General features: G+C 54.0%; 2 protein-coding genes across 11 annotated transcripts in view; one reads left to right on the forward strand and one right to left on the reverse strand.

Moving 5' to 3' along the window:
* The window catches only part of JPH3 (junctophilin 3), a 162,759-nt gene extending 159,998 nt beyond the window's left edge, over positions 1 to 2,761 (forward strand). For all 9 annotated transcript variants that reach the window (XM_040443289.1, XM_040443286.1, XM_040443284.1 and 6 more), the window contains one exon: positions 1,301 to 2,761. In XM_040443289.1, coding sequence (XP_040299223.1) covers positions 1,301 to 1,381 — 81 coding nt within the window. In that variant the 3' untranslated portion in view covers positions 1,382 to 2,761. The remainder of the gene's footprint in view (positions 1 to 1,300) is intronic.
* Positions 2,762 to 10,703: 7,942 nt separating this feature from the next.
* On the reverse strand, positions 10,704 to 59,946 carry KLHDC4 (kelch domain containing 4). Of its 2 annotated transcripts, XM_040443293.1 has the most exons (11): positions 59,779 to 59,945; positions 55,984 to 56,075; positions 52,202 to 52,280; positions 51,366 to 51,464; positions 39,531 to 39,667; positions 20,733 to 20,825; positions 17,838 to 17,997; positions 14,722 to 14,797; positions 13,015 to 13,223; positions 12,105 to 12,507; positions 10,704 to 11,015 (listed from the first exon to the last, which is right to left on the reverse strand). In XM_040443293.1, the coding sequence occupies exons 1-11, from the start codon at positions 59,875 to 59,877 to the stop codon at positions 10,822 to 10,824; spliced, it is 1,641 nt and encodes a 546-aa protein (XP_040299227.1). In that variant the 5' UTR covers positions 59,878 to 59,945; the 3' UTR covers positions 10,704 to 10,821. The 2 variants fall into 2 exon arrangements, with proteins under 2 accessions (XP_040299227.1, XP_040299228.1); XM_040443294.1 differs by lacking the exon at positions 39,531 to 39,667 and having other exon boundaries at positions 52,197 to 52,280; positions 59,779 to 59,946.
* Between the last annotated feature and the right edge of the window lie 7,124 nt (positions 59,947 to 67,070).

Genomic DNA, 67,070 nt, shown 5'->3' on the forward strand with positions numbered 1-67,070 from the left:
AGGCCGGGGCTCGCGCCTGCCTCCTCTCACGGCAGGCAGCGTGAAGGCCCATGGAATGCGTGGTGCTGGGGTGGGCCCACCCCCAGGAGGGACTCTCTGGGACCCTCTACCTGTGAGCAGACATGTCCTGCCCCTCCCCCAGCTTCTCAGACCCACCCTGGGACTGATGCCCCCGTGTGCTCTGTGCCAGGACCTATGGCCCCAGTCCCTCAGGGCCTGATCACCTGGCCGAGTGCCACGTACCTGCCCCACGGGGACACTTCTGGGACCCCGCCGCGAGGCAGGCCGCCGGCCGCTGGAGGAGCTACACCACTGGCGTGTCAGGGCCCCGTGCTCCTTGAGAGAGACCCTTTCTGTGGACAGGTGCCCCCCGAGACCACCGTGAGCATCTCGAGAGCAGGCTGGTTCCTTAGTGCTCCTGCCTTCCCGCACCCAGGTCCCCCCAGACAGCAGCCCTGTGGTCGGCACTGGGAGCACCCGTGGGCTCGCTGCTCTGTTCCCTGTCCCAGCAGCCAGAACCATCTGCACGCATCTGTACATGGAGCGTGTGCAGCGTGCGTGTGGTTACTTTTGGAAGCCAGATGACGGCCGGGGAAGGGATGTGGGAGGAGGTTCCAGATTTGGCCTCCTTCACCACGTTGGTGCTTCCCAATGAAGCTCCCTTGGGGTGAGGTGCCAGCCAGCGGCTGGCCTCCAGCCGGGCACCTATATTAATTCTGTTGGGATGGCCGGTGTCCTGTGTCCTCTGAGGTCCTCTTGGGGTCAGCGCGGTGCCCCGTCCGATACGGTGGTCTCTGCACCCATCACCGCGGAGGCTCCAAGGAGAGCCGGGCCCAGGAAGGGGAGGCTGAGACCTGGATGCCCAGCTCACCCGAACCTCTGCTCCAGGGGCAGGAAAGGCCTGGAGGCGGCCGGGCAGGGACAACACTTAGCACAGAGCTTGAGCGGCGACGGGGAAGGAGGCGCTTGCTGAGGAGCGTGTGCTTAAAGGCTCACTCGAGGGCTCGGACGTTGCCGGGTGGTGTGGGGTCTCGGGCTGAATGCTGGGGCCGTCCCGGGTGGGCCCCATCTGAAATCCTGGGCCGGTGTCCTCTCGTCCCAGTTGCGGGGCTGGGGACGCTGACTTAAAGCGACCTGGCGTGCTGGGAGGGAGGTCGGCACCGGGCATCCCGCGCCCAGTGGCTGCAGCCCCGGGGAGCAGGAGGACCCTCTCCCGGGCTTCGGTCATCCTCTGGGAGCTCCTGGTTTGGGGGGGCAGGGGCAGGCTGGGCGCGGGCTCACCTCTCCTGTCCTGTTGCAGGGCTCGGCCCCCATCCTGGTGGCCATGGTGATCTTGCTCAACATCGGAGTCGCCATCTTGTTTATTAACTTTTTCATCTGAGGAGACGTCGCGTGAGCAAAAACAGTGGTCGATGTACAAAAGGGGGACGTTAATAAAAAAAAAAGACGACAGAAAGGAAAGGATGGTAACTCAGACGGCCGGACCACCACTTCTGAGACTTTTCACAGAACAATGTGATTGGGTATTACTCACAGTTTGCCTTTTTTTCTGGGTAATGTTTTTTGGATTTTAGCCAAAATTCTTTGCTTGTATAACACGATGCTGTGTGGCATGGCAGAAGGAGGCCAGCACGCCGACCCTCCAGCTTGGTGTGGAAAGGAAAGGGACCCCGGCAAATCAATGGCCAAAAAACAAAACGGTCACCGTCCTCGCCGCCATGACACTCCATCTGGGACTGGAAAAGGAGGCGGCCGGAGGAAGACCCCAGCGTGTCCAGCTGTGCTGTGAGGCTGAATGCAGAAAGTCTGTTACCTGTGCCGCTCCCCTGGGTCCTGGAATAGCGGGTGACAAGTAGGGGCGGGGGGGGGGGGGGGGAGTGGGCGCGCCTTCCCAGCAGGCAGTGGTCGAGGCCGCTTCCTGTTTTGAGTCTGTGCCGTGTACCTGAGGAAGCAGGGATCTGCCGCCTCTCCCCATGGAGTCTGAAAGCAAGGTCCTCCTTCCCCACGGTCTGCCCCCTCCCCCACCACTCCCCCCTTCGTCCCACACCCCCAGCAGCAGTGGTGCGGACGGGACAGAGGGCAGGGAGTGCCGTGGGGCCACCTAGCTGCCACGCCCGGCTCCAAGTGTGTGGCCTTTCTCCACTTGGCATGCAGGATGTGTATCCCGGCTCCCCGGTCCCTGTCAGACGTCCGTGGCAGTGACCTGGCCCGCGGCGACATCATTCCCTCTCGCGGTCCCCGGCCACATGGGTTTTCACGTCTTTGTCCTGTGCCGGCCTCCACTTCCCCCACAGATATGCACACTCTTTCCAGATGCCTCGTTCATACTCCGGAGCTGGTCTGGGCCCAGGACAGGAATGTGGGTGAAACCCAGTGGCTTCAAAACACCTGAGCACTCGCTGCTGCCCCCTCCCCCAAAAGCCACAACTCTGCCTTCTCGACCAATGTTGCACCATCATCCAAACGAGAGAACAAGAATGTGCGGGCGCCCCGTGGTCCTAGCGCTGGAGCCAGCCCCGGCCAGGGCGTATGGACGTGTCTGTGGGGCATGGCCACGTCCATACCCCGGTCCCTGCGCTCACGCCCGGGACGGCCCTGACCGTGAGCTTCCACAGCCGTCCTGGGCACAGCCCGGCTATGGACTCTGCCTTGCTTTGCTTATGTTTAGCTGTTTCTCTGCTACCTTTCAAGCAGATTTCTTTACTACACTGCACTGGATTGCTATATTTTTAACCAGAAATAAACTAAAGATTAGAGCATGTTCCAGTAAAATCCAGTTTTATTTTTTCCGTTCTACATTCTCTCCCCATTTCTTCTCACAGTTTGGCTTAGTTTGGGGTCTTTTTGGGGAGTGGGGCACAGGAGAGGGAGGGTCCGTAAGAAATGCGTTTCTGGTAACGTTACTTTCTAAGGGGATATTACATCTTTTGTACATCTTACTCTCCGTTCTTTTTTAATATCGAGTGGTTGCTGCAGACCTGAAGTGAACCAAATAAAGATTCCTGCTCCTTGCAGCTCAGAACCCTCCATGTGGGACATGTGTTTTCTAACTGTTTGCACCTCTTCGTAAAGACCACAGCCTTTTGTACGTTCCGGTAACTGCACGACACCAAACGGTACCTCGGACCGCAGGTTACACACGCACGTGCCGCCCCGGGAGGGGATTAGGGAAGTGTGTGTGGCCCAGTGAAAGCAACAGTGGTTTCGTGCCCAGGGGCTCCCGCACAGGTGACTGGCTCGTGTGCCTTCCTCACACGTCCGGCCCCTGCTACCACAGGTGTGAAAACCAGACTGCACACCCCGGGGTATCCCAGCGGATCCCACCGAGACCACCGCTGCGGGTCTGAGAGAGTCTAGAAGCCGATTAAGGAGCGGGCCGCCCAGCGGGACAACTCGGCACGGGGCAGTGCTCCTGCTCACCTGGGGGGCTGGGCTCGTCCTACCGGCCCAGAGGCCCAGCTTTTCCCAGTGGCCGTGCCAGTCCCGGGCCGGGGCCAGAGCAGCCGACCTCCTCCCGTGCGCTCCCGGTGGACGTGCACGCACAGCAACACCAGGCCACGAGGGACGTGTGGGTCAGGGCTGGCCCCCAGGGGGGTACAAAGTGACAAGTTTTAATTAGTCCCAGAGCCACCTCGCAAGAGTCCTTTCCTCCCCTGACAGCTGCTTCCACGCTCTGGACGTGAAAGCCAGAGGCAGAGAGATGGAGTTGCCAGGGATGCTGAGCCAGGGCCTGTGGGTAGGTGGGGCCGAGAGGCACCGCTCCACACCCCCCTCGCGCTGCCCTCCCGAGGCTGGGAAACCTGCACTCACACCCTCCACCCCACCCCCCACCCCAGGGTCCTCAGGCGACGCGTCTGTGCCCACAGTCCGCCTTCACCAACGTGAGGAAACTCGCACACTGGGTTACTTGTGCTTCTGGGCACGTGCTCGATGCCCGAAGCGCTCGGGTGACTTCGGGCACGTGAAGAACAATCCATTCTTCCAAGCTCCCTGATCAACAGCACCCAGGATTCCTAAAGACACAGAGCAGGGATGTGACACACGAGCCTGCGAACTTGCAAAGAGGAAGTCGACGTGGAAAACCTGCGGGTAGCCACGGCAGTGCGACGCCTGCTGCCAAAACCACTCTCCCGAGAAGTCCACAACCACGTTTACCAGACCACGAACTCCCGTGTTGCAACTGCCACACAGGCGCTGAGCAAACACGTACACTGTAGGATGACGGGCTCCCCAGCGGGGCAGGAAGAACACGGGCCGGGCTCCCCCGTCCCCGGAGGCCCCTCGGTGCCAGGCTGGGGGCCCAGGGCACCCAACCCCTGACGTCCCAACCTGGCCCTAGAAATGCTCCCTCTTGTACCGTCCACAAGTCCTGGTCTGGACGGTAGATTCCACAGCCGCTCCACTTAAAGCCAGATGACGTGACCGAGGGCCCCGAGCAGACGCATCACGGGCTTGACCTAGATGAACGTCTGGGGGACTAACGGAAATAAAGTGGTGTTCACGTTTTTCAGTCTGGGATCTCGGCCACCTTGCTCTCATCTCCCCCCGGCTCCGCACCAGTGCTGCCGCTGCGGGCAGGGGTCCCCTCCGAGGTGAATCTCACACCTGTAGGTGGACGACGGGTGCCCAAAGCGGCCTCCTCCGGGAGAGGTGCTCGCGTCGCCCCCACATGCACAGGACGACACCTCTCAAGACGGAGGGGAGGGGAGGGGAGGGCCGGCCTCCACTCGGCATCAGTAATCCCGCTTTCTCCGACTCAAAGAGGTCTCGTCTTCCGGGTTTTCTTGCCTTCGGTCTCAGAAACTTAAAGGTGCCTACTAGATTTTAAGGTCTCTGTGTCCGTAGCTGCACATGCTGCCGACCCTACAATTAACGGACGGCACTGAGGACCGCCGACGATGTCTCGCGTTTCCACTGGGTCTTGCCTGGACAGGACCTGCTCGTGGCAGTAAAGCGTAAAAGTGATTCCAGACAAGAAACGGGAAGAAGGGTGACGTGCTCTTGTCGGAAAACCAAGGTGTCTCTCAGTTTTGTTCCCTGCCCGGGGAACCGTGTGTCACGCGATACCGTCCGTAAGCAAAGACTAGAAAAACGACCCGTCCTCAAGTGTCCTCAAGATCTGTCCCTGAGAAGTGTCGCTAATTCAGCCTTAAAAGCGAGAAAAAGGGCAGTTGCCTTTGTTGAAAAACAAAACAGCGAAGCTGTATTTTTACCATGTTCCCATACGCCGGGACGGTCTGAGAGCTGTGGGAAGCACAGGTGGCCGTCACCGGAAGGCTGCGGAAGAGGGCGGGGGGCGCGCGGGCACCTGGAGGCGCTGCACGCGGGAGACGACGGCACTCGGGTGGCGCTCAGACCGTGAAAGCCCCCAAGGGCGCAGAAGCACCTCGCTGCGGCATGGCCACGTGCTCTCCGCCAGCGGAGGCTGCGAGCCAGGAACCGAGGGCGCCTCTGCCCGAGAACCCACGTGGAGGGGGCCTGACGCACACGTGGGCAGACACGTTCCAGCCTGTTCCTCGGCCTCAGAGGGGCAGGCAGCCCTGCCAGGCGGGGCAGATCCACGTGTGGCCGCGAGCAGTCCAGGGCGCGTCTGGGTGCGGCGGCCCGCGCCTGGGGCTTCGGGGACGGCAGGGAGCGGCACACCTCACACCTACCTCATCTCCGTCCGCCCCTAACACTCCCCCCCGCCGCCGTGTGTGCGCACGCCCTCCCCGCCGCCCCCACAGACGCGCATGCGGGCTTCTGGCCGTGCGGCCTCCAGCTGGTGCCACGAGGACTGCGGCAGCCCCAACCCAGAGAGGCAGGAGACCCCAGGGGATGGCGAGACGGGTCCCGGCCGGGCCCTCACTCCCCTCCACCTTGCCGGTAGCACCTGCCGCGGCCACTCACCCCACGCCTGCATCGAAGGTCGGACAGAGATGGGCACCCGAGCTGCTCGAGCACGCGTGAGGACTGCTGGTCCCTTAAGATCGGAGTTCCCGTCTCCCACTGCTTCCCGCGTGAGGACACACGTCACAGACGAAGGGCCTTCCACCAGACACTCCTCAACCGCGTCTCCCTCCCCAACCACGATCGGCTCCCCGCGGGGCGCACCACGCAGCCGAGCGCGGCTCAGGGACAGGCACGCCCGCCAGCGGCCTGTGGAAGGCGGGAAAGGGCAGGAAGGGGGCTGCTCTCCAGTCCACCCGGCCCGGGCTGCCCCGCGGGGGGCAGGTTCAGGGAGGAGACCGGTCTGCGGGCGCGCCCCACGACCCCTGAGCGGGCCCTGCGCTGGCCAGCACGGTCACTGCCACCACCAGCGCGGCGTGGCCTGCTTCTCCCGCCCCTGCACCGGCTGCTGGTGGCCAGCCCTCGGCGCTCGCCCGTGAGCGCTGAGCCGCTGGTGCGTCCCGTGCACTCAGCTGAACCCCCACCGTCCTCTCCGGCCGACCCTGCCTATGTGCCCCATTCGCCACATCCAAAGAAAGCCCACCCGGTGTAATGTAGCCTGACAGAAATACCGCCCTCACCGCCCCGGTGAGCAGCGTGTGAAACCCAGCCCTCACGCCAGACAGCAGGCCGCTGACCCTGACACAGATGCCTTTTCGCGAGTTCTAACCGAAACCGGTCTCGGTCTGCATTTTCTTTTTTCCACCTTCTCCCCTGGTGCATGTAAACTGTTTGTTAACACAGTGCAATCACTTGTGCATTGACGAAAAGGGAATGTCGACTATGTTCTGATTCTTCTTACTGACGAAGCAGCTAAAAATGTTACCTCGCCATTTTATCTTTTAGCTGGAAAAAATAGCTTGGTTACTTACAAAATGAAAATTCGATACTTTAATGAATGTAACAGTTTGAGTCCTACCACTATTCTGTATTTCGCTCTCTGAAAGCAAGGGCCGCTGTCCAGGTTTGAAAACATTTTGCTCCTTTTAGTAATAAACATCATCGTTTGACAACTGTGGGTTCTCTGCATCGTCTCCTCACAAGCCAGGGTCTTTATCACGGGGTCCTTCTCCTGCCCAAACTCTGAGATGGATAAACGCAAATCCCGCTCGGGGCAGAGCTCTGGCGGGAGAGCGCGGTGGGCAGGGGCGGAGCGCAGCCCCACCTCCCCGAGCCCGCCCCGCCCCCAGCGCCCCCCCTCTCCCCTGTGCTAGTCCCCAGGGGCCTCACGGCATAGTTTTGTCCCACCTGTTTTGATTTTCTTAACCTTCAACATCCACGCTTCTTGTGGGGAGCTTCCCCGGCCTTTCTTTCCGACTGGAGTTTCCCCCACCCCCGGATCCCCCCCCACACACACACACCTGGGCCTTCCCAGGCCCGCCCCCACACTCAGGCACAGGGCTCCTGAGCTCCACACCCCAGCTCAGGTCCGGTCCAGAGGACGACGACAGGCCCCGGCCCCACACCCGCTCGACACCAGCAAACCAGGCCCAGCACCGGATGCGCCCGCGGCGCTCCCCACGCGCCGATGGCTTACATCCTTGGCCCCTGGCTGTGCTGGTTGGTGCCTCGGCTGCCCACGGGACACCGTGGTCACACTGCGGTCACACCGCCAGTGGGTGACCAGACCCAGCTGGAACCCGGCACTGCTAAAGCTCTCTCCCAAGACGACAACGAAGGTGCCTGTGGCCTACGACTCAGGAGCTCCCTGGGCCAAGACAACACTGGTCTCTGGTGACCAAAGGCCTGCACACAGCTTGCTTTCCGCTTTCAAACATCCAGGACAAGCGCAGTTACTAGAAAGCCCCTTCAGTGCTCATGCAACTTAGCAGTGGACAGACGAATCTCACACTCCCTTGAGCCGAAGCCAACCACCCCCCCCCCCGTGCTAGGGAGCGGCTGCCCCCTCTGCAGCCCCCACTCAACACCGTGTCACCACCTCCTCACCCCAGCACACTTGGGGGGGCTGCTTCCCAAGTGTGACCTCACTTGTGTCACCTGCTCTGAACCTGAGCTCGAGCCTCACCTCCCCCGGGGGGGCTGCCTGAGGGTCCCTCTAGCCCCAAGGGACGGCCCTGCAGAGATCATCTGTCACCGGCAGGGCCTGGCCAGCCTCTGGCCCTTCAATGAACCTGTCGGCCGGCCACTGACTCCTCGCTTGTACGACTTGGTTTACAAACAAACAAAAAGCAAAACAGAACAAAAAACCCACAACATGTTAAACGGCAATAAATACCACTACTGCGCCTTTTCGAAACAAACAGCGCTTTGAATGATGAGGATTTCCGGGCTTAATTGGCGGTTTCCTTGGTTTTTGTTCAATTCAACCCAAGGCCAGAAACCTCCCACCTCTGACCAACTACCCTCTGGCAGCAGGCAGGACCCAGAGCGCCGCCACCACTCCTGGGACTTGGGGACATGGAGAACTACTCACACTCAAACCCCCACTGACCCCGCTCACGCAGCTCTGCCAAGTCGGGGCGGCTGGGGGGGGGGGGGGGGCGTGGCCCGCTGACCCACCCAAAGAGAAGGGGGTGGGTGGTGCGGGGCTTACCAACAGCTCAGCCCACCGAGGAGCAGACGATACAGGTGTATGATCGCGGGGCCCTCGCTGACCCGAATACAGCCGTTTCCAGCTGTTCCGGCTCCAGCACCACCGGCAATGGAGGCCCCCGGCTTCAGACGGGCCACTCGTGCCCGTGGTGGCCCTCAGGGGTCCAGAACAATCAGCTGGGCACACCAGTCACCAACAGAGAACTGGGGTGTGCTGGTCCCACTCCTGGGGGGCTCTCGCGGCCCTAGAACGCATTCTTTGCCTCTCCTGCTGCTCAACATCTAAGGTGCACCGTACCTGGTGTCTCCATCACAGCAGGGAAGCAGCAGAGGCGAGAGCAGCTGTTCACCCGTGTGAACTCAAACCGAGCTTCTAGCAACGACCCTACGGACACGACAGCAAAACAGACTTGTCTGTATAAGGAGCTCCTTCTTCGGGAAATCTGCTGGATTCAAAAACATCCTCTTCCCTCAAACCTGCCGTGTCACCTCAACCAGGAGGATGAGACACCGGCCTCTGAAAGAGAAACCTGAGGTGGAGCCGGCAAGCCCTTCCGACGACCTCCTCCTAACGCAGCGGCCAGGAGAGCAGCAGCTGCACGGTGGGGGCCGGAGGGCACGTCGCAGGAGCGGGCAGCGTGGGCCCCGGGGGGCCCCGGGAGGTCCGCGCACCAGCCATGGCGTTCCGCCAGCCCCGCCTGAGAGTCTTGCGGCTAGATTCCACCCAGAGTGACCAAGGAAGGCCCAGACTGCCCCGGCAACCAAGAGGGGTGCCAGCGATACGCCCCCCGAGCCAGAGTGCCAGCTTTTCTAGCAAACCCAGCCCCCGTTGGCCAAGGGGTGCCGTGCTGCCCGACAGCCACACACACTGGCCTCCCTCCGATGGCCGGGGCTCCGGCGGGCACCCCCCAGAGGCAGGCTTCCCATTTCTGAGCTGCCGGTGAGAGAGCACCCTGGCGGGTCCTGCTACAGAGCAGCGTGCAAGTCCGACGAGAGCGGTCGCACCGGGCACCGTGAGGAGGCGAGGTGGGGCGAGGGGCTGCTGCTGGGGCACGTCAGCCCTCCTCCTTCCACGAAAGCCTTGCTAGGACGGGCTCTGCTCCACCACCCGGGGAATTCCCCCACTGGTCTGTGAGCGTCCCAGCAATGAACAGGATGGCCTGGTCCAGGACACAAAGGGGATGCTGATCCTGTTACTACACACTAAAATACTACCTTCTCATTACTGCAACTATTGAAGATAAAAAATGCACCAAGTGTGAATTCAAAGCCTAACATCTGACCCCAATTATACCAATGAAACCTGGTCTCTGGCCATCAACCCTGGAGCAGGCCCCAGACGGCGTGCGAGCAGTCCACAGGCCTCCCCCGCGACAGACTCCCGCTCCAGAGGCGCTGGATGGCGACACCGCGTGCAGACAGCGGGGTCCCTCCCTCTGGCTTCCCCTCCTCCGGTCACTTTGCCGAGGACAACCTGGGGGCTGACCGGGAAAGGAGCAGGGGTGGCCCCACCGTCTCTTCCCAGGAAACGCTAAGGGAGCGGCTCTGAGTCGGGTCCGTGGGCTCACAGACCCCCGAGCAAAACCGGTGGCACGACAGCCACAGAGCCGATAGGAGCTTTACTTCAGAGTTGGGCAGAGACACGAAGCGTGGAAAGGTGGCCGGTGGGCTGCGACCGAGAACTTCCGGAAATCACAGCGGGGGCCTCCGGCCTGACGACGCACCGCCACACGGGAAACCCCCGGCTCCTTGTCCGGTGGAAGGGAGATCACCCGCAAAGCATAAGGCACCTCTCTGCCTCGTATTCACGGCACCGCCGGCAGCGCGGGGACCTCGCCCTCCACGACACCGCCCCTGCCGCAGCTTTGCTCTACGTCGTCACGGCCCACGCCAACGCCGCGGAAGGAGCCACACCACGCAGGATGCCCTGCAGCGCAGGGGGTACTCCCCGTCTTCAGATGGCAATGGCCTGGGCGTGGGGCCCAGCGTCATCCAGGGCGAGCCGGGCAGGTGCCACCGAGGGTCATGGGCTCTTCCGTGGGGAAGGGGGGAGGCAGGCGGGGCGGGCAGGCAGCCGCAGAGGCCACAGCTCACTGGCTGACGGGGTGAGCACCGGAGTCACAGAAACCATGTCACGAGTGCGCTCTTCACTCAATCAAAAAAAGCGACCCGGCACGGCCCAAACGTACTCGAAATACAAATGTTCTCGCAAAAACTTAGGCTCGCCTTGAGAGGGCGTCTACGAAGTAAAGCCACGTTTTAATAGAACTTTACTGAAGCATGAAAGTCTCTCATTACCAGCAAAAATCGGGGCTTTGGGAGCAAAGCGACCCCTGAGCTCTAGGTCCGGCAGGGGGTGCTTGGCTCCGGAGCTGCTCTGCCGTGGGTCTCCTGCCGCCCGGCGCCGGCATGCGCACCACACTCACCCCCAGCCTCCCCGCCGCTGTCGCCACTGTCCTCGTCGTCACTTCCGCCCTCGGCGTCCTCGTCACTGTCTTCTTCTGACTCCGTCTCCTCCAGCCACTCCTGAGCTCCTTTAAATCAAAAGCGAACGTTCAAAACGTCAGTGCAGGGAGTTTCCAGCCTCTCATCAAGAAGCGCACGCACCCTGGGGCGCCTGGGGGGCTCAGTCGGTTGAGCATCCGACTTTGGCTCAGGTCATGATCTCACGCTCGTGAGTTTAAGCCCCGCATCAGGCTCTGTGCTGACAGCTAGTAGCCTGGAGCCTGCTTCGGATTCTGTGTCTCTTTGCCCCTCCCCTGCTCACGCTATTTCTGTCTCAAAAACAAAATAAACATTAAAAAAAAATTTTTTTTTTTTTAAATAATCATGCTGTCAAAGTGAGCCTATGCCCCAGTACCTCTGGACACCGGAAGGAAACACGTTGTTTTCCCCAGTTCTGAGCAGAGGCGAGGGGAGGGGACGCAGAGCAGAGGCGAGGGAAGACGACGGAGAGGGGAGAGGAGGGGACGGAGAGCAGAGGCAAAGGTACGAGACCCACCCCCCGGTCTCACCCTGCAGCCCCTGCTCTAACCTAGCCTCTCCGGAAAACTAAGGAACCTGGCAGGGCCACGCAGCGCCTTTCTCTGAAAGCGTGGACTCAAGCTCTGTTCAGTGTCCAGTGGCCAAGAAAGGAGTGGTGGCTGGCATCCAGCAGCCACCTGTGTACAACGTGGACGCGAGGGACTGAGCAGGGCGGGTCAGAGCAGAGGCGGCCTGGAGGTTCCCCCGGAAGGTGTCCCCCGGACGCCTGGTCTGCCCTCGCGTGTTCACGGAGGCTGCGGACATTGGACGAGGAGGCTCTGTGAGATCGGTTTTGCTACGACGCACCCCCGAGAAGCACCGGGACGGGCCTGAGCCCCGCCCCCTGCCCCCGCGCAAAGCAAGCAGCCACCCCCTCAGCTCCCAGAGCAGGGGCGGACGTACGCAGGAGGGGGCGCCTCGCCGTGACCAGGGCCCACCCTCCGGGAGTGGCCACGGGTGAGGACACGTGGGTCTGGCTCACTGCAGGCTCCGTGGCACAGGGCAGATCTGAGTGGGCCCTCGTGGACAGATGGGACAGAGCGGCTTTCATGGGGCTCCCGCCCCAACGTGCAGAGCATCTTCTCTCCACCCCAGCTCACCTGGGTCCGCCTCCACCAAGGCCGTCCACTCCTGCATCTTGTGGAGATCCAGGCAGTACAGGTCACTAAGGGTGACCTGGCGGTCACCTGCCTCAAACATGCCCCCGTACAGGTAGAGCCGCCCGTGCTTCACGGCCAGCATGGCGTTGGAGCGGGGACTGGGCTCCACCACGGGGCCACCGGCTTCGTCGGGGCTGTCCTCCTCCTCGGACTGTGGCTGTCCCGCCGGGACTGGGGCGGCAAGAACCTGTTTAATGGTGACCACGGTCCCGTCCTCTGCGACCACCTCTCTGACCACCTCCAGGGGCTCCTGGGCACCGGCCCCCCCGCGCTCCTGCTTGTCGGCACCTTCGGGCTCTGCTTTTCTGCCCCTCCTCCGTTTCCTCTTCTCTGACTTAGGTCCCTGTCGGAAAAAGCAAGGCCGTGCACTTCAGGGGCGGCCGGTGGTCAGCGGGCAGCGTCCTCGAGCGACCTGGGGTGCGAGGGTGACTGGGCCACGTGGCGGAAGCCCCCTGCCCTAATCTGCCCGTTCAGGCTGCGGGCACAGAGTCTCTACCTGGTGGGACCCCTCAGGGCAAAGGGCAGGGGGGCCACGAGTCCAGACCCCAGCCGCACGTCTGCCTGATCCCCAGCAGAGGCGCCAAAGCCCTCCAACCAGGGAGGGGTCTCTGGCCGAGTGGGCCACCTCCTGAGGCCTCAAGGCCTCTGGCGCCAACAACTCCTCTAGACCTGAAGTCCCAGGGGGACCCCAGTGCCGGACGGCCTGCCCCTGCCCACAATGCCGGCAAAGACACTGAGAGCTCCCGGGGAGCCCCACAGAGGGACGGGGAGGTGGGGCGGTGGGGAGCACAACAGGGCTGCGTGTCTGACGTACGACCGCCCCGGCACGTGCTCGGGAGCACGGCTCTACCTTCAGCTGCCCCGCAAACCAGCGGTTCCTGGTGGCGTCATAGAAGTGCAGGTCATTGAGGAAGTCCCCCTCCAGGCTCTCCTCCTCTTCCTCGTCACACACGCCCCCAAACAGCAGCGTCTGATGATTCGGGGTCACAGCCACCGAAAAGCCAGACCTCGGGGTGGGCTTGGCTCCCGCAGGGTTAATACGCGTCCATCCCCACTTGCCTGTCGGAGAGGGGACATGGGGTAAGCGAGCTCTGGCCACGGGCACCCCCAGTGTCCCCCGGCCTCCGGTGACCGGCACACGAGTGGAAACACAGGACTGCAGGCAAAAGCGCACCGAGTTTACGGATTTTGATCCCTCTGCAGAAACCTGACACGGTTCAACGCGCCCCAGAGGTTGACCCTTCCCCTGAAGGTCCTGCGCGGTGTCCCCAGGGCCCCGCTGACACCACCTCCGCCGAGCGCTTCCCAGCTTGGCGCACGGGGCGCGTGCCAGGAGACCCTCACGCCCTGCCCTCCCCGCAGGGAGGACCGCTGTCCCAGGGCCGCTGCTCAGAGGCGCAGATGCCCCAGCTCTCCCCAGGAGACCTCCACACCGCGCTCCTCTCGGCACCTGCCAGATTCACATGGTATAAAACCCTCAAGACGTGACCTAGTGTGAAGCGTGGGGGAACGTCCTCCCGCCGGGTCTAGAGAAAGGAATGGCAATTTTTCCTACACTGAACGTTTAAGAAAAGCTTAACGGAAGCGACAAATGGCCATGGTGGGCCACCGGTTGTTCCTCAGCACACAGCCCGGGGGTCGGGGGGCACCCACTGCTGGGCCACAAGACCAACCCGTCACAGCCAGCATTTTACTGCTTGAAGGAACTGCACACAGTCAGGGAAGACACGTTCCTGGGTTGCGGGACACAGGCTCAAGCGTGTGCCAGCCCACCGGGCCCATCCGGGCCCAACGCCGGATGCAGGGGCTGAGCAGCGGGGTCCCACCGCCGGGAACACAGTAGGTTCCGGCTCCAGTTCACTCATGTAAACCGGGCAAGTTACTTCTCAGCACCAGACCTCGGTTCCCGCTGGGGAAGAGGCAGGCGCCCTCCTCGGTCACCGCAGGGTGGTGTGGCTGGCTTCCTGAGAAGTGCCCGGCTTAGCAGAGGCTAGGGTCACGCGGAGCGGTCCCGTCCTTCCACAGTGGACGGCGGCCTCACAGGGAGGGGAGGCCCCGCTGCAGGGCCCGGAGCAGACCGGGCACCAGACCCGATCTTCTGGGTCTAGCCCAGCCCGCTCGTCCCAAGACTCACAAACAGGCCACCGCCTCACTTTCTCACTTTCCCGGACCCGTGAACCCCTTCCCAAAGCCCACACCCTAGCAGCCGCGTGCTCTTGGGCGAGCACAAGGGAACGAGTGGCTCCCGCCCTCTCAAGCAGGGGGGCTCCTGGCTCGACACCAGCTCCTGGCTTGTGCTTTTAGGTCAGGCCGTCCCAACCACCCCAGAGGGTGAGTATTCCGGCTCTCCCTGCTGTGCAGACGGTCACCGAGGGGTATTCACAGAACGCCTGGTCTGCTCGCTCAGGCGAGGACACACCCACACCCCAGCCCAGTGTGCAGGGGCCTGTCGCCACCCTCTCTTCCCCATCCCCCAGCCACGGGGCGGGCAAGGCTTTTGGGCAGGACCCCGCAGACCACTGGCCGCCGCGACCCACCCTCCACCCAGCGTACGCACCTTCCCTTCCATCCACAGGCTGCAGCAGGAACATGTCGGAATGCTGCGTGCCTCTGTCCACGTCCTTCTTGACTCTCTGCAGAAGGAACCGGGAGTCTCGTAAGAACTGGCCAGGCGCCACCCACAATGTCCCACACGGTCCCCTCAGGCTTGCGGTCTCGCTTCTCGCTGGGAGGCCGGGTGGGGCAGGGGAGGGCTCGGGAGCCTTCCTTTGCAGCAGCTTCAAAGAAAGTATGAACCACGACCAGGTCAATTCTGACCTCACCGAGCAGACAGAATAAAAAATGTTGGTATCAGTTATTAACTGTTCAGAATAGATTTTAAATTAAAAAACCCACCGTCCTAAAGACTGCCATCGTGCCAGGAACATTCCAGCACTCTGTTGCCGGCAAGTCCATGGCCTCTGCAGCCAGCCTGGTCTAGGTGGGGGGGTTGTACCGGAGCCCATGGGGACTTCTCCCGAGGCCGTAACAAAGCCATCTTCCATCAGCAACCCCCACATCCCCGACCCCCTCATCTTCCAATTTGTGTGCTTAGGCTTCACTGCAAGAACCGAATTAACGCTCTAAGCAGAAGCCAGCCGGCCCCGGACTCTCTGCGGCAGTGCCCTGCGGGGCTCACGCGGCACCTGCGCCTACCTACAGGTTACAGTGTCTGGAAAACTGTGCAGCAAAATGGCTTTCCTGGGGGGAGGGCTTGGTAATGTTCATTTCATCTTTGTATCTACCCTTTAACTCCCTATTTCTAACAAATTTGAATTTCAGGGGAGGTTTACATTTACAGACAAATTGAGCGCCCAGTTTCCCTACTAATAACGCCCTCCATGTGTTACACCTGCCGCTAACTAAGGATGAAATGCTGATTAAGCCCTATTAGTGGAAGTCCACGGTGTATTAAGATCTCCTCGGTTTCCCCCAGTGTCCCTTCTCTGTTCCAAGGCCCCGCCCTCTGATGACCTTCAGTGGCTGTGAGGTGCAGGTCAGCTGTCCCTCTACGGACACTTGTCTGACCTTCTCTCACGACTGGACATGGGCTTCTGGGTTGTGGCCCCTTCTCACCCATCACACCGGGGTTGCGTGTTGTCACTGTGACTTATCACTGCTGCTGACCTTGGCCACAGGGCTGTCAGGTCACCGCCCCCCACCCCCGCCCAGCTCTCCAGAGTCCTCCCTGGAAGGACATCACTCTGCACAGCCCCACGTACGGTGGGGAGTCATACTCCAGAGCTCAAGGGCAGAGTGGCTACGCAATTTATGTGGAACTCTGCACAGGGACTTGTCTGTGCTTTCAATCATTTGCATCTAAACGTACAGACTCACGGACTCTGACGTCACACTGTGAGCTACAATCCAATGCACTTTACTCACTTGGTTGCTGGAACCCGGTTCCAGCCTTGGCCATCGGAAACCCTTCCAGTGGCTCCTCTGTCCCTCTGACGCACCCCATCGGTGAGGGTTTCCCATAAGCGCTGCCTCCGGTTGGACAAAATGCCCCAGCCTCGCCCTGTACACCCCCAGCCCCAGACTCAGCCATTTCCCCAAGGAGCCCCGGGTCCTGTCCCCAGAGGTGGGGTCAGAAGCCAAGATCTGGGCACCGGGAGTGCTCGCGGCCGCCGGGCGCCTTTACCTCCGGGCCCTCCCGGCAGACAGAACCAGGAGACACACACACACACACACACACACACACACGCTTCTCTTCCTCTCAGCCACGGGCATGTGTTCACTGGAGACAGACAGCTAGTTTCCTTCTGGAAAACAAAGCCCACGATCCCGCTGTCCCGGGACTGGACATGTGCCCTGGATGTCCTCAGGCCAGGGAGGCTCCGTATGGGCCACATTGTGGGGAGCAGCCTGAATCTCAGGAAATGAAAACTAGGGGATAGCTCAGGTCGTGATCTCACAGTTTGTGGGATCGAGCCCTGCGTCAGGTTCTATGCTGACAGCACGGAGCCTGCCTGGGATGCTCTCTCCCCCTGTCCCTGCCCCTCCCCCACTCGTGCTCAGTCTCAAAAATAAATAAAGATGATTATTTTTTTAAATCACAATGAGACCCCACACATCCACCAGCAAGGCCAAGAATAAAAAACTCTGGTGGGATCAAGGGCTAGCAAGGGTGTGGGGCAACCACTGCGGGACGGGGTGTGACGCTGCACCCTGGGACCCAAGCAGAACCACTCCTGGGTCCCTGCCTGGGAAATGAGAACGTGGAGCCATACGGCGACCTGCACGAGAATGCGCATCGCAGCTTGGTTCCTAACGGTCAGAAACTAGAAACAGCCCTGGGTCTGCAAACAGAAATTAGACAAACCCCCCGGGGTGTCCTAGTGGAAAACTGCTGGGGGCCAAGAAGCGAAAGCAGCTAAAACACGCAATGGGGACGGATCTCGAAAGCGGGCCGAAGCGATGCCTGTGCTTTTCTCTAAAACACGCCCAGAAATATGGGTGGAGAGCAGCGCAGACGTGAACGACCACAGAAGCAGGGACGGCAGGGCATGGACTACAGAAGAATCCAGGTGGGGGTACAGTAAGTGCTCGCTGAGTCTTAAGTCACATCGCAGAAATTTTCAAAATACGAAGGCTAAGAAAGAGCCTGCAGTGAGACACGACCTTATCCCTCTCGGGCTCGCTGACGCGTGCAAGCTGGAGCGGAGCCGCCTGGAGGCTGCAGCCGCTGCGAGTGGCCCCGGCGTGGACTACACACCCCAGAGCCAGCAGGAGCCACCCTGGTGTAGGGCACCCAGACAGGTGTGCAAGAACATTTACTTCTGCGTGTCTGCACGGCTGGAAGAAGTGGCCTGTTCTACACATGAGCCCTCCCCATAGCACTTGGGATCTGTGGTTAGGAATCAAGACCCTCCCCCCTCCCCCCCACGCGGCTCATCCCAATACGGAATTATTCACAGTCCCGCATTTTCAGAGCATATGGGTTAGAACATAATACGGCTGCAAAAATCTTGATATGTTCACGGGGGAGATTGATACACATCCGTTTCTACTCTAATAAAAAGTGTTTCTATTGAGCCAACATGCAATCCTGTTTGGAAGTTTTCATTCTTGGTGACAGTGGAAAGGGCAATACAACAGAGTATGTCTATTTCCATCCACGCTGCATCTTACCTGCTTCGAGTAGCCCCCGTAGATGACAATGCTGCCCTGGGGAGTGACAGACATCTGGCAGCCCGATCTGGGGGTGGGCCCAGTCCCCGAAGGGCACAGTCTACTCCACGTGAACATGTCCAGGTCAAAGGCGTACACGTCATTGTAGTAGATGTAATCTCTGGTTATAACATGGTGACACAGAAAGGCAGTAACATTAAAATGTGAACCTGATTAACTTCGAGGTAAACTTTGTACCACCTGAAACAAGTTCCCAGTTGAAAGTTGAAATCCACATGAAAGGGCTGGAGGCAGATGTGAGTTTGTATCTGGAAACTAGAGATAAGGCTAGCTTACAGAAATTCATTAATTTGCCTGGATCTGAAAGCCTTCCTAATCTAGAAGTGATGCTTCCTTACACAGTTTACAAAACCACAGTCTCACAAATACTTGCATCAGGTTACCATGCGTATAAGCTTAAGTTCATGAATTAGAGATTCAAGTGAATCCTCAGAACGGAGATTCCTGCAGCTGGGTCAGGGCCGTGAAGAGACCCCGAGCCGGGCAGGGAGCCGAGCCGGGCTGAGCTGAGCGTTGCGGAGACTGACAAGCCAGAGGCATGGCCCTGGCGCCCCGCAGCGGGACAGTGGCAAGGGGGCACGTGGCCCTGGGACCTAAGTTGCAAAGGACTCAAATGCAGAGGGCCTCGAGAAGGGGCCCCGTGCGTGGGGCGGCGGCAGCCCGGCCCAAGTCGAGGGGGGAGTGCCGCCTCCTGGTACCATTTCACGGACAGCCGGGGCAAAGCCAAGGGGCCTCGGGTCAGAAGTACACGGGAAGAGGAAGAGGTGCTCCCCAGGTACTCAAAACAGACAGCCAGGCTTCAGGTGGGAAATTCTACCACAGTCTGAGCAGTTTTGTCTCTCCTACTAGAGCTAACCCAAGTCCGGCCCCCTGCAGCCAGCACACGGAAGGGCCAGCACAAGGCCGGTTTGCTGCGCCGCTCACTTGAACGCTGCGCACAGCGTGGGACACGGGACCAGTCGCCTGCAGGGTGGCCTCCCTGACTGGCACCCAGAGATGCGCCTTCTGTAGGATGGCTTTTCGTACATGAACTGAGGCGCTTGGAGGTGTTCAGTTCTAAGAAGACTTTGTTACATTCTCCCATCTCCTCGGATTTCACACTGCAGGTGTGCAGTAAAAAAATTCTATCCCGCACATAAATATCAACCGTTATTTGGTTTTAAAAAGCCCAACTAACTTGTTTAATATGGAAGGTTTCTTTACTTCTATCTCCTGGTGTCCTGTGTGTTTGAGACCTTCATAATTTTAAGCAAGATTAACAGGTAATACTTTGAGAACAGTTCTGATTTTGGAAAAGCTGCAAATCACAACCATCGTACAACTTGATCCACTTTATAACCCGTGCCTGCTTCAGCGGCACATACACCGTAACCTATGAGTTCCAAGGAGCAAGGCCTGTGTTGGTCTCCCCAACCGTTTTGGGGCTGTTTAAAAAAAAAAAAAAAAAAAAGTGTGAAGTCTAAATAATAGGTAACAATCCCTTAGGAATAAACTTTTAAAAACAGCCGGGGCTTCCTCATCCAAAATGGCTATAATCAACCGAACACCTGCAGGGCGGGAAGGGGCCCCCTGGAAATGAGTGATCTTTCGTGGAGGCCACAATCCACTGGGCATTCGTTCACCTGGCTTCCTCATCCGGGACGTGGGACCACGACCTGCCTGCCAACAGTATGGTCTTTGAGACATACTATTAAAGCGCAACTACACCCGAGTTACACCTTTAACAACACAGAATCATCCCTGTTTAACTTCAACTGTGCTTTCAAAATCCTGTCCTAAAGCATGTAAGAATTGATGTCCCCTTGTCAATTAATAAAATACCTTTCTTCACAAAGAAAAACTGCAACTTTAATTGAGCCAAATCTACACCACCACGCCTCAACTGAGACCAGGGTGAGAGGGGTATGAAAAACAACAAGACTCGGCCTAACTCACCTCCCCCTTTGTATCCACGTACAACGACTTCTTTAGGAGCCAGGAATTATCAGAAAAAAATTGTGCAAATGGTCCCACAATGTGACAAAACTGTTAGCGGTGCCATGACAACTAACAAAGTGATTATTTCTTGAAGGATTAGGAGAGGGAAGCATAAAACACGGCCAGAGAGACACCCCTATCCACCCTCCTCCACGTGGGGTGCACTCAGAGGAATGGCCTTCACCAGGCATGACAACAGCCCGGACGGATGTCGCACAACACGGTACCATATTAGGATGGTGACAGGCACACTAACCTGTCACCACGCGTCTTGTTTCTCAGGACCGAACTAAGGACGCTCCAGAGGCTGCCATGTGGACGACAGGCTCTCAACCATCAGGGAACCTGCTGGCCCGACCTGGAGTGCATACACGTGGGATACACGAACGTGGCAGCTCGTAGCAATGCAGCCACAACACAGGGGCACACCGCAGGCCCCTTTTTAGACACCACGGCAGAACGCAGGCTCTCACTGCGGGCCCCCCTGGCCAGCCACATCACCATCACCTGCGAATTTGCAGACCCTGTCCCAGGCCTACTGAGTCAGCCACCAGAGGGTGGGGCTCGGAAATCAGAGTTTTAACAAGCCCCCCAGGGGATTCTGTGCCAGGCTGAGAATCCTGTGGTAGATAGGTCTGGCCATACCACTTGCAGGGCACGGCGTAAAATAAAAACACAGAGCCCCTGGTTCAGTAACTATTGAGAATTTCAAGGCTGCCTGGGCTGCATATCCGTGAAGCTGGCTCTGGTTTTGGGGGATGGGCAGCATTTTCCAGGAGCATTCACAATGGCTCTTCCCACAAAAAACCCACTCCTTTCTGCTTCAGGAAACAGAGAGGTCCCCCTATCAGTACCAACCTCGTAGTCTCATGGAAGCCACCGAAAAGTATTAACTGTCTCTTCCAGGCTACCATCCGATGTCCACTCCGACCTGAAGGGCCTCCTGTTGCCCTAAAATGGAAAAAAAAAAAAAAAAGAGAGAGAGAGCACTTTTTACACCAACTTGTGTTTCACAAGCACTTACTGAGTACAATTTAATTGGACCACAGGCTACCAAGGCCATCCCGAGTCCAGCTAGCTGCTGTAAATGTGGACAGCCAGGCCCCACGACCTTGGAGTGAGGATTTCTCAGAGGCAGCAGGGACTTGGACACAGAAACCGGACTCTATTAAGACAGCAAACCTCAGCTCTTCAAAATAAACCACTGTACAATCAAACAGCAAGTGACAAAGGGGAGGCAGATTTCTGCAAACACGCACCTGACCAATGACTTGCGTCCAGAAAACAAAGAATTCTCACTATCTCATGAGTAAAATAAATCCAATAAAATTATAGGCAAAAGACTGGGACAGAATATTGAAATAAAAATGGGAAAGAAAAGACACACGGATGGCCAATAAAAACAGAAAGAGACGGTGAGTACATCGCTCATCGGTCTTCGGTCAACAAGCCCAAGCTCAGCGCATCCCGTGCCGAACACCGCCAGCGGCCCAAGCAAACGGCGGGACCGAAGCCGAGCAGGTGTAAGACAGCACGACCAAGGGACTGCTCCTCACACCGTGGGACGCTCCTGGCACACAGCCCAGCAACGGGACACCAGATACTGACTCAGATGTGACAACACAAGGGCACAGAAAGACACGCACACACACGTTTAGAGAAGTTTTATTCATCACTGTCAAAAAACCGGAAGCAGCGAAGAGATGCTTCAACGGGGGAAAAGAGTAAAAGTGCGGTACGTTCTCATGATGAAGGACTGTCGGCAACAAGCAGGATACACACGGTACGCACAGGTCTCGTAAACGTCACGCTCGACAGAAGCGGCATCAGAAGGGCACGTACCGTATGATTCTGCTTCTACGTAGGAGATTCTCAAACAGACAAAATCAATCTATGGTGATGACAGTAGCTGCCTGGGGCCAAAGATTACAAGGGGAATGACGGCAAGCGGGCAGGAGAGAACTTTCTGGAGTGAGGATCACCTTGTCTGTCCCGGGTGTGGTAGTGGTTACACGGGCGTGCGTATTAGCTGAAACTCCTCTAACCGTCCACCTAAAAGGCAGGCATTTTATTGAACATGATTCTATCTCATTAAAACTGATATAAAAAAATACGCATCAATAAATAACCAACAGAAGGGACTTCTGAGTTCTGGCTTGGCATGCAAGGGACTTGGAAGTCACCAGTGTGTCCCAACAAGTAACCGGGAAGGTCAACAACTCCTCTTAGACCCCCACGAAGGGAGGGACGCAGGTCAAACTGGTGGCCCCCAAATTAGGGACAGACAGGTGCGTACAGGAAGTCACACTTCCAGAAGCAGAAGCTCATGAGCAGAAACTGCAGGAACCAGAGCTTGACGGCAAAGCCTGGACAAACTGCCAGAGGCTCAGGGCAGCGGCTCAGAGAGTGAAACCCCCAGCGCGACCCAGTGACGGGGCCCCCACGGTACTGTGAGACATACTCCTAGGAGTTCGAGCGGGTTCCCGCAGGAAACGTCCCAGACACACGCCCTCGTGCTCCTGGCAAGGAAGGGGAGGAGGGACCGCTGTGAAGTGTGCCTGAACGAGGCCTGCCTTCAGGGAAACCCAGCTAAGGGGAGCCCACCCCGTACCCTGCGGGAGTACAATCAGAGCCAAGTCGACCTGGAGGAGACCCAACTCCCAAACTCCAAACTCCCTCTGGGCATGCCGGCCCGCCCAAGAAGCGGCGGGCCTGTGCAGTGAGCAGCAGCCCGGGCTCCACAAAGGACACAGACCTCATCACAGGGCTGCAGAGGGCCCCTTCCAGCGCCTCACTGCCACAGGCCTGACCTATGGACAGCAGTTTCTTCTAACTGGCCCATCACGTCCTGCTAGTGAGAAACACAAAGCACCCCAAAAGGCAAAAAGCACAGTCTGAAGGTTCCCAGCAAGCACCAGAAGCAGACAGGGGTGCCAGAATTATGAGACCAGGACTTTACCAACTGTGATTAATGCGCTAAGGGCTGTAACAGCTGAAGAAGACAGCAAGCAGGATAGGTGGGCAAGGTCAGGAGCGAGACGGAAATCCTGAGAAAGAACCACAAAGAGAGATCAAACCAGCAACAGAAACAAAGGCCACCGAGCATGCCTCCAAGGGGCTCGCGAGCAGGCTGGACATGTTTAAGAGCCTGGAGCCACAGGACACGGCAACACAGAGCTCAAAAACCAAAGACCAAGGAGAAGTAAGCCTGGGGGAAAAAAAAACAACAAAAAACAGAACAGGATATCCGAGGACCGTGGGCCACTTACGCTATAAGGTGTAACAGAAGCACAGCGGCACTGCCAGAAAGAGAAGACAGAGGAATGGAAGAAAAACAGGAAACAATGAGAATTTCCCCAAACTAAACTCTGACATCAAACTACAAATGCAGGAAGGTCAGAGAACACTGAGCAGGACGGGTGCCAGCAAACGATACCTAGACGTGTCGTTTTCAAGTTACAGAAAACCAAAGACAAAGGAAAAATCCTGGAGGAAGCCGCAGGACAGTACGCCCTACCTATCGAGAAACAAAGAATTACATCCAACTCCTGCTCAGAAACCGAGCCAGCAAGAAGAGTGGAGAGAAATATTCAAAGCAGGGAGAGAACTCTGTGCTCCGCAAAATCAGCCTTCAAAAGTAAAGGAGAAAGAAAATTTTCTCCAACGAACCAAACTTAAGGGACCTGGCCCAGCAGACCTGCCTCGCAAGAAACGTTAAAAAATTTTTTTGGAAAAAAAAAAAAATATATATATATATATGGGTCAAAAACTCGAATCTACATGAAGGAAGGAAGACAAATGAAGAAATTCGTGAGGTCAATTTAAAAACATTTCATTTTTCTTATTCTTCACTGATCTAACGAGTAACAATTTGTTCACAACAGGAGCACTAATGTATTTGACTGTGTGTCCCTCACCACACACACACACACGCGCGCGCGCGCACACACACGTTCTCACGCATCAGTAGGTGTCAGTGAAATGAAAGACAGCAGTCATACAGGGAGGGGCCGACAGAAGGAATTAGGACTATTTTGCTATTTCAAGGTAGCCACACTACTCACGAAGTGGTACAATGTTATCTGAAATTGGACTCAGATTAGCCAGCTGTCAATGCAAGCCACTAAAAGTAGCAAAAAAATAACTGATGCTAAGAAAGGAGAAAAACTGGGATCTTATAACATGCTCCATTAAAACTACAAAAAAACAACAAAAAAAGTCAAAGACAAACAAAAGAACAAGGAATAAGGGCAACAAATAGAAAACAGTAACAAATACAGTAGATATTAATCTAACATACCAATAATCATTTTCAACGTTAATGTTCTAAATACACCAATTAAATGACAGAGGTTGTCAGAGTAGATCAAAACACAAGACCCAGCTATGTGCTGTCCACAAGTAACCCACTTTAAACATAAAGACACCTGCAGATGAAAAGTAAACACAAGGAGAACTAATTAGCTTCGATTAGCTGACAACTAATCAAAGAAAAGTAGGAGTAACTACATTTCAGACAGAGCAGACTTCAAAACAAGGAAAGTCACCCGGGACTTAAATTGCCATTACTTAAGCATAAAGGGGTCAGTTCTCTAACGAGGCATAACAGTTCTTAACATGGACACACCCGACAACAGAACATCAAACTACGTGAGGCAAAAATTAACAGAATTGCAAGGAGAAAAGAGACATCTGCTATCACAGTCAGAAAATTCAACGCCCCTGTCTCAAAACTGGACACAGCAGCAAAAATCCACAAGGACAGAGCCAAACTCAACAACGCCATCAATCAACTGGATATAACGGCCATCTACAGACTACTTCATCCAACAAGGGTCAGAATACACATTCTTCTCAAGCTCACACAGAACACTCACCATGACAGACCATATTCTGGGCCAGAAAACACACCATTAACAAATTGAAAAGAACAGAAATCATACAATTTCTGCTTTTAGAGCACAGTGAGAATAAACTAGAAACCAGTAACAGAAAGAGAGCCAGGAGGGGCGCCCTGGGGGCTTAGTAGGTTAAGCGTCTGACTCTTGATTTCGCCTCAGGTCATGGTCTCACAGTCTCGTGAGTTCGAGCCCCACATCAGGCTCCACGCTGACCGTGCAAAGCCTGCTTAAGATTCTCCCTCTCTCTCTGCCTCTGCACCTCCCCGCCTTGTACTCTCGCTCAAAGTAAATAACTACACTTAAAAAAAAAAAAAAAGATAGATGGGAAATACAAAATACACAGATCAAACAACATATTTATAAACAACATGTGGGTCAAAGAAGAAATAAAGAGAAAATTTTAAATATTTTGAACCAAATGAAAATTAAATATACAATTTATCAAAATTTGTGGGATACAGTGAAATGTATAGGATTGAATGCACACATTAGAAAAGAAGAAGGATTTAAAGCCAATAATCTAATTTTCCACCATAGGAAACTGGAAAAAAGAAGAGGAAACTAAACCCAAAACAGAAAAGAAGACATAATAAGAGAGCACAGCGGTACCTGGGTGGCTCAGTCAAACGTCCAACTTTTTTTTTTTTTTTACCTTTAAAAAAAAAATTTTTATTTTTGAGGGAGCACAAGCGAGCATGCAGGAGGGAGGGAGGGACAGAGAGAGAGAGGGAGACAGAGGATCCAAAGCAGGCTCCACGCTGATAGCAGCGAGCCCAATGTGGGGCTCAAACTCACAACCGGCGAGGCTATGACCTGAGCCAAAGTCAGACGGACACTCAACCAACTGAACACCCTGGTACCCCAAACATCCAACCCTTGATTTCAGCTCAGGTCATGATCTCACGATTCGTGGGAATGAGCTCCATCCACATCCCAGGGTCCATGCTGACAGCAAGGAGCCTGCTTCAGACTCTCTCCCTCTCCCTGCTCGCTCGCTTTCTCTCTCTCTCAAAATAAATACATACTTAAAAAAGGGAATTAGAGCAGAAATTGATATTTTTGAAAATAGAGGAAAATCAACAAAACCAAAAGCTAGGTCTTTGAAAAGACTGACAAAATTGATAAGCCTCTAGCCAAGCTAAGAAAAAAGGGAGAGAACACAAATTACTAATATCAGAAATGAAAGAGGGGACATCACTACAGATCCCACAGAAATTAAAAACATGAATAAAAACAAAAAAAGCAATACCACGAACAACTCCATGCCCACAGATTTGATAACCTGGAAAAGGTGGACTAATTCCTTAAAAGGCAGAATTTACCAAACTCCACATTAAAAAGTGGACAATCTGAACAGGGCTGCATCTATTAAAGATATTAATAATCTTCCAAAACAGAAAGCACCAGGCCCAGAGGCATTCATTGGTGAATTCTACCAAATATTTAAGATAAAAAATTGTACCAATCCTCTACAATCTCTTTCAAAACATAGCTTCTGTCCTCTATCCAGCACTACCCTACACCCAAACCAAAGACATCACGAAGAAAAAGTCTACAGACCAATATCTTTCAGGAACAGAGATGTAAAAACCCTCAATATTAACAAATCGAGTCAAAAAAAGTATGAAAGGAATTATATACCATGACCAAGTGGGATTTATCCTGGGTTTACAACAAGGCAAGTTCCACATTCTAAAATCAGTTAACATAAGCTTACATCATATCAAGAGACTAAGAAAGAAAAATCACAGGATCATACTGATAGAAGCAGAAAAACTATTTGTCAAAATCTAACAACCATTCATGATAAACTCTCTCAGTAAACTAGGAACAGAGGGGAACTTTCTGAACTTGATAAAGGTCTACAAAAAACCTACGGCTAATATCCTACACAATAATGAGAAACTGAAAGCTTTTCTGCTAAGATCAGGTATAGAGCAAGATGTCCCCTCTCACCATCCCTTTCAACATTGTCGTAGAAGTCCTTGGTAACGCAACAAGGCAAGAAAAGGCAATAAAAGGTATAAATATTGGGAAGGAAGACAGAAAACTGTCTTTGTTTGCAATTGACATGATCTATGTAGAAAATCTGAAAGAACTGACAAGAAACTTCCTGGAACTAATAAGTGATTATAGCAAGGCTGTAGGCAGCAAGGTTAATACATAAAAGTCAACTGGTCTCCTAGATACCAGCAATGAACAAATGAAATTTGCAATTAAAGACAATACTACTTACATTAACATCCCAGAAATGAAATACTTAGTGTAAATATAACAATATATACAAGATCTATTTGGGGAAAACCACAAAACTATGAGGGACAAAAATCAAACAACTAAACAGAGGAACGTCCTGTGTTCACGGATAGAAAGACTCAGTATTTCAAGACGTCAGTTCTTGCCAACTTCATCAATGGTTTCAATGCAATCACAATCACAATGCCAGCAGCAAGGACAAACTAATTGCAAAGTTTATATGCAGAGAGATAAAAAGATGCAGAACAACCAACACGATATTTAAGAACAAAGTGGGAAAACAGACCTATCTGACCTCAAGACTTACTGCAAAGCCATAGTAGACAAGACAGTGTGATGCTGGAAAAAGATTAAACAAAGAGATCGATGGGACAAAACAGAAAGCCCAGGATTAGATCCCCATGAATACGGTCAACTGGTCTCTGGCAAAAGAGCAAAGGCAATCCAATGGCGCAAAGACGGCCCCTCCAACACATGGTGCTAGTTACTCGACACCCACGTGCCAAAAAATTAATCTAGACACAGACCTTACATCCTTCACAAAAACGGATCACAGACCTAACTGTAAAGCAACAGATTTGCTGGACTTTACTGAAATTTAAGCCTTCCGCTCTGCAAAAGACAGTATCAAGAGAATCAGAAGCCACAGCCTGGGAAAAAGTATTTTCAGAAGATACATCCAAAAAAGGACCAAAATCTACAAACAAGTCTTAAAACTCAACAGCAAGAAAACAAGCAACCTGCTCTAAAAGGAGCCGATGCATCTGGGCACGACTCCTAGACTCCTATGGATTACAAGCCTTGACTCCTACATGGGAGCCAAGTACTCCAGGTGCCTCTGCTCCCCGCATGCTGCCTCGGCAGCTCGCAGGGCCCGGCTCTCCGTCGAGTCCACCTTCCACAAAGACGCCAACGAGTCCCGGCTGCAGGGGAGGGCCACAACCCGAACCACGCTGCGCGGCACTCTTTCTATAACGCGTTAGTTTCATTTCCTCTTGTGCACTCTACAGAGCTACCCCCAAAACCAGGTGCCCTAAAAAAAATACATCAACACACAGACTCTCAGAAGAAAATGGAGCTCGAACTACCCAACCAAATGCCTCCTCCTTGGCAAATTCCTGGAGAACAGCTCGTCACACATGGCTGTGAGGACCCCCCAGGGTCTTCCCTCTTCCAACCCAGATCCAATTCCATTCTCCTCACCTTTCCTCAAATGCCTCATCACCTGGTTTCTCTCCCCTAAGGCCCTCAGTTTCTGAACGTCCACTCAAAATGTGTCACTCAAAAGGACCACCTCCTCAGTGGCAGCAAGTCCACCGAAGGTGTGCGACACCCGTTCTCGGACGCCACGTCCTGTCACCCAACCTTCAAGCACTGGCCTCTGGGCAGCCTAGCACATGCTGATGCCACCCAGGATTACAAGTTACTAAATCCTTCCTCTTCTACTAGCAAGGACAGCTGTTTTCAGTCAGCTCTCTTAATCCTATATTTGCATGCAACCTACGAGGGACGCTTCTCCCACTTCAATTACATCTTGCTGGATTTGGTCCACGAAGGTAATTTTGGATGCTGGATTCGTCAACCAATTTATTTGCTCTCCCTCCCGGCTTTGTATCACCCACAAATTTAGTAAGCGCATTTTCTTATCCAAATTCATGATAAAAGTACCAAACGAGCAAGGCTCAGAAGGAGCGTCTGGGCCCGCCACAGGTTCATGCAGTTGCTGGGCGCTGACCTCAACTGGCACTCTGCTCCGCACGGCGGCAGCGGTGCCCTGGGGGCTGGCCACACTCCACACTCCGTCCCTCCGTGCCAGCTGCCGAGGAGACCACGCCGCAAAACTGCACATTAGAGAGGCCAAGTAAGAAGAAAAACACCATGCATGCTGGCAACAAGCCAATTCCCTTTTGAGGAATCTTCTGATATAATTCTTTCAAAGTACAATCTGGGGAACAGGTTCAACAACTAAACTAGCATGGTCGCTTCTGACCCCACTTCAAGAAAAGTTACGCGGGAGAGCCCGAATGCTCCGGGAGCCTAAAAGCTGTCGTTACACGCCTCCCCGTGGCCAAGATGCTCCCTCCAGGTTAAGGGCCTCCTGTGCTTCCTGTCCATGAATCTGAAGGGTGTTCTGTTCTCTGGTGAGCCGGGCACGAAAGACTCAATTCCCTGTTTCTGGCAGCAGCCAAGTATCACTGTTTGGTAACCAAAACGGGAAAAATTTTCTATAAAAAGACTCCATATACCCCTTTAGAAAAACAAAGCCAACCAAAAAAGCCTGTTTATATCTGAATCCCCAACAGGCTCTTTTCAATTGCCGTCACTCCTAAATACGGAGTCTTAGAAAATTAACAAGTCCTACTCAGCCAGATCTGTATATGGCACAAAAATACATGTGTAACGTTGTGGGAGTGAGTGCTTTTAAGTGCACTGGAGCTACGTGCAGAATGGCATTCCAACAGAGCAAGGTGCCACTCGGCATCACCCGGGCCCCTCTGTGGGGACATTTACAGAAGATGTGGAAGCGTCAGCTAGCTCCACGGCTCAGCGCGCAGTGTTGAGCGCTTGGTACGCAAATGCTTCCGTGAGCGCTCTGAAAGCTGACACCTGACGAAACTATACACTACGGTCCCGTGCCGGCCGGCCCGGAGACATTTAGTGAGCAAAGGAACCACTTCTCTCTTAATCCCTGAGATTCAAGGTCACACAGGAGGACCCAACAGGGAGCTCAGTCCAGTGGTGCATCCTCAGAACAGAAAAGGTCCCCTCTCCAAGAATGGCTGCAACACGGCCTGGGCAGGAAGCGTGTGCAAGAGCATCTCCCTTTTCCTTTCAAACAACATATTCGGCCCCACTGCTCCACGGATCAACTCAACCGATCAACAAATTTTGGGCTTGGTAAGTCTAAGGGTCTTGAATCGCACTGTATGGAAAAATTAGTGGCAGTCTCTAGAACCCGGGCCGCCTATCAGGCTGCATCCCTGTTTTACTTCACTACAGTTGATAATAAAACCACCATCTGTGGGCGTCCATCCTCCACTAGGTGCGCTCCTCTTACAGGTTTTCGTTCCTCACATCGACCGGATGAGCAGATGTTACCTTTTCTTAATTTTTTAAATGTTTGTTTATATTTGAGAGAGAGCGCGCGCGTGCACGCGCACGAGCACGTCCGGGGGAGGGGCAGAGAGAGACGGAGACACACAACCCGAAGCAGGCTCCAGGCTCCGCGCTGTCAGCACAGAGACCGACACGGGGCTCGAACCCACAAACCGTGAGATCATGACCTGAGCCGAGGTCAGACGCTTAACCGACCGAGCCACCCAGGAGACCCTGGCAGATACTATCTTTAATCCCATTTTACAGATGAGAACATCAAGACCTGGAAGTCAGGAAACACACTAGGCTAGTCAGTGGCAGAGCCAGAACGAAAATGAGACAGTCGGGCCCCAGAACTCACACTTGCAACCATGGATTCAGACGCTGAACTATCCTGAATGAAGCTGGAAGTCTGAGAACTACAGGAATCTTTGCACCAAAGCCTGACCACTTACCCTAATGACAGTTTTAAAGTCTCCCACCCTGTGTGTGTGTGTGTGTCAGACTCCCTTCCTCCCCAAGCACGGTGAGAGTAGAGTGATGGTGAGTCAGCAGGAAAGGAGCAGGGGGTCTACCCACACTCTTGCTCCCACTTCTCCAGGTACTGGCTCCACTCACAGCTGTGGGGGAGGCCAGGGAGCTCCCAGACCACGAGCCCCACGGCTCACCACAGAACCTGGAGGGCAGGACGCGCGTGTCCGCTTTCAACTGCGTTTCACATCCCCAAATTCACACTTTAAAGTTATGAGGCGTGGTCTAATTTCAGCTAACTCGTCACTGTCCTTCCAACAGGATCAGACAAATAACTCTGACCCCTCTGCCAACGATTCTTCTTCCCCGGGATGCTTGTTTTTGTTAGACACCGCGTGAACACATACACACGGAGTGTGTGGGTTTCGCTGAGGGCCAAATGCTGGCTCCTTTCTCAAATCAAGAGAAAACAGTGTGCGCACATGTGCACATACACATTCTCTTACACGCTTCTGTGTATTTTTTCATTCAACCAATTTTTACTGCCTCTCCTAACTGCTCTGATGCCTATAAAAATCTATTAGTTGTACACAAACGTTCCTGGCAGCATTGCTCAGAGATGGAAAAGTGGAAACAACCCAAATATCCATCAGCGAATGGATGGATGAACCAAATGTGACCCATCCGCAGTACGGAGTATCTACTGATACAGAATGACCTTAAAGACTGTGTGAAGTGAAGAGTCGGTGACAAGGGCGCAAAGGGTGCAAAGGCCGTGGGCCTGTGGCTCTGACAGGGCAGACTGGAGGCGGCCAGGGATGGAGGGAACGAAGCATCTTCTGGAGGGAGGTGGCAGGGCTCTAAACCGAGACAGCAGTGATGGCCGCACCGGTCTGTGAACACGCGGAAGGCCGGGGAACTTCACACTGTGAGAGGGTGACTTCACGGTAGGTGAGTGGCACCCGGAAAGGCAGAGTCTGTGAGCAGCCTGGCCTCCCTGTGCGTGGTCTTTGAGTCACAGGTAACTGGCTATGGCGGCACCAGATCCAGAAACAGACGGAGAAGGCGCCAAAATCTTTGTCCCCATGCCCAACCGCGCCTCCTGGTGGTACGGAGGAAGGCAGCGGTGGCCTCCAGAAATGCTGCCTCTTGAGTGTGGCAGGCGGGCCCGACCCGGTGTGGCAGGGGAAGCACCCGAGGGCTCTGTGCAGTGGCCCCGGCAGTTCCTCTCCCCCCAGCCCCTGCTCTGCTCGCTCCCGCGGAGAAGCCCCTCAGCGCAGGGAGTGCCCACGGGAAACGGGGTGCGGGGAGGAGAGGCAGGCTCAGGGCGCACCCCTCCCCCATGGCAGCCCCCGAGCCCCAGAACCTCCCCCGTCTCTCGGCCTGGCCGTGTGAGGTGTCCTCTGGCCATCCCCGAATGCCCTGCCTGCCGACCCCCGCCGGTCTGGCGTCTCCACCACAGGGGTGGCCAATTTCCATCACGCTGACCTGAGGAGACCCTCATACACACTGATCTCGGCAAACACCACGCACCAGCCGTGATGGGCTGTCTGCGCCCCTGCCCCCCATTCCTGTGTTGAACCCTGACCCCTGATGCGACAGATGGGAGCAGAGGCCTCTGGGAGGTGATGGGGGTTCGAGGAGGTCATGAGCGTGGGGCCCCACGATGGGAACCGCGTCCTTTGGAGAGGAGGAAGAGAACTCTCTCCACGAGCAAAGGCCACAGGAAGACACCACACGCAGGTGGCTGTCTGCGACCCAGGAAGCAGGCCGTCACCCGTCAGCGAACCTGCGGACTTCCAGCCTCCAGTGTGGTGAGGTCGGCCTCTGCAGGGAAAAACCCCGGTCCGTCGCCACTCGCGCCCGCCGCCTGAGCGGACCAGGGCGCTAACCGTCCGGTGGGTCGCGGTCTCTGGAGAGTCTGCTCCGGCCAGTAACCCGACAAGCCTTCCACGATCCGGGGGGTGGAGGCGACTGCTCGATCGCGGCCCCTCCGCCTCTCCTCTGCCATTAAAATCTGCTCTCAATTTCACACAGGTGCACCCGCATGTGAACACACACCAGCCCCCGTCCCTACCCCTGGAGGAGATGCGGCTGGGAAGGGGGAAAGACTGCGTTTTCTAGAAAAAACAAACCCAACGCTGTCAGAATCTATCGACAGAACCAGCAGCCCCCATCAAGGGAGAAAAACCCAGGGCAGCTGTGCTGGGGCCTCCCGGCGAAGACAGGGACCGAAGGAAATCTCAGCACGCGCACACGCAGCGTCACAGAGGCAGCCGGCCAGTGCCGGCTCTGCACTTCAGCCTTCCTGACGCAGTAACCCCGTGACCTCTCCTCTCGCTCTCAAACCGCGGTGATGTCAAGCCAGCATCGGTCGCTGCAACCCAGAACGTAAGTGGAGACGACAGAAGACCGCTGAGGGTCCGTCTGGCGTCACAGGAGCCCCAGAGGCCCCAGCGGAGACGGAGAACGCCCGGCCCCGGCGTGACAGCTGGAGCTCACCTGGGGGGCCACGGGCTGGGCCAGTCGGTACCAGCAGCATGCAGGACGGCTTGCCAGGGCATGCCAGGGCTGAACGCACACACGCCTCACGGCCCCGTGGCCTCACTCCACTTGGACGCACACTCGACAGGAGTGCGCACGCTCACCGGGAATGCTGACAGTGGCACCCCTGCCCTCGCGATAACCGTGGAACCGGTGACTCTGCGATGCCCGCCGCCGACCGGACGCAGTGTCCCATTTCCAGAACAGATTAAACAGCCCCAAGACAAATACACCATGACCACAGGCAACACAGACAAATCTCACAAAAACAGTGCTCAGTGGGAAGGCTGAGGCAAGAGTCCGTTACGGGACGTTCAAAACAAACCTCATCTGCGCTCAGGGCGGGCACAGGGGAGTGACCGCAAGGGGTACACGGGGGCTGGAGGGACGGGGAGAACTCTCTTCTGCATCTGAGCGCACAGGTGCGTTTGCTTTTGTAAAATTCACTGAGCTGCCCAGGACCACGTACATCCATCAGAGTTTACTTTTTAATAAAGCGCTTTCACAGAAACCAAACTGGCATCTGGTCCCTCTTCGGCCATCAGCACCACGTGGAGAGGCCACCCTGCAGTAACTCTGGTGGCTGCAGAGGTGCTCCCCACCAGGCACGGCACCGGACAGGGCACAGGCACTGGGGACTGCATTCGGTACCTGTCACACCCACCCAGGCACTGCGACACGACTCGGGGCAGTGGCTGGACCCGGTCAGGTCACACAGCTCCGGGTGGCAGAACGAGGCATGCGGTGTGATGCGACTCAGGGCCCGTGCTCTTCTTTCCACGCTAAGCATCCAGGGCTGTGAAACAGGGACACACGCAGGCACAGGTGGATCAAGGCCCCCCTTCCGGTGACCTGACTTCAGATCTCAGAAGAGCGGCTCTTCCCTGGCTCCCCTCTGCAGGCCCTGACCTTTCCCGCTGGACAGCTGAAGTTGTTTTCCCCTGACGGGCCCATGCACGCCAGGGTGGGTGGGACACGCTTGCTGTGTTAAGAAATGAGAAGCGACCAGGCAGCAAGAGGGAATCCGTCCCGCCCTTCCACCGGAGAAATCTGTTTGGCAGCCAAGAGAGGGGCTAAATCTACATGTCGATTTAGTACAGCTGATGCTGGCCTTTACCAACGCGCAACCCTTCTCTCGAGGCCTCCCCGACTGTAAAACTACCCGCACGGCAGTGGGACACGTTTACTGAAAGATGAACGCACGGTGCCGGGCCAGTCCTGGAAGAGTCAAGCTCACGGCGGGCTCTGCCTGTTCCTCCTGAGCGATACGAACCCACAGCCCCGTGGGTTCTCCTGAGCTCGGAGACCTTCCCCAGAAACAGTACGCTCAGTCTGCGTTTTGAATGCCTCTCCCTACTTTTCTTATAGATCAGCAAGACAAGACCACGGAGGACCAGCAAGACAAGACCACGGAGGACAGCGGCCCTCTTCCAACGGCAGCCACTGCGCCAGGGCGTGGACCACACCCCGTCACAAGGAGGAGCAAGGAGCAGCGGCCGCAGCCTAAGCCCACGGATGGCAGGCTTGAGCCAGCGGTGCAGGTGCCCTCTGGCACAGTCCTACTGGGCCCAGCCCCTCAGGCCAGCACAGCCCCACCAGGAAACAGGGTGGTGCTTTCATTTTGCCACAATCAGTGCAATTACAAAAGCACTATCTACACGACCTTACTGGTTAAGGATCTAAGGAATCTAAAGGAGCTCTCTTGCTCACGAAAGGGCAGCAGGCGTTCTCACATCTGTGAACAAGGCTCAAAACTGGCACAAGACCGAGACCAGTGGACAAGTAAGCGGGGCTCCCGCTGCCGTCAGGGTCACTGAGTGGGGTGGGTAGAGGTTAAATACAATGCAGATTCCTGAGCCCGTTTTAAACCTGCTCTGAACCAGACTCGATGTCTGGGGTGAGGGCAGGGAGGCGTGTTTGTGAAGCTCCCGGGGTACTCGCGGGTGCAGGAAAGCCCAAGAATCAAGAACAGAGGCATTAGCTCTGGGCCGCGTCCCCAGGCTGCCAGGGCTCCCAGCCACGACGCCACCGACGCTTGCTGGGACCGCCTCAACCATTCTCTGAGGAACCTCCCCGAGTGCCAGTAAGGACAGGAAACCGCCCCGTGGCAGCGGGAACTGCCGCCCCCGAGGGGGAGGACCGCGAGCAAGTGGTCGGGGACGGGAAGGAGGGCCGGGTGGAGTCTCTGTGGGGCGACAGACGCCAGGGGAGGGGCTCAGAGACACAAGTGCCCTCTGACTCCGCAACCCTCCTTCCAGGCACCTCAATGTTACCGAAGGGTGAGAATTAAGCCTACCTGGAGAGAAGGACGACCTCCTGATCAGAAAGACAAGACCAGAGAGATGGCGACTCTCCCGGAGCGCAGTCTACAAACGCAAGCAATCCAACCAAAGTCCCACTGGGATGTTTAAAAACACAACCTGAAAATTGGATTCTGGAACTCACGTGAGGAAAACGCACAAGAAATGCGTGAGGGGAGAAGACCCGGGCCGCAGGAGCGCAACGGAGGGGTGCTGAACAGGTGTGAGGGGCGGCGAGCCAGCACAGCACCCGGACCCACCGGACCTCCGGCCGCGTGCGCACAGGTTCTCCGGAGCCCTTGGCGGGCATGGGCACACGCACACACCCCGGGCTTTCCTCTCAGGCACGTGCTATTCTGCTTCGTGGGCTTTTCATGGAGGTTTCCGTGTTAAAACGAGAGGGAGCGTTTCTCCGGGGCACGCTCCCATCAGTGCACTCGGGGCCGAAGCGTGCGCACGTGTCCCGTGACAGCAGAGTGACGGTGCAGGCGACACCAGCGGCGGCTCACCTTCTCCCGTCCTGGGCGCGGTTTCCCATCATGCCGCTCGCCACTTTACAGGAAGCCTGGGCTGCCCTCGGGGCACCGCCTCCCACACAAAAAACTTCCCGGGGTCACACGTGTCATGTCTCGCGGCTCCCGGTGCAGTGGGACACCCATCTGCAGGCGCGCCGGGCCGTGGAAAGCTGCACCGGCGCGAGAAAGGGCCGCGCCTGCTCACTTTCCTCAATGGTCTCAGGACAACCCCGGGGGCAGGCGGGGTGGGTGGCGGGGCCGCACCCCGAGGGCCGAGGCACCAAGAGTTTCGGGAAGGCTGGGGCTCAGCGCCTGAGATGATTAAGGGTGGGAGACGACACGCCAGAGGCAGGGCAAACATGAGCAAAAACGTACTGGGACCTCATCAAGATAAAGAGCTCCTGCACGATGAAGGAAACAACCAATAAAACTAAGGGGCAACCGTCGGAATGGGAGAGGATGTTTGATACCTGATAAAGAGTTAGTGTCAAAAATTGATAAAGAACTTACCAAACCCAACACCCCAAAAGCATAATCCACGAGGAAATGGGCAGAAGACCTGAACAGACACTTCTCCAAAGAAGACATCCAGGTGGCTCACAGACACATGAAAAGATGCTCAGCATCACTCATCATGAGGGAAATACAAATCAAAACACACTGAGATACCACCTCACACCTGTCAGAATCGTGAAAACCAACCACTCAGGAAACAACAGATGTTGGTGCAGATGTGGAGAAAGGGGAACCCTCTTGCCTCGCTGGTGGGAACGCAAACTGGTGCGGCCACTCTGGGCAACGGTATGGAAATTTCTCAAAAATTTAAAACTAGAACTACCCCACAACCCAGCAACTGCCCTACGAGGTATTTACCCAAAGGATACAAAAATGCAAATTCAAGGGGGTACATGCACCTTGATGTTTATAGCAGCATTATCTACAATAGCCAAGATACGGAAAGAGCCCAAATGCCCACTGACTGACAAACGGATAAAGAAGATGTATAGACAACGGAACATTATTCACAGACCAAAAAGAAGGAAATGTCGCCATTTGCAGCAACACGGATGGAGCCGGAGGATGTTATGCTAAGCGAAGTCATGTCAGCGAGAGAAAGATACCATACGTGTTTCACTCCTGTGTGGAATTTAACAAAACACATGAACATACGGGACCGCGAGTATCAAGGGAAGCAAACCACGAGAGACTCTGAAGGATCAAGAACAAGCTGAGGGCTGATGGAGGGGGTGGGTGGGGGTGGAGGGCATGTGTTGCAGTGAGCACTGGGTGGCGTATGTGAGTGGCGAATTCTACTCCCGGAACCAATACTACACTATGTGTTAACTAAAACTTAAATAAAAATCTGAAAAAGAGAAAATTAAAACAAGTACCTGTCTCTGGCGCTCTGCCATCTAATCAGAAAAAAGAGTAGGACACAACAAAGACGAGGAAATGGACGTCTGTCACCAGGTACTGTCTTGTGACACCACTTGGGACTTTCTGCTCCACCAGCAGGCTCAAGACAGAAGACACCTCCTAACGATCAACGCGCGAAGCAACAGAGCCCAGAAGCCCGCTGGTCATTTAAGTCTCCTCGCAAACAGAATCGGGGGCAGAGCTGGCGACAACCCTCCACCTCGTGACTCCCAGGTCTGTGCCCACGGGCTGCACCTTCTAGTCAGAGGATGCTTGCACGTGGCCCAAGGACCACTCGCAGCAGCGCTCTGTCCCTCGCCCACCGGAGCTGAGGTCCTCACCCAGAAGGAAGGCCGGAAAAGGGACAACTTAGATGCAAAGGGAAGTAAAGCCCACGCTCTTTTCCCGCCCCATCACTCCATCCAGACTAAAGCCCGGAAGCCTCACCTCCGCGGTTTCCCGCTAGTTCTGAACAGCTCTACGACACACCGCGTACTTCGGCAAGCGTTCAAGCACCGAGGGACCGCTTTCTCAGGGACCACTTCCAACACGGGACAGAGGCCGTGAATGCCGTGCATGCGTGCTGGGGTGACAGCGGGCCCCGGGCCGCATCAAGGCAACGGCGGCCACGGCAAGCCCCTCCGAGGGCGCATCCCCTAGCAGCCCTACGTCCACAGTGCCCCCCTGCTTCCGTGTGACAGACACCCGTGGCACGTGCCACACAACCGGGAGAGTCTGAGGGCCACGGGGAAGTGTGCGCACCAGCGAGCGGCTCGGGGCGGCACCGCCGGCAGCACGGGCCCCGCTGAGCCGCGGCCAGAGAGCCGTGGGTGCTCGCGGAGCCCGTCGCTGTCCCTCGGCCGGCCGTTATTATGGACAAAAAGCTACTCAGACGGACAAAAATGCTAAGAAGCTGTCTTGAATCAATTCACCAGACACGGACAGGCAACAAATAACGAGTGGGTTCTCAAAAGTACACAAGCAAAGCGAGAGAGACGACAAAGAGCGCGTGCTCTGGGCCTAAATACTTGGAAATGGAGGCTAAAAGACGAAGTTTCAACAAATACGTAACAAAATCCATTTTTCATATGAAAACCACTGGACTGCTGTGCCCACCAAGACCAGGATCCTTTCCCAAAGCAAGTAAGAGAAAGGGAAACAAAGTTGGTGGCGGGTGAAGTGCGCAGAGGCGCTCCAGTGATCACGTGTCCTGCAGCAGGGTTAGCGGGGCTTGCGGTCTACACTTGAACCGGCACGGCGGCCTCCGCGGGGTCAGCGCCCAGGCCCCACGCTGGTCGGAGCTGGTGGGAGCCGGCCCCGACAACCCGGCCCCGGCAGTCTCCTAGGAGGCTCATCATCACATGAGTGACAGAGTGACAGACCCTCCCTTGGGCCTAGGACCCGAGAAGGGTGCGGCCCCACGCCCGAACCCTGCAATCCGGCGCCTGCCCCGGCCGCTGAGGAAGCTCCGGTCTGCTGCTCTGACAGCGGAGACAGAACCCCGCACCTGGGCTGTGCGCGACCCCGGCAACTGGGCACGTGCACCCCCGAAGGATAAAGCCAACTAACGCTACTTTCCACGTCGTTCCGCTGTCATTCTGGTGACGAGCAGCTCCAGCTCTGACCGGCGGAGAACGTGCAGTACGACGTGACACTCACGTCGTCATCGTCACCGACGGGGGCAGAAATCAAGCACCGACGACGGCAGAGCCTGGTTTATTGAGAACATCAGGAAGGCTCTGCCCGCTTTCCTCTCCTCTTTCCAGCTCTGCTATGTCAACCTGACCCAGACAGAGCACGCCCTTGGGGGAAACAGCAGCAAGCTGAAACCCAGAGCTGCCTCCGACAGCCGAGGACGAGAGCTGCACCCCAAATGACACATGCAGGCGCAGCCGAGGGCGGACGGGACGGCAAGCAGGGACGCGGCGCTGGCCCCCGCAACACCCTCAACGGAGTCCGGCCCCAGGCAGCTGTTGAGAAGGAGCGAGAGGAAAGACAAGCTCTGCCTTCGCTTCGGTGACCGCAGGGCTGGTCTCCCGGGGCTCTGACATCGTGCTCTGCGGAGCCCAGGGATCTGACCGCGTCACTGCGCACGCGGAACGCCGGCACAGGACAGCGGCCAAGGCCAGAAGTCGGGCCCATCACCCGGCACCTTACCTTACTTGCTCCCAAGTCTTGGTGGCCAAATGCAGGACCCAGAGATCCTTGTAGTGGTAGAACTGCTCTCCGTCGGGAGAGGCAAACTCCCCTCCGAAGATCCACAGCTGACCCCCACCTTGGGGCACCACCACAGCCTGCGGGAAGAAGGCAGAGGTCAGGGCCGGCTCCGTGTCCGCGAGGTCCACCAGAGCAGTGCACCCGGCAGTTGCGGCCGGCGCGCGCACTCAGCCACCACCTTCCCCTGCGTCTGAGGGGGAAATTCCTCAAACCTCCTGCATCCGGCAAATAAGCTTCCACGGACTCCTAGGTTGCAAAATATATCTAGATGACCTCGCATCTCGTTAAAATGGACAAAATTATGTCAGAAGCTTACGTCAGATCTAACACAAACTGACAGAGGGCTTCCTTTTTATTAAATATTAACATATTTGTACGTATAAACGCCTGTCCTTGCTAATCCCTTCCCTGGCTATCTGGCACGCACGCCTGACACTGCACTAACACACATGTGGTATGTAACGTTTACACGCTCATCTTTAAAAGACCTAGGGGCGCCTGGGTGGCGCAGTCGGTTAAGCGTCCGACCTCAGCCAGGTCACAATCTCGCGGTCCGTGAGTTCGAGCCCCATGTCAGGCTCTGGGCTGACGGCTCAGAGCCTGGAGCCTGTTTCCGATTCTGTGTCTCCCTCTCTCTCTGCCCCTCCCCCATTCATGCTCTGTCTCTCTCTGTCCCAAAAATAAATAAACGTTGAAAAAAAAAATTTTAAAAGACCTAAGCACAGGGGCGCCTGGGTGGCTCAGTCGGTTAAGCGTCCGACTTCGGCTCAGGTCACGATCTTGTGGTTCACGAGTTCGAGCCCCGCGTCGGGCTCTGGGCTGACAGCTCGGAGCCTGGAGCCTGCTTCCGATTCTGTGTCTCCCTCTCTCTCTGACCCTCCCCCCATTCATGCTCTCTGTCGGTCTCAAAAATAAATAAACGTTAAAAAAAAAAAAGAAAGTGTTAAAAATAAAAGACGTAAGCACAACGGTAACGGCAAGCAAAAGCAGGGAAGTGCCCTTGGGCCGCACGCCCAGGAGCCCTGGCAAGCTCACGCCAGTGGGCGCGGGAAAGGAGGGGGTGTGCCGACCAGGCTCCTCGCAACGCGAAGCTTCTCAGGCCGACGTGAGCACACTTCGGAGTATCGTGGGGCCTAGCAGGGTATCCGAGCTCTCAGAACAACGGTCCACGGGGACATCTCGTGAACCAACGTGCCCACGTGAGGCGGAGGCCAGTGAGGACGGGAGCTCCGGGGCTCACATCACTACCCAAGGTTACTCGCTCACTGAATGAAAATGAAGCAAGAGGGGCGCCTGGGGGGCTCGGTCGGTTAAGTGTCCGCCTCTTGGTTTCGGCTCAGGTCACGATCTCAACGGTCCACGGGTTCGAGCCCCACGTCGTGAGATCTGCCAGCGCAGAGCCCACGTGGGATTCTTTGTCTCTCCCTCTCTCTGTCCCTTCCCCATTCGTGCCGTCTCTCTTTCAAGATAAATAAATAAACTTAAAAAAAAGAAAAAAGAAAAAGAAAATGAAGAATAGCCAGCACCCCAGAAACACAAGCACGAAAACACACGACTTTTCCAAGCAATCCTGGGGCTCCTACAGCGAGCACGCGGTAGAATTCCCCGTCACCACTGAGACCGATCTCCAGGGGGTGAGGACAATGCTCTGGACGCCAGACCGGGGATCGCCGTGCTAGACCCCCCACCAGAGGGGAAAAAGCAAGTCAAAGCACGTGATTAAAAAGGCCTTTCCCGAAAAGGCAAAGGTACCGTGTAAGGAAACAGATTGCAGAAAGCCAAAACAGGAGAGAATGCTACTCCACATAAAAAGACCTTTACAGATGCAAATACGAGAAACATGGATTTGGAGAATTCTAAAGGCAATTTCTAGACTATCTAGTCCAGGGCTCTGGAGCTTCGGGCTGGATATTTTGGGGAAGCAGAAGAACTCTTCTCCAAACAGGAGCGTCAATGCGGACTGAAGGGCGACACAAATCAAAGTGGAAACACCGCCCAGAATTCCAGAGCCTGCCCACCTCGTCACCCTGAGGACACGCGGGCTCTGAGCCTGGACCCCATTGCAGAATGCCTGGCCCGGGACCTGGCTGAAGACCCAGGGCTCAGAGGACACACGGGAACCGCCTGTGTGGTTCACGATCGCCTGAACCCACCCCCACCACAGCCACACACCTCACAGGCCACCCGGTGGCTGCAAGTCCGCCTCCCGTGACATCCCGCTCCGTGACACACACCCCCCAGCCGACGGTACCGTTTCGTGGACAGTCGCCATCTGGCCCGTGCTACGGCGACCCGTAAACCGCGTGTCTGAGGGGACAGACCCCACGGCGAAAACCTCTGCAAGCATCCCGCAAACCCGGGCTGCGGTGCTCACTCGGGCAACAGCCAGCACAGACCAGATGTCGCGCTGGCCCACCCTGGGATCACCAGCCACGGGTGCCAGGCAACGAAGCAGACAACACAGGCGTGTCCTTCACACCAGGGGGCGGGAGACGGGATCACGACAGGGGTCTCTGGCCAGAGAGCTCAGAAGCGGTCACCACAGCGGCAGGAGGTGGTTGGGGTGGGGGCACCCAGGGAAGGCGCTTCCGGCCCTCACAAACCTCCGTGAAAGAGTGCACACTGGGTGGGTCGCACAGTTCTCAGGAAGCACTGTCCTCTGAGCACCCCAGGGCTTCCACTGCAGTGCGGGCTGTCGGCCCTGCCCGGCACTTAGGACACGGCAGGACGTGGCTCTGTCACCGATGCCACTCCTGCCTAGACTAGCTGGAGGGTCCCGGTGGCATATTAGGGTGGCACGGCCCTCTCCACTCCCATTAGTAACCAGTTTTGAATGCACTGTCTCTGCACAGATCCTCCCCTCTCGAGACAGGTCAGTTTCCCGTCACTCTAAAACACCAGTCCGTCTATGGGAAACAAACTGATCATTTCACGGCATGAAAGCAGATGTGATGATTTTTGGGGTTTAGTGAGGTCAGGTGGTACAGTCAAGCTACGCAATACAATGGGGTCCTGAGATATCATGTTATAGAAGGCCATCATACACACACACACACGTGCGCGCACACACACACACTCACACGAATTTGTGTATATTCCAGCTAATAAGAAATACTAACGTACAAGAAGAAGAAGGACGTGTTTAGAGATACAAATATATGAAATAGTTCTGGAAGAATGGACAATGGACTTACTTCCCTTTTTAATTCTTGTCATTTTTTTGACAATGAATACTTACTATTTACGTAATCAGTTTTGGGAAGCTTTCTTTAAAAACAAAGTCACAAGGCGCCTGGGTGGCTCAGTCCATTGAGCGTCCGACTTCAGCTCAGGTCATGATCTCACGGTCTGAGTTCGAGCTCCATGTCGGTCTCTGTGCTGACAGCTCAGAGCCTGGAGCCCACTCCAGATTCTGTGTCTCCCCCTCTCAATGCCCCTCCCCTGCTCATGCTCTGTCTCTCTCTGTCTCAAAAATAAAATAAAATAAAAAACATTAAAAGAATTTTAAAAAAATAAAAAAATATAAATAAAAAATTAAAAACGAAGTCACTCAGGAGCCTGGGTGGTCCGACTTCGGAGTGTCCGACTTCGGCTCAGGTCATGATCTCGCAGTGTGTGAATTCGAGCCCCGCGTCGGGCTCTGTGCTGACAGCTCTGAGCTTGGAGCTGCTTCGGACTCTGTGTCTCCCCCTCTCTCTGCCCCTCCCCCGCTCGTGCATAAAAAAATTTTTTAAAAAGTCACTCCCCAGGAAGGAGACAACGACTGAGGAGGAGCTCACCATCCACACCCCACCCCCAACTCCACTACAGCAGCAGGCCTGGCCCAGGGAGAACCCCTGCGACGGTAGGAAGGTGGGTCCACGGTCAGCGACCTTGAGCTTCATCTGACCTACTCCCCAGTGACCGTGAACGCCTAGAGAAAAGTTAACATACTAGTCAAGAGAAGGCTAACCCTAAGGAGACAGGCATAAAACCCGCACTTGTGAGCAGGAGGGAACCCCTGCCGCACTCTAGTCCTCCCTCTGCCAACACGGACAAAACCGGACAGGATCCGTGAAGCAACTACCATCGGACAACAGGAGGAGCATGGGTGGGGTGGGCCCTTCAATGCTGGAGGCGGTGCCTGCACCTGATGCAGAGAAAGGAGCCCAACGGAGCAGGTGGCCTTACCGAGCTGAGGAGACAGAGGTCAGAGTTCAGGGACGCTGGCTGAGGACTGCTAGAATTTGCCAGGGCAGAATATGGAGAGCGCGCACCCTGGACGTCCATCCACGCAGGAGTCAGGAGTCCTGCCGGAGCTTTTCAGCACTCTGCTGCACAGGGGGCGGGGCCAGACCACGGGGGCGGGGTCAGCACCCACCAGGGCCAGGTTGCGCTGGCGCAGAGACCAGCAAGTTCCAACTAGACCGAGTGGAAGGTGTCACTGAACACCCAGGGCATTCAGTGGAGACCCCAGAAAGACCACACCCTAGGGCTAAGCCATCCCAAGGGAAAGCCTCAAAAGGATCCCAATGATCTTCAAGTGACTGAACCACCTGCAAGGACAAAACTCATCATTCACTGAGAGAAGAGAACAAAATCCAACAGGCAGCAGTCACAAATCTAGCCAGGTGCTGGTGACGGCCAGGAGCACCACCCGACCAGCACCTAACCGTACGTTGCTAGGGGGAAGATGTGCCCTATCAGAAGAAAGGTCGGCAGAAAGAGACCCAGAACTGAGATGAGAGAGCTAGCACATGAGGACTGGAGAAGAGTTATAAATACGCCCGAAGATTTAAAGGAAAATATGAATGTGATAACTAGACGGGAGAACAGCAATCAGACCTGAACAACTCAGTGTGTCAGAAACAGCACTGGTAAAACAAGAAGTAAACAGGTACACAGCACATGTACCGTAACGGGCAACAGAAACTTCCGAAATGAAGCCAAACACAAAAAAGACTGGAAGAAGGAGGAGGAGGAGGAGGAGGAGGAGAAAGAAGTAAAGACTCCTTGCCTGCTGGACGATATGAAGCAGTCTAACATACACATAACTGGATTCCCGAAAAATGAGCAGGTGCCTCAAAATCAAACTGCTAAAACGCCAAAGGTAAACAGAAAATCATTTAAGCAGCCTGACAGGGGAAAACAGACCCGTCAAGTATAGGAGAACAAAGATGAAAACGACCACTAACCTCTCATTAGAGCAATGTAAGCCAGAAAACGGAACAGCTTTGAAGCGCTGCCAGTCTAGAACTGTGTATCTAGCAAAAATATCCTGTAAAATGAATGTAAAATGAAGACATTTTCACTTAGAAAAAAAGATGGAAAAAAGCTGATGCCAGCCAACCTGCACTTCAAGAAACAGTAAACCAAGTTTTAGGCTGAAGGAGAACATTGGCGAATGAAAACACAGAGGAACGAAGTGTCCCAGAAACAGTCAATTAGTACATCAACAGGAGATATTTTTCTCTCTCCTTTTAAGACTTGTTTACGTAATAGCTGCTTAAAGCAAAACCAATCACGTTGTATCGTGGGGACAACAGCACAAAGGACAGAAGGAGAAAATGTGGATGTTCTCCTGTGCGGTTCTGACAGTTTATGAGGAGGGGCACAAGGTCGCTGGAAGGGAGACGATGTAAGTGCAACCCTAGGGCAACCATGGAAACAAGGCAGAAAGAAAGAGCAACAAATAAGCCAACAGAGAAGATAAAAAAGGCATCTTAAAATACAATCAACCCAAGAGCAGCAGGAAAGAGAGCAAAAGGAATACAGAACAGATGGGACAAGCAGAAAACAGCAGCATCAAAGCCATCATTGACCGCCACATCGATAACCACAAGAGACGTAACGGACAAATACACCAATTAGAAAGTAACAACCGCCTGGGCGCCTAACTCAGTCGGTTGAGCATCAGACTCCTGACCTCGACTCAGGTCATGATCTTACAGTTCATGGGAAGGAGCCCTGCATAGGGCTCTGTGCTGACAGCACAGAACCTGCTTGGGATGCTCTTTCTCCCTCTCTCTCTGCCCTTTCCCCAGCTCATGCTCTCGCTCTCTCTCTCTCATGAAATAAACATTTTAAAAAAGGAAAAAAATGTACGTTTGGACAATGTATAAATTGAGAAAAAAGGAAAATCAATGAACCCAACATCAAGAAAACAGGAAAGACGATACAGATCTACTTGAACTAAACACAACTCCTGTATGGGATCTCGTGTTGAGATTTCTGAGTCACCAAGAACTTTTTCTACTTTCTTTTAAGAATGACTTCAAGGGGCGCCTGGGTGGCTCAGTCAGTTGAGCATCTGACTTTGGCTCAGGTCACGATCTCAAAGTTCATGGAATCATGCCCCGTGTCGGGCTCTCTGCTCAAAGAGCAGAGCCTGCTTCGGATCCTCTGCGCCCCTCCTCCACTTGTGCACATGAGCTCCTTCTTTTCTCTCTCCCTCAAAAAAAAATAAACAAATACAAGAATGATTTCAAAACTGCTAAATGAGAAGCACTAGGCAAATTACTTTCCTACCAACTTCAAACCAGGGCCATCTTTTAAAGATCGGAAGGCACTTTAACCACCAAACACAAGCCCAGTCATCCAATAAAATTAGGAAATTCAAGTCAAAGAAATCAAGCAAAGGGCAAGTCACAAGTGCACTGCTCACGGCAATGTCAGCTACCACCCGGGGCTCTGTACCCAGGGCTCAGCACCTCGGATCCACAGCAACACAAACCAGTATCCCGGAGAGAAGCCTTTAAAATCTATCAGTTAAAGATAAATTATGATAAATCACATCTGCACTTCCTACTAAACTGCTTTTTTTAGGTTCTTAAGAAAATACACAATTAAAAAAATCTCCCTTGACTTGCTACCCCTAAAGATGAAGAAAATGGAATTTAGGGTAAAATAAATTCATCTTTTCCCCTTCTGCAAAAGCAGCAGATGGACTGCACATCCGGAGGTGCTGTTGTGCAGCATTACTGATGGTGCATAAAGGAAAGCCTCTTACCAGTCGTGTCTGTGGAAGCTAGTTTGCAGGCATATGTCAAAACGCACAGCAAGGAAGTCACACGCCACTATAAAAACACACCTTCGATAAGGTAGGTTTTAAAAGTCTAGTTGCAAAAAAAAAAAAAAAAAAAAAAAAGTCTAGTTGCTTCGGGTCCCCTGGATGGCTTAGTCGGTTAGGCAACCGACTTTGGCTTGGGTCGTGATCTCGCGGTTGGTGGGTTCGAGCACCGCATCTGGCTCTGTGCTGACAGCTCGGAGCCTGGAGTCTGTTTCGGATTCTATTTTGTAGCTGTTAAGCGAATGGAAGGGAACGCAGTAAGGAAGGGATCTAGGCCAGGTTACTGACCCATACTAAATTTCCTCCAAAAATGTATTTTTATCAAGGTCACTGATCTCAGAATAAACACACAGTAGCTCTAAGATGTCCTGCGGCGTAAGGAAAAAGAGAAGTATTTCCTAAAAGATACCTGCAAAACGCACACTCCCCTGAAAACATTACACAAAAATAATAGGTTCAGGCCCAAAAAAGAGGTCTCAGAGAGTTTACCTTCTTCTTTTTTCTTTTTTTTAATTCAAATGTTTATTTTTGAGAGAGTGAGCACGCATAAGCAGGGGAGAGGCAGAGAGAGGGGGACAGAGGATCCAAAGTAGGCTGTGCTTTGACAGCAGTGAACCCGATGTAGGGCTGGGACTCACGAACCATTGAGATCATGACCTGAGTCAAAGTCGGACGCTCAACCGACTGAACCCTCCAGGTGCCCCCAAAATTTACTTTTTTAAAAGTCTAAGCACGAACGAAATTACTTCCTATGACAGGTATCTTAAGGTAAGGACTCTTCCTGGAGAAGACATCAAGGCAGGAGCTCGACTACCCGACAGCTCACAGGAGAGGCCTGGCTGGACGGGACAGGGGAGCGAGGTCACCAGGGTGGAGGCCGGAAGCAGGCTCTAGGCTCTGAGCTGTCAGCACAGAGCCCGACACGGGGCTCGAACTCATGAACCGTGAGATCAGGACCCGGGCCTAAGTCGGCCACTTAACCAGCAGAGCCACACAGGCGCCCCCCTGAGTGATTATTTTTCTATCTGGGATATAGAGCAACAAAGTTCAAACTGTTAGGGAAAAATCTGTTCTATGGTGGCCGCAGGACCGATAAGGGAATTTTAGTCCCTGCCTGAAGACTGCCCTTCCGGGTTCTTGTTCCCACCCTGCTTGCTCCAGGCGCCAAAATACTACTGCTGGGAAAATAAGTAAAGTTCTGCACCATAAGATGGCCGATGGGACTAAAGCTCTAATTCCCAGCTTAGAGAGACTCCTCTTCTGGGTTCTTCCTGCCCTGTTTGCCGCACGCGTGCAAAAGCCATCACGAATGCGGAAGAGGACGCTATAAATTACCCTTCCCGCCTGCATTCAGTGCTCAGATCTCTGGAGAAAGATCTCTTCTCTGAGCCCACCAGTGTAAAATAAACCTCCGTCCTTCCAAGATCTCCGAGTGCCACTTGGTTCTTCTGCCGGGTGATCCAGACCAGTTTCCATAATAAAACAACTTTAAGCGTATGTATATTCACACACACGTACACACAGTGGCTTTGAATAACCGTTGAAATGGACAACCGCACCTCACGAAGACAAAGCCCCGCCCGGTGACCCGCGGATGAGGCATGACAGCACCACTTTCTGACCTGTCCCACAAGGCCGTGTGCCTCCCAGGCACTTGGGTCTATTTGTTGTCGCATTAACTGGAAGAAAGTCATGTTTCCCCAGTCTCCCTCCAAATGCCAAAAAAAAAAAAAGCCCATCGGAATCCAAACTAACAGACTCGAAATGGACCGGACACCAGCATCATGCTTCAGCTTCGTGAAAGCCGAGTCCTAAAAGCACATGATGCCATCAGGACCAGAGAAGACACAAACCACGGGACGTCTTCGGGAAAAGCAAATTTGTCTCTTTGGTCGCCATATCCGAGCCCCAGAGGGTGCCTGGAGGGTAAAAGACGCCTCGTATTTCCTGGGGGAGCAGTCCAGGACCCCTGAACGCCTGCTCAGACGGGCCGGAGTGCAGCCATTATTTAGATGGAGGCTAACACTTTCTGCAGCTCACATGGACCATCGCGGATATTGCGGGGGCATTTTCTATAGACCAACCCTTCTCTGTAGCCCACTCCTGCTCGTTAACGCACCAGGCCAGTGAGAACACGGGTGACGTGTATCTAACCACAAGCCGTTCTCTGTTTTAGGAGAGAATGCCTCTGGTCTCACATGCATTTGACTTAGTTACTACTTCGGGAGAAACCATCAAGGAGACATGATGTCACGACTGCCGCGTCCTCGTCACCCTCCCCCACTTCTCCACGGCGCACTCCCGTGGGTGGCGGCGTCCTTAAGGGTCCAGGCGGAGGGGTGTGGACACTCCCTTCTCTCTCCGGGGAAATGGAGCAGCTGAAGCCCGCACACATCCGGCCACACGTTCAGCAGGCGCTACAGCCCTTCCCTCTCCCTCACTGGGCTGCATTCTCTTAGAAAAGCCATTTAAACTCTCCAATTACACACTAAAATAAACCTCACCCCCAAAACTCCAGAATCTAGGAGAAAAGAAAGAATGGTGTACGTATAAGCTTCTGTTTCTACTCTCTTAGTCCCAGTTAAAGAGAAGATAAAAAAATGTGACTTCCAACATGTTAAATTAGTCTGTAAAAACTTTTGGTTTTTTGTTGTTGTTTTTTTGTTTTTGTTTTTGTTTTTTTCCAACGTTATATTTATTTTTGGGGCAGAGACAGACAGAGCATGAACGGGGGAGGGGCAGAGAGAGAGGGAGACACAGAATCGGAAACAGGCTCCAGGCTCCGAGCCATCAGCCCAGAGCCCGACGCGGGGCTCGAACTCACGGACCGCGAGATCGTGACCTGGCTGAAGTCAGACGCTTAACCGACTGCGCCACCCAGGCGCCCCTGTTGTTGTTTTTTTAATTTGAGAAAGAGAGACAGCATGAGTAGGGGAAAGAGGGAGGGAGAGAGAGGGTGGGAGAAGGGGAGGGGGGAGGCGAGGGTGGGAAAGAGGGGGAGAGAGGGAGGGTGGCAGAGAGGGAGGGTAGGAGAGAGAGGAGAGGGGAGGGTGTCAGAGAGGGGGAGAGGGGAAGAGGAGGAGACAGGGAGGGAGACCCTGGGTCCCACGACCCTGGGAGCATGACCTGAGCCGAAATCAAGGGTCAGATGCTCAACCAACTAAGCCACCCAGGTGCTCCAGAAGGAAAGTTCTATGTCTCAGAATTTAATGTAGTAGAATTTGGACTATAAGGAACTTTAGGCAAAAGACGTTACAACAAATTTTCTGTTTCCCGTTGCTGATTCATTGTGAAATTCACAGAAAACAGCAAACTAACCTTAACTACAAGGATATTATTAATCCCTCCTAAGGAAGGCGTACAAATCAGAACCTGCTGAGCACCCTGGCAAAATAACTGAATTTAAACGTCTCAAAGACTTTCGCGACCCTAATTCTTCAAGGACACAGTTAGTAACCGTGAGTAAAATGGATAAGAAAATAAACTCCCTAGGGGCACCTGGGTGGCTCAGTTCAGAGCCTGGAACCTGTTTCCGATTCTGTGTCTCCCTCTCTCTCTGCCCCTCCCCCGTTCATGCTCTGTCTCTGTCTGTCTCAAAAATAAACTTTAAAAAAATATAAACAAAAATTAAAAAATAAAAATAAAATAAAATAATTAAAAAAAAAAAGACACTCCAAAGAAGCCCGAGCCCGCATCACATGACATGGCATGCATGGGACCGCTCCATCAGAACGTGAGTGCTCTTGGGGTGCAGGAATCCGATGAGCCATCTGGGAGGGCTGGGGGCTTGGGGAGACCACAGCCGGGACAGGACAGGACTCCTCCGTGGCCTGGAGGCCTGGCACATTCTCAGGAACTGGGGCGGATCCAGCAAACGCATCAAACTCCTCAAGCTCCGTTACGTACTAAAACCCAAGCTTACTGAGATCTGACCGTTAACCCTCCAAGGACATTCTTCTTTTCACAAGACACACCAGTCCAAACGCCCTCAAGTCTCTACGTGCACAAGATGATCGTGCAGTCCCAGCAGGCAGGCCCTCCTCCCGACTCAATCCCAGGTCAGCAGGCTCCCTGTGAGCCAACAACCAGAGAAGGGACCCCACATCCCGTGCACGGGTTTTGCTCTCACCACGACAGACTCACACAAGCATCCTTCTCCACGCCGGAAAAGTGTCGCCCAAATTGTTTTTTGTGCCCTGACGCTGCTCAGAGCACGGGGCTATGATAACGAGCAAGACCGAGAGTCTGTCCCCATGGAGTCACAGCACCTGGAGGCCCCCTAGGGTGAGCAGAAACTAGCCGACAGCACGCTGACTTCATTAGCCTTAGCTGCCTCTGGCTACGACCCATCTGGTCCCCCAACAACCACCTGAACGTTCCGCTTCTCCTGAGGAATCCCTCTCTCTCGCCACCAGGACTTGGGCCCACGGGAGCCTCTCGCTCGAATGGAGGACGTTTTGCCAAGTGGCCGCTACACGCCAAGCACGGCGCTAGGCATCTTTGCCTGGATTTCTTCACACGACCTTCAGGCCGCCTGCAGAAGGCGTCCAGCCCCGTATCGTGAGGGAAGCGGCTCAGGCACGAGTCCAAGTTAGGAACGGCCAGCGAGGACCCTGTGCAGGTCCCGGCCTCTCCGTGCCGGGCGGCCTGTCACTTACAAACTCTCCAAGCACATAACGGGGCCCTCCCAGGGAAGGAGGGAGGGCTGACGGTCGATGCCGACATACCTGGTGAGCACAGCGCCTCGGGGGCGGGTTGGGGATCTCCACTTTGGTCCAGGCGTCCTTCCTGATACTGTAGGTGTAGAGTTCATTATACACAGATGTCTGCGAAAAAGAAGAGGGATTTAGTGTCATGAAGGATGCCTCGACACAAGCGACAGCAGGTGGAACATGAGATCTCGATCACTAGCTGTCCCCGGGAAACGGGTTTCGTAAAGCCATGCAAACCACACCGATGCAGGAGGCCTGGGGCTGGTCCCCTGGGAGCCTTCGGGATAATGACAAAGAAAAAGACTTCCCACCATGCCTACTAGGGCCTAAGATACCAAGATCCCTTGCTGCTCCCAAGCTGTCTTTCTCTTCAAGTCAAGCCTGGTTTTTAAAATGCATGAAAATTCAGAGTGGAAGATGAACAGGTTAAGTCAGACTCACAGGGGTCCTCAGCACGGAGGGAAGGGGAACTCGTGCTTTTCTAACTGTTTATACTCAACTCTGAAATACAGGTCTTTTGGGCCCGCTCAGAAATGAAAATTAGCTCTACAATTTACGAGCACTTTCCTACCCCACTGGTAGGGGTAGGAAACAACCCTGGGAACGCCTCACGGGCACGAACGTCAGCCCGAGTGAGCAGGGTGCCTGTCTAGCTCAAGCAGGCAATACGAGGAGTGACCCTAGAGGTCACTAGAGGGTCCTGGTGGCTGGTCCAGGACAAGGTCACGTGCCAGCCCTGTAAGCTCACGAGGCGGGACCGGTGCGTGTTTGCTATCGCTGCTTTAAATTAATTTTGCTCACAATGAGACCCATGGAAATTTGGGGGGAAAAGAAAAAAATATATACTTTACTTTTTGGCCATTGAAATATTCACCTCCGAAAAGGATTAATTCATCTTTGTCAGGATGCGCAGACAAGGAGGCGTGCAACCTACACGAGACAGAAGCAGGGGCCGGTCAGCGCGCAATCTGGCCACGCAGAGCCCCGCTGAGAGCCCGCCTCCCTTCCCATCAGAGGCCTTTATCGCCTCCCCGAAATCCCGCGGAAGAGAAGCCCGGCACTCTGAATGGAAGCTAAGGCCCCAACCCTTAAATGCCACCTCACGGCCACGACACCAGTCTCCCAGGACAGCCCTGGACCTGTGTGACTCACACAGCACTTGGCTAAAGACCATCAGGCAGTGAGAAGTCTAGGAGCTCCCGCCTCAGTGCCCAAATTTCCAGAGCAGACCTACACTTTAAGGGTCTATGCCCTTGAATCACAATCAAAACCGTTCTAAAAAGTCCAGTATTTGAGCATTTCAATACAGTATCTCCTTCCACCTAAAAAAATACAAATAAGGGGCTCCTGGATGGCTCAGTCCATTAGACGTCCAACTCCTGATTTCGGCTCAGCTCATGATCTCACAGCTTTTGAGTTTGAGACTCACAATGGGCTCTGTGCTGACAGTGTGGAGCCTGCTTGGGATTCTCTCTCACCCTCTCTCTCTCTGCCCCTGCCCTGTTAGCTCTGTCTCTGTCTCTCTCTCAAAAACAAATTAAAACATTAAAAAAATTTAAAATGTCAGTAACTTTGTGCTTATATTACACCTGAAAACAAAGGAGCAGCGGTAAGGAATCTGTAAACACCCCAGACCATCTCAGTAGGAAGTACTGAAGGACAGTGATGGGGGTGAGAGGACAGGACGAACCATCAGCGGAAAATACTTCTCTCAAAATCCCCACGAGCGGGGTCCCCAGGGCGCGTACTGCAACCTAATTCCGAAGGAGGTCGTCAAGGAAAACAAAGGTTTCAAGGTCAAATAAGTTGGAGAAATGAGGCAACTCTATCTTCCCTCGGGGATTTACTGTCCACAAAACATTTTAGACGCTGAGAAAGTTTGCAGGAAAGAAACCAGTGTTAAAATAGTGCTCCTGCTGTGGCAAACGGCCTCACAATTAAACACGAAATCACCACAGGACCCAGCAACTCCGCCCCTTGGTATGTGCCCAAGAAGACCTAGAACAGGCTCACCCAGACCGCTGTATGGCGACGTTCATACAGGATCACTCACGACAGCCAAGAGGTGCGAACAATGGCAGAGTCTGTCACGAGCTGACCGGACACACACAATGCTGTGCCTCCACGTAAAGCTACTGCTCTCTGAAAGGAAAGCAGCTCAGATTCCCGCTACAGCGTGGGTGGGCCTCGAGGACGTTGTGCTAAGTGAGCGAGAGAAGCCAGACACACAGGGACAGACTGACTGCACTTGTATGAAACTTCCAGAACAGGCAAACCAAAAAACCAGAAAGTGGAGGCCACCATGGGCAGAGAGGAGGGGGACGGGAGTGACTGCTAATAGGTCCAGTGCTCCCATCGGGGGTGATGGAAATTTCCGGAAATGGATTATTGCACAGCACCGTGAACGGAAGTCACCCCAGTGAGCTGTAGAGCTAAAAGTGGTGGAAATGGAAACTTTCACATTAGATATCTTTCACTACGATTTTTTTTTAATCTCAAAAGGAAACCAGTTGTTCCCAAAGCTCTTTAACGCAGAATCTTTTCTTCACTTAACCTACTACACTTTTCTGTGGTGGGGGCGCCCGGGGGAGCTCAGTGGCTGAGCGTCCGGTTCTTGAGCTTGGCCCAGGTCGTGATCTCACGCTTTGTGCGACCGAGGCCCAAGTCAGGCTCTGCGCCGACAGCACGGAGCCTGCTTGAGATTCTAGCTCTCACACTCTCTCTCTCAAACTTAAAAAAAAAATTTTTTTTTTCCCTGTGGAAAAGTAACAAGCACCCCCAGGAAAGAGCACCCAGGGCAGGCCCGGAGTGTCACAGGGTCGCTGGCGCACGCCCCGGGCCGCGTCCGCCTCCTGGGGCCTGCGTCCGGAGCCCTGCGGCTCTGAGGGAAAGGAGTGTATGGCCCTTCCTTCCCCCTTAAACTACAGCACAGCCAACCCCTGCGGGCACACGCGCTCACGAAACTCTGTAGTTTGCACGGTGTTTCCCAGAACACGATGGAGAAGGAAGAGGCGATGAGCCGCTAGGGTTACCGACCGGAAGACCTCCTATCTCAGCTCCAAGCACCACTCCCTTCTGCCAGAAAGTGTTCCCAGCGGACCAGGGAAGCACTAACATTCCAAATTATATCCTAACATTAAGCCCGGCTCTTGGGAAGACATCGCTTGAGGAAAAGTTTGAAAGCGTCAGCAAAAGGGGGACGGAAAATCCATCCATGTTCAAAGTGGCTTCCCCCTGGGTGCTGTGCACACGAAGCCTTGGACTCCCAGGACTCCTCTGCTTTAACGATTCAAAGGAAAACGCACGTCTACCACACATGGAACGTGCCGATACGCGGGAAAGCAAGCCGGACTCCTAACGTCGTTTCTCACGCAAAAACAGGAACAACCCGCAACCCTGGGGGCTGCTGGGTAGCTGTCCGCGTCATACCATTCTGCTCGGGGCCAGGCGCGCCGTCCCCCCACCTCGGAGGAGCCGAGGACTAAACCCCGTGTCCCAGGCAGGTGGGATCTGAGCGTCAGAGCCGTCACCTGCGCCTCCCTTCCGGAAGAGCTGGCCCCCAGGCCTCCACTCTCAGGCCGACGACAGCCCTGGTAAAACTCATCTCAATTGCAACCATGGCACGAGGAAGGGTAGTTTTGATCCTGACAGAAAGCAAACAAATCATTTCTCAACCAGTCTCAGGTGCTTGTGACGTTAACGCACCTCTCCCCTTCTCTGAAGAAGGCGGGACCTTTTCTAGGGTCACCTGGCCTTTCCCGGTTCCCAGCTCAACGCAGGCAATGTTTTCCCCCTACTCTGTCGGCAGCGAGCAGAACCCTAAATCAAATCATAACACAACCCGAATTCAGATGCGAGGGGACAAGGATTGGCACAGAAGAGGAAGAAGTCAGAGGAAAACCAAAGCCTGCTCATCCCGGCTCATCCCAGAGGTACCTGAAACCCTACGAGACCGGAGTCCCTCACGTAATTCACAAATTCTTTCAAACTGGCGTACACACATTGACGTCCGAAAGTCCCACTCGCCGTCAGGAACAAACAGCAACAGAAGATGGATGTGGAGGTCTGTGCCTGTGACACACAGCTTTGAAACGTTTTAAGAACCGGAGAGCTCACTGGGGTGACACTCTAGTCCATGAGCCGCAACCAGCTGGAGAGCTCTCAAAAGGCAAGGTCCCACCGAGCAGCTGAGCTGGGGGACCCAGCTTCACGTTGCTTGTGACAACCGGGCAGAAGAGCCTCAGTCCCGTTCTTCAGAAGAAAAGTCAAAAACCGTTGTGTGGGAGCTTATCCGGAACGGGAATGGGTTTTCATGATGAAAACATCCCACGTGCCTGGTTATTCATGACAACACGGTGCCACTTTACTTATTTTCTTAAACGTTTATTTTTGAGAGGGCGCAAGCAGGGGAGGGGCAGAGAGGGAGACAGAGGATCCTAGGTGGACTCCACGAGGACAGCACAGAGCCCGACGCGGGGCTCGAACCCACAAACCGTGAGATCACGACCTGAGCCGAAGTCGGACGCTTAGCAGATGGAGCCACCCTGGCACCCCAACATGGCGCCAACTTAAAGTGCTTGTCCAATGTACGCAAACCGTCAGAAGCCAGAACGAAGAGCCCTGGCTCACTTACCTTGGAGAAGGCGGGGGGCACGGTGTCTCCACGACCTGAGTCTTGGTGGCGTCCAGTGCCTGGAAGTGCGCGAGGAGAGCTTCCAGGTCTTCCTAAAGGCAGATAAGCAGTCACATCTGAGACATGCTCTTAAATTCCTCTTAATGCTTATTTATTTTGAGAGAGAGAGAGAGAGAGAGAGAGAGACAGGGAGAGAGCGAGAGGGAGGGGCAGAGAGGTAGACACACGGGGCTCGATCTCACAACTGTGAGATCATGACCTGAGCCTAAATCAAGAGTCGGATGCTCAACCGACTGAGCCCCCCAGGCGCCCATCAGGCCTGGGTCACCTTTCCCACTGTCTGCCCTGACCGGGGGCCAGTCACATCTGAGAATATGAATGTGTTCCTCCCATTTTAAAGACACAGAATCTGGGGCGCCTGGGTGGCTCAGTCGGTTAAGCATCCGACTTCAGCTCAGGTCACGATCTCGCGGTCCATGAGTTCGAGCCCTGCGTCGGGATCTGGGCTGATGGCTCAGAGCCTGGAGCCTGCTTCCGATTCTGTGTCTCCCTCTCTCTCTGCCCCTCCCCCATTCATGCTCTGTCTCTCTCTGCCCCTAAAATAAATAAACATTAAAAAAAAAAAATTTAAAGACACAGAATCTGACATTTGCAAAAGTACTCAGAGCTCGACCTTAGAGGCAGTTTTCTCGCAAGTATACTTAGAAGCATGCACGCTGCACACAGCACCCCACCTCACACCCTCACACCCCGCACAGAGGGCCCCCCCTCCATTCAGACAAGCCGGCCCTGACTTCCTGCCAGCACTTTCCACCGCTTCTCAGAAAGCCAGGCCGGGGCCGCCCGCCAGCACGCTCCGCTGTCTGCACAGCAGGCTCTGAGACTTCCCTCGCTCATTTGTTTGTTTCCTCCTCCTTTCCACCAACATAATAAAGATAAGCTCCAAGTAAGACCAGTCAGTCTGTTCACAACGGCGCCTGCACGCAGGGGTTCTGCAACTATCACCTGCAGCCAATCTGGGTTTATTTTCACAACTGCAGAAACAGACTTAGAAGTCAAGGTGCCAACTGACCTGCACAGCTGGGCGGCCCTGGAACCTGGTCTTCCTCCTCCCAGTCCAGAGTCTGCATCCCTGCATTCACTAGTGATTGCACACCCCCAGTGTGTCAGGGGAAAGTTACCTTCTGTCCTTGTCTCTTCTTGAAAGCTCGCTGTCCTCCCCTTGCTTGTGCTGGGATCTGAGATGTGTCCCCGCCTCCTTTCATGCTTCCCTCCCTCCCCATCCCACAGCCCTCATCCTGCAATGTAGGCAGATATCCTTCCTGCGCTTAAACACACTTCCAGGGGGGTGTGGGTGACTCAGTCGGTTAAGCGTCCGACTTCAGCTCAAGTCATGATCTCACGGTTTGTGGGTTCGAATCCCACGTCAGGCTCTGTGCTCACAGCTCAGAGCCTGGAGCCTGCTTCCGATTCTGTGTCTCCCTCTCTCTCTGCCCCCTGCCCTGCTCACACTCTGTCTCTGTCTCTCAAAAAGTGAATAAGAGTTAACGAAAAAGAAAAATTAAAAAAAAAAAACCAACAACACACTTCCAGACCATTCTGCCCATTTCATTTCCCACCCCACCTCCTCACTCTAAGCTCCAAAGGCTTTGTCTCAGCTCCTTTCGTCAGAACGCCACAGTCCTTGGCCTGAACAGCCACCCGCAGCCCTCCGCCTCCCCAGCGTGCACCCCTAGGCCCCCAGGAAGCGGCCACTACCTGGAACAGAGGGCGCCTTACTATCGAGCCCTTCTTTATACTTGCACCACACAAACATCTCCCTAAGTGACCCATGTTATTCCTCCACGCCACTGACGTCATACTGCGTATTCTCCGGCAACCTGCCCTTCTGCTCAACGCTGCCACAGCCTGATGAGCTGAATCCCTTCACTTCCGCCGTGGCAGAGCTCCGACTCCGTCCGGCGTCTCTACCCACCGTGCTGCTCAACGCCTGGGCCAATGCCAACGTTCTGTCTTCACAAACAATACTCCTAGCGCCACGTTCGTGCCCGTCTTCGTGCAGCTGGGGAGTTTTTCCAAGGCAAGCCTTCAGGTGTGTAACTGCACGTGGCACCTTCCAATTTTCTCCACGAGGACAAATTAGGACTCAGAGGGGTTCTACCAATTCTCACCCTCACGCAGCCCACGAAAACACCCATTATCCTGCCACTTTATGTGAGCAGTGGCCTAAAGGCTACAACCCTAACGCAAAACCGCTGTGTTAGCTACGCAAGACAGCTGACCCGCTGGAACTTTACAGAGACCTGGGTGGAGGAGGGAGTGTTGGGCGTCACAATCACTTCAGGGCTCCTGGTCCAAGGTCATTCACCTGAGAAATTATCTTCCTGGAGGCAGAAGGGCTTCAATACCGACAGCGTGGAAGGAGGAGGAATCTGCGTGACACCCAAGTGGAGTTGCCCACCGGGTATGTGAGACACGAGTTCTGTGGCAGGCAGAATTCCAAGCTGTCCCCAAGATCCCCCCTCAGTCCCCCGCCAGGAAAGGACGGGACGCACTCTCATGAGGTTACGTTATCTGACACAGCTGGCTTTAAGAAAGGGAGGTTATCCTCTGTGGGCCTGACCTGATCAGATGACCAGTGATCCTGAAGGTCTGTTGTGAGGATGAGTGGAGGCAACATGCAGAGTCCCAGGCCCCAGGCCCGACAGGTTCTCTGCACGGGGGAGCCGCTGCTACCGCCATCTAAGTACTGGGCACTGCAGAGAGGTGTGACGATGAGTGAACACCTGTTAACAGTTACCGAGTGCCCACTGCATGCCAAGCACCGGTCTAAAGATTCCCCCAAAACTAACCGTCTTTCTGTGCACAACCCTACCCAGGCACACGCGGCCACTAGCCCTACTTCACGCGTGAGAAACTGAGGCACAGACGCTGCGCAGGCAGGCCATGCTCCTCTGAGGTCTTCCGGCTCGTTGTGGCAGAGATGAGATTCAGACCCGGACCTGTGGATGCAGGGCCCAAGGACTTAACCGGTGACGAGCCTGAGAGCATCACAGCCCAATCCCACTGTCTGACAGAGGAGAGAGCAGAGACGTGAAAGGCTCGGAAAGAAAAAGGGCAACGTGGTTAAGAGCTCTGGAATGGGAACATCTGGTCAGATTACAGCCCCGTGCTGCTTCCCAGCTCTGTAACTTGTTAGCTGCTGATTTCCTAACTGTCAGGTGGGCATGCCAAAGCTGCCTGCCTCACTCGGTTGGGAGGACCGGAGCCCAGGCAGCAGAGCACCTGGCACACGGCAAACTGTCACTAACCACCGTGGATCACCCAGGTCGGGAAGTCCATGTGCAACCGCCGACGGAAAGCAGAATACTCAGAATACTCAAGGCTAAGTTCAGCACTGATCCATTCGCAGACCCGGCGGCGCGGAGACAGAGGGAGATACAGCGAGAGGCCAGAGGGAGAGAGAAAAAAAGGAGAGAGCGAGAGAGCGAGAGCGAGAGAGAAGTAGAGAGCGGGAGAGAAAAGGCAGCACTGTTGCCAACAACCGTTCTGGAATCCCCACAGTTGCACTTGCTCCCACTGACGCTCACGGCTCCGGGCGGCTGTGAGGGGCATGCACCCTACTTTTAAGGAAGAAGGGCAAGGCTCAGAAGCGGAGGCCCTCGCCCGGTCCTCTCGCCTCCCGGCCGAGGGAAGCCCGACGGGACCCGGGACCCGGGACCCCAGCAGCGCGCACGGAGGGGGCGGGTGGCTCGCGTGGAGAAGGCGCCGGGCCTGGCCGCCGGCCCCGCTCACCTCCTCCTTCCGCGAGCGCTTGGACACCTTCTTCTCCATCTTGGCGGCCGTCTTCTCCGCCCCGCGGCCCTTCTTCTCCTTCTTGCCCTTCTTGCCCATCGCGCCGGTCCGAGGTGGAACCAGGACTCCCAGAGGGGCGGGCAGCGAAGCAGAGCGCGGCGCGGCGCACCGGAAATACGCACTCGCGGGGGCGGGCGCGGGGAAGCGTCACTTCCGGCGCGTTACGCGCGTGCTTCCGGCCGGCGGCCGAAACTCCCGGAGCTGGGGCGCTGGGGCTCTGGGGACTGGCTGGGCGCCCTCGGGCTCGGGGGCGCGTGGGTGGAAAGCTGCCCGCCCGGCCGTGGGAGGCCCCGCCTGCCCTCCCCCTGGGGCCCCGCCGAGCGAGCTGAGGTGGGCTGCGAGTGTTTACTGGATGCGGCCAAATTACTTAGCCTCGCAGAGTGACCCGGTTGGGTGACTCGGGACGGGAGCCACATTTTGCTCCTAACCTCGGACGGACCCTTTTGCGGGTTTAATTATAACTTCAACTTCCTTCCCCAGGCAAATGTTCATACATTTGCAAGGATTTCCGGGGAAGACAGTACCTCCTCCCGCACGGGGTTAGGTACTGTGGATCTCGTGCTAAACGAGGAAACGCGTCCTGCCATCCGCTGTCCACCGAGTTTCCTCAGATGTCCCGCGATAGAGGACTTGCTGCTTCAGCCGTAGGGGAGGGCTGATGATCCCCCTCCAAGAGGAGTCAGCTCAGCAAGCCTGAGAAACTGAAACTGCCTGCTAGGAAATTGTGCTCTAGGATTGGACTGAAATACCCGTATAAATGGGAAATTTATTTGTAGGGCATGGAATATATGGCTTGGACAAGGTTCAATGAAAATTCTTAACATTACTTAGAAAATGCCATCTTTGGGGCCCCTACGTGGCTCAGTCCATTAAGCATCTGACTCTTGATTTCTGCTCAGGTCATGCTCTCAGGGTTCATGAGTTCCAGCCCCATGTCTGGCTTTGTGCTGACAGCTCAGAGCCTGCATGGGATATTCTCTCTCTCTCTCTCTCTCTCTCTCTCTCTCTTCCCCTCCCCACCTCAAAATAAATAAATTTAGAGAAAAGGAAATGTCTTTTGGGCTCATGATCAAGGAAATAGAGCAAATTAATGACAAAAGCAAGCAAGTATTTGGCAAAAAGAAAGCATAAGTCAAGAAATGATCTCGTTGCTTATTGTGCAAGTGAACTGCCACAGGGATCGGCCTCAAAGAAATTACCTTGGATCTGTGAAAATTAATAAAAGGAAACCTCACTAAAATGGAGTGGGGAGGCTAGACGGGGGAGCCACACCACTCAAGGTCAGTTACAGGAAGAATTCTCAATTATAGACCCCAATAGAAGAATCATCAAGAGGAAAGGATCATCAGTTACAGGTCCCATAGGGAAAGATGTACACTTCCATTTTCTGCGAGAAATAGACCACCCCGGCAACTCAGCCAGTGAGAAGTCATCATCACCCTGGATTCCTGGTTTTCTTCTATGGACTTTTGTTCAAAACAACCCCTCCCAGCTTCCTCCGCCATAAAATATGGTTTTGCCATAGCTTGTGTGTCCTGAATTGCAATTCCTCTGCCATTGCTGAATAAACCCCTTTTTGCTAGTAAAACAACGGGTTTTTTTTTTTTTATGTTTATTTATTTTTGAGAGAGAGACCATGAGCCGGGGAGGGGCAGAGAGAGAGGGGGGCAGAGGACCCAAAGCAGGCCCTGTGCTGACAGTAGCAAGCTCAATGTGGGGCTTGGAATCGTGAACCGTGAGACCATGACCTGAGCCAAAGTTGGATGCTCAACCGACTAAGCCACCCAGGTAGATTAACAGATCCAATCAATTACTCATCACCAAAAAGGCAGGGATAAATGCTTTTCCAACCAACCCCAACCCTTGTCCATAAACCTGCTTATTTAAAAAGAAAAATGAAGTTTGGGGAAACTATGGGAAGAAGAGGTCGAGAAGGATTCCGGCTGGAACTGTGTCCAGCGCTGCCTGTAGGTGATTAGGAGGCCATGTGTGATAAAAGGGGGAAAAAACAGAAGTATATCCGAGAAGAGCTACAGCATCTCACAGTGAGCTGGCTCCTGAGCCTCCAGACATAATCACCTCCAACAATGAGCTACAAAGGGCCAAGTCCTTACTATTGCCCCACTTTCCTTCTAGTGCAATATGACTTTAAGAACATACCTAATCCTTTTGTACTTTTCTAAGAATATCGGGTGACCTCGAGGCAATGCACTTGAAGCCAAATGACCCTTGAGTCCCAGCGCATCTGTAGGAAATTCATTACAGTGTTCCCCTCTTGAAGGCTGAGAAAGGGAGAGCATATTCCCTTTTAAGATTTAGAAGGGTCTGGTTGATGTAGGGCTTCATGCTTTTATTATCCGAAAGAATCTTGAAGCCAAGTTGGAAGGTGCTTGGACGATATTTGTCATGGTGATTTACGTGAGGTTGAAGTTCTCATTACCCAGACACAGAGAGGCTAGAACATTTAAAATGAGATCAGAATCCTAAAATGGTGACAAGATTAACTACGTAGTCCTATTTTAGTGAAATCATACTTTTGAAACTTTAATGGGTTATCTTACATCTAATATAACGTTAATGGCTAGAGTGTATCTTTTGTGTGGACAGGCGCCCTCTGCTGTCTTCAAGTTGAAACGCAGAACAGAAAACTGATTAACAATGGCTCGACCTCATTACCCTCTTTGCAAATAATCAGTGTTGTTGGAAAGCTCTCCCAAATGCGGTATGGATGTTGTGGTTCTTTGCATGTTTCCCATCTGGAAAAAATGAGAATATTAAACTAGCCCACTTACTACACAAAAGTCTTGGGAGAATCCAGCGAGATAACAACAAAAAAAAAAACTTAGAAAATTTCGCAAAATGCAAACCTAAGAGATTCTGTGTGCTGTGAAATGACGGCATGAAATAGAGCTGGCTGACAATCATTTCATGTAACAACATTAACTGGACTGCAGCGCGTGAACATTGTACCAGAATAGGAGATACAAAACAGAAGTCATGCCCACCAGCTTCCAGGAAGTTTGGTTCTAGCAAGACAGAGAAACCTGGATGTTCCTTAAATGCTTTGTGAAGTGAAGCAAGGAATAAGGAGGGATGGAGGAAGGGGTTAGGAGAGAAAGGGGGGAGAGTGAAATCAACCCGTTGCTTTGTACATTTGTCCGGTTTTCTAGAAGCCTGAAGGGAAGGGGTAGACCCAGTCTCCTTGCTACATCGAGGCTGACAGCAAAATTCTCTCCTCTCTGGGGTTAAAATGTGCTGCTTAATTTCCAAGTATTTGGGGACCTTTTCTCCTTTTTTTCTAATTTAATCCATTTATTTGAAATCTTTAAGAGTTCCCGGTCTCCTTTTGATGACGGTTCAGGTGCATCTTACAAATTGTAATGCGTTATGGTTTGACTTCCATTCAGTTCAAGATACTGCCTAATTTCTCTTTTGATCTCTTCTTAGACCCCTGGGTTACTTAGAAGTGTGCTATTTAGTTTCTAAAGACTTTGAGATTTTCCAAAGATCTTTCTGGAAAGTTTTTTCCCCCTCTACATGCTTTTATGATCATATCTTCATCCTTATTATCCTGCAGTTTCACTAAGATATATTTAGATATTAATTCTTTATTTCTCTTGCCTGGGGTTCGGTAGTCTTCCTGAAGCTGGGGACGGAGGCTATATTGTGTCCAGGAACTTCTCCCTCACTTTCTCTTCAGAGGATGCTATCTGTTCTCGCTCCTCTTGTCCTGGAGCTCCAGTTAAACACATGCCACCCCTTTCCCAGTCCTTCCCAAAACTCCTGTCCACATTTTCCATTTCTTTGTCTCTTTGTACCACATTCTGGATCATTCTTTCTTTCAAAAGTTCTATTTCTTTTCTCAAAGCTGCTAGGTCACGTGTATAGCTTTCTGTTCTCTGCAGATATTTTAAAGCTTGTCTTCTATTTCCTTAAAGTACGTATATTAATCAGTTTATGCTGCAGTAATGCTGCTCATTTCCTTCAGAGCACAGCTTGTGTGTATCCTTTGAAAGATTTCGGCGAAAGCGTCTTTCTCCAGAGGGGAATTGCCTTAGCTTCTGCCAGAGAACCATGGCGCTGCTGGTTCACGACATCCCGAGCCCAGATTCGTAGCCTAAGTTCTTTCTGACAACCCAGGCCATGCAAACGTAGGCTGAAAAATCCAAGGATGGGCAGGGATATGGTTATAACACCTCAGGATCTTTGCCTCCCCACCTGCTCAGCACTGAGGTGACGTCCTTGTGGTCCCCAAAGTTTTGGGGGGCAGGGTTGCTCACTCTGAGGAAACTCAGCTTAATCTGAGATCCTCTAACTTCTTTTAGATCCCACCTGGGTCAGCCTTGGGCTTGATGAATTTTGCCCCTGCCCTTTGAGGCTGTCAAAACTGAAGCCAGACATGGCAACGCTTGCTCATGCCTGGAATCAAAAGCCATTTGCAGAATCTAGTTTCTACCCGATGTTTTTGCTTCTAGTTTCTGTTAGATGCTGACCTGGTAACACTTTGCTCCTTGTTCATTTTGCAGTGTCTTTAAGAAGACTCGTTTCGACGTTTGCCCAGCATTCTCGGTTGCGTGGAACGGACAACTGGTCCATTGACACAATCCACCATGCTGCGGCCCAGCTTCCTGTTTTAAATCGTAGTTTTCAGGATGTAATCTGGAAAATACAGACAAGGCTAAGAAGGAAACTTCAAGGCCGCCCACAGGCTTCCCTCCCACGTGCAGCCACTCTGAGCATTTGTGGGACTTTCCTGGCGACTGATGATGAACAAAAATCTGCGTTGCCATTTCCCTCATCTGCTCGGCTCCTTGTACAGGACCCCTTGCCCTGTCCCTCTTTATCACTGGATCTCAGAGGCATCACATGAAGATCAAGGACAGTTCGGAGGTTGTCAGATACAAAAACTGGGGAGAGGGCAACACCAAAACCCAGAAAATAATGCCGAAAATGGAACGGAAGCCGGGAGCCATGCTGGATACGGTCGCTGCAAGTGCGGAAGCAACCTTGAACGTCGCACGGATGGCAATGAGTCCGCGAGCAGGTTGCAGTAAAGCCACGGGCCGTGCATGCTCTTACACTGAAGGTTACCAGTGGCAGCCCCTTAAGTCCCAGATGCCCGGCCATGAAGTTAGATCACGCTGCTAAAAATGCCTGCTTCTCAAGAAGGGCTTTCCCGTCACTGTGCAACCACGTGGCTCTTACCTTCTGAAGGTGCTGACCCTTTGCAGAAGCAGTAGTGAAACCGCATCGTGGGTACAGAACTCACTCATATTCTCCTCTTGAACATGCTTGTGAATGATGCAATTTATAGAAAGTGTGTGCGAGAAAGACTACCGCATCAGACCCTGAGGGCTGGATCGTTTTCAGGCAATCCGAGACTGGTGAGTTGGTTAAGTGTTGCCCAGGTTTTCAATGACACGCCAGGAATAACGTTCATAGTATCTGATTTCCAGGTAAATCAAGATTTTCCCGCTACTGCACTTCCTCTAATGGTCCTGAGAATACACTGGAAACGCATTGTGTTGGAATTACACGTGTGCCGTTGCTCTCTTCCCCTAGATTTTAATCTCCCTTCCACCATGTCTGGTTCACTTTTGGACCCCCAGAGAGGTCACACTATTCGTTACATGCTAACAAATAATGCGTAGACAATGAATGAATGAAGTCCCCCGAGGGGCTGACAAGGGACGCGGAGAGCGCTATCTAGCACAGACAAGGGGAGTGTCTCCGTGCGCAAGCGTTTTAGGACAGCACGCGACGCTACCCACGGATCATCCGTTTCCAAAGAGTAAGAACCACACACATTTGAAAACCTCGCCGAGATGAGAGTGAAGATTTAGAAAGGCCCGGCAGAGGAACATAGGACCGATGGATAAATGTACAGTTTCTGGGATGAGAGACAAGCCATTCTGGTGAATTTTGAGAAAGACGCAAATCCTGTCTTCCCTATGGATGGACTCTGACCGCATGAGGCTTGATGGTCTCATTGCAAACCTTTAATTCTGATCCTCTACGGCCCCTTACCCCCCTTACCGGATCTGTGGTCAGCTCCCTGGGGAGGAAGCCCTCTCTTGGGCAGAGGGGGGCAGGAACAGGAGTCAGTTAACACTGAAGACAAAAACACAAAGTAGGTTCTTCCGGGAAATGGGTGAAGCTGCTCCAGGGCAAAACCCCAACGCCAGTGACGCTGCCGTGAAGTTGCGTGAGATCGTGACCTGAGCCAAAATCAAGAGTCAGACGCCTAACCGACTGAGCCACCCAGGCGCCCCAGTCCCGCTTGCCTCCCCTCCCCCCGGGCCCCTCACTTGCCCTCAAAATGTGCCTGATGTCCTAGTCTCTCAAATATCCCCTCTCTACGAAGAGGCAGTTAGCTAATGGGTTTATAATTAAGGTAGATTGCTCCCGGCCAGATGTCACCCTGGAAATGCAAAGTAAAACAAAAAGACACCATCTCACCCCTATGACAACGGCCAAAATCCAGAACACCGACAATCACCAAATACTGGCGCGGTGTATTTATTTAATACCTTCAAAAAAAAAAAAAAAAAAAAGTAGCAAAAGCCTTTAAGACCAGTGCTGGGAGTCAGATTGCAGCGGGTGGGGTCTCGGCAGCCAGTGCCCACCTCCTGGAAAGCAGGGTGAGGGGACACACACCACAGGCTCTCACGGGAGCAGGCAAGGTGCCCTTACAAGCTGCTCACCGGCCCATTGTCGTCCTCGAGTCTTAAAGGTCGCTTCCTGGCTGTCAAGGCCAGTCTCCAGGATGCCCCTGAGTCCCGGCCGGATGAGGAAATTCCCGCTGCCGGGCTTCGGGGCCAGCAGGGGGCGCCGATGACCCCTATCAGGGCAAAGCGGCTCTGCCCACGGGCACACATGCAGTGTTGACATTGATTTATATTAATCAGCATAATAACAAAAAATAAAGAAACAAACAAAAAGAGAAAAGCGTTACCACACTTTAAAAAGCCAGGGACTGGGGCACCTGGGTGCCTCAGTCAGCTAAGCGTCTGACTCTTGATTTTGGCTCAGGTCACGATCTCCTAGTTCGAACGTCTGAGTCCCACGTCACGCTCTGGACCGACAGCGTAGAGCCTACTTGGGATCCTGTCTCTCTCTCCCTCTTTCTCCGTCCCTCTCCTGCTCACATGCCCCCCCCTTCTCAAAATAAATAAATAATCTTTAAAAATAAAATAAAATAAAATAAAATAAAATAAAATAAAATAAAATAA

This window comes from Herpailurus yagouaroundi, unplaced genomic scaffold (assembly GCF_014898765.1).
Source record: "Herpailurus yagouaroundi ecotype Mexico unplaced genomic scaffold, PumYag 190, whole genome shotgun sequence".
Lineage (NCBI taxonomy): Eukaryota > Metazoa > Chordata > Mammalia > Carnivora > Felidae > Herpailurus > Herpailurus yagouaroundi.

Excerpts from the sequence above, each read along its gene's own strand:
- KLHDC4 (XM_040443293.1), bottom strand. The coding sequence starts at position 59,877 with ATGGGCAAGAAGGGCAAGAAGGAGAAGAAGGGCCGCGGGGCGGAGAAG. Across the intron at positions 14,798-17,837 it reads ACGGGGGCTACTCGAAGCAG|AGAGTCAAGAAGGACGTGGA; the intron begins GTAAGATGCAGC and ends TTCCTTCTGCAG. Across the intron at positions 11,016-12,104 it reads CTTGGTGGAGGCGGACCCAG|GAGCTCAGGAGTGGCTGGAG; the intron begins GTGAGCTGGGGT and ends TTTGATTTAAAG.